The sequence below is a fragment of the Cynocephalus volans genome, chromosome 4 (assembly GCF_027409185.1).
Source record: "Cynocephalus volans isolate mCynVol1 chromosome 4, mCynVol1.pri, whole genome shotgun sequence".
In the NCBI taxonomy this organism is placed as follows: domain Eukaryota; kingdom Metazoa; phylum Chordata; class Mammalia; order Dermoptera; family Cynocephalidae; genus Cynocephalus; species Cynocephalus volans.
This window is the reverse complement of record NC_084463.1, coordinates 99,523,911-99,594,908: the sequence shown is the minus strand read 5'-3', so window position 1 is coordinate 99,594,908 and position 70,998 is coordinate 99,523,911. Positions and strand designations below refer to the sequence as shown.

General features: G+C 50.9%; 1 protein-coding gene across 1 annotated transcript; it reads left to right on the top strand.

Moving 5' to 3' along the window:
* Positions 1–13,712: 13,712 nt before the first annotated feature.
* On the top strand, positions 13,713–67,416 carry SLCO2B1 (solute carrier organic anion transporter family member 2B1). The gene is made up of 14 exons (XM_063095324.1): positions 13,713–13,792; positions 26,485–26,615; positions 27,670–27,807; positions 29,201–29,363; positions 32,381–32,617; positions 32,854–32,952; positions 35,274–35,464; positions 48,481–48,583; positions 56,271–56,628; positions 60,415–60,580; positions 64,015–64,178; positions 65,590–65,654; positions 66,011–66,131; positions 67,092–67,416. Exons 1-14 carry the CDS (start codon positions 13,777–13,779, stop codon positions 67,270–67,272), a joined length of 2,133 nt encoding a protein of 710 aa, XP_062951394.1. The 5' UTR covers positions 13,713–13,776; the 3' UTR covers positions 67,273–67,416.
* The last annotated feature ends 3,582 nt before the right edge of the window (positions 67,417–70,998 follow it).

Sequence of the window (70,998 nt, the reverse complement as noted above, 5' to 3'; positions counted from 1 at the left end):
AGCTCAGTAGGTGTGACTGTTGGCTACTTCATGCCCACTACCCTGGAGCCTTCTTTCCTTGACCTCAGTTCAGAGGGCACCACAGAGAACCAAAACGTTTTAGAATCAGCGTCAGGAAAGAAGACCAAGTGCTGCACAGAGTAACACCCTCCCTGGAGGCTGTTAGAGAAGGTCATTGGGTGTTCATGGAGGCCCAAGACCGCTGAAGTGAGACTTTTGAACCCACAGAACCGAGCTGAGAGAAGATATGGATTCGCCTCTCACCTTGGGCTTGTCCCTCAAACTGAGCTACCCAGGCCCCAGTTATGTTGACATTGGGATCACTGTCTCTTCTATCCCAATGATGTCTTGAGCAACTCCACTTGGTTTCCTCAAACCACCTCCAGCTTCTCCCTCTACTAACAAAACCTTTCTCATGTCACAGAATATGTAAGAGTGAAAACAACCCTGCAGATAGTTGCGTCCCTGTTCTCTCCTTACAAGTAAAGAAATCAGGCGGGGGTGGGTTGCGGGTGGAGGGATCGGCCCCAGGCCAACAGCAGGTCAGCATCAGAGGTAGTCCTGGAAACCAGGCCTCCTGGCTGTGGCCTTGGCTCTTTCCACCAGGCCAGGCTGCCTGGAGAACTTGGAAGCCCTGGTTTTCACCTGGGGAAAAATTAGGCCGAAGGTGGTTCTCTCTCTGTTTTTTAGGCAAATGTCAGAGACAAATATCATTTTCTGTTTTGTCCTGAGGGCATTTCAAAACAGTTTCAGATGAGCTGGTTACTAAACAGAGGCTCTAAATGGTAGGAAAATGCTGTTTTCAAGAAATGTCTTAACAGAAGAGATGGACCGGGCACATCTGCATGAGAAAAGTCCTGGCAGCCAGGCCCTGCGTGCTGAGCATAAGTGTTGTGTAACTGGCAACACCTGGCTCCTAATCAACCCTCGATAAATATTTTTGAATAAATGAATTAATGAATAAACAGGTTAACGTGAGTTAGGTTGAACTTTTTCCCATAATGGACCAGTCGGCAGGGGTTTTATTTTCCTCAAATTGGTACAAACCGCATTTCCCTTAAAGTTGCTGCAATTCTGAGAGGCTGTTCCCACCGCTGACCAGGACCCTGTAAGGCTGGAGGTGTCAGGCCACTGGGCAATCACAGCACATCAGAGACAGAAGGTGCCTTAAAGCAAGCAATGTAGTCCTCCTCAATCCCATTTTTCACTTTAAAAAAGCTCAGAGAGGTGAGCGACTTGGTTAAGGTTAGAGAGTTGGTGGCAGAGCTACACCAGAGCCCGACACCTGCTCACTGCCCGAGCTCCTGCACACTGCCCGAGCTCCTGCTCACTGCCCGAGCTCCTGCACAGGTCCACTGCGGGAGAGGCACTGACGCCTGCCTGTCCGGCAGCCCAGATCGTTCCGGAGTTGTTATTCATGTATACATCTGTTTCCCTCACTGGCCTAGGGGTTCCTTGGGGTCAGGGATTGGGTCTGACTCCTTTCCTATAACCAACAAGTCAGTGGGACCCAGGCACCTTGCTTCCCAGTTTTCTACAGGCAGAGACTGGATCAATACTGTCCTCACAACCTCAGGGCTTTCTCTCCAGTGCTGCTGCAGGATCAAACAATATTTGGGACTATAGAGAGTTTCTGGTCCAGCTCCCTTATTGTTGCTGACAGGGCGCAGGAAGCCCAGACGGGGCTATGACCTGGCCAAAATCACTCAGATGGCAAAGCAGCAGCAGAGCTAGCCAGCCCGGAATGCTATGCAGTAGAGTAGAAAGAAGTTAGCTCTACCCCCTTCTCTTAGTGCCCCTCTCATAGAGGGGGGAGGGTCCCTAAATGCCCGCCTCCCAAAACTCTGTCCTCCCAGGGCCTAGCCCCTCATTAGACTATGACTGGCCCTGGGCACTTCGCTTTTGGCCTTTATGCCCAAGACCTTTGCTGGTTGGCCCAGTTCACCTGCCCAACCCAGGCCACTCTAGCTTCTCCTCCTTCTCCCCAAGCCAGCGCTGCCTCAGTGGGAAGGACCAGGTTGGAGCTGAGCCTGGTCCATTAAACTCCCAAGCTCTACCCCTCCTTAGCCTGCTGGGGCCTTGACCCCCAGAGGTCTCCTTCTACTGGGGCTCTGAGTAGTGTTTGTTTGATGACTCCCAGGTGGCTGGTTAGCAGCTACCACTGAGCTTTGTTGATAATTAGAATAGCAAACTTAATAGACCTCACTGAGACCCAGAACTTCATGGTCTATTGGGGCTTTCCCATTTATTGAGTGACAACTGGTTTCCTCATGAGACAGATGAGGAAACTGAGGATCAGAGGCAAAAGGGATTGCCCAAAGACACACAGCAATCCAAGGACAAGACAGGATCTGAAGTCTCAGGTTGGCTAATTCTCACTCCAGCCTCTGTAGCAGTCAGTGAGAGAAATGAGAAAAAGGTTTTGAAGCTTCTCTGTGTAAACATAAAGTGCTTGTGCTGTTGGCCTTTGGGGACCTTTCAAATGTTTTGAAGCTAGAGGAGCAAGTATGACAGAGCAGAGAGCCACTCGGCTTCCCCAGTCTTTACTCTTTTACTCCCTCGCTTGCTCTCTTTTGCTCATGCTCACTCTTTCTTAGATGTCTTATAATTCTAGGTCCAACCTCGTCCACGGAGACTTTGGGGACTTCGTCTTTCTCCAGCCCCCAGTGCTCTTTCTCTCCACTGGATTAACCAGGCCTGGCTGCCAGTGCTACCATTTTAAATATTAGGATAACTAAGGCTCATCATTCCTTCCACATCGAATGAACCTGGCTTTGTGCTGGGTGCCTAATCACCGTGAATCAACCTAATCTAGTAGGGTAGCCAACCAAAAAATTGGCCATCATATCCACTGTGGCCTGTGCTACTGTAGAGTTGAAGGGCCCAGAGGAGGGAACAAAACAGCTTGCAGAATGGAAGGCATCTTCCAAGTAGGCCATAAATCATAAGCAGATGAGGAGACCTCTCCTGGACAATAAGGAAGGGGTAAACAAAGTCACAAAGGGGTGAAGAAGCAGGAGGTGTGTCAGATAGAAGTTTGTTTGAGATGCAGTATAGAAAGAGAGACCAGGAGTCTCAAAAGATGAGGCTAAAGAGATCAGCAGGGGCCAGAGGGAAAAGGGTCTTGAATTCCAAGCCAAGGAATAAGAACTTAGTATGAAGATATTGGAGAGCCAGAACCAGACTTTAAACAGGGGACTAGTATAGTCAGCTACATGTTGTAGAAAGATCGCACCCACTGTGGTGAGGAGAATGGATTAGAGTGGAAAGGCTAGAGGCAGGGAGACCAGCCAGGGAGCTTGGTGGCAAGGAGAGGAACTGGGAGGAGTAATAATGACAATGACAACAGAAGACAGCTGCCCTTTGTATGTGCTTACTTGTGCTGATGACTGTGCCGCAGTGATCACATACTTCACTTCATGTAATCTGAGCAGTAATTTTTACTACCCTTGTTTTTATAGATGAAGCTCAGAGAGGTTAAGTAACCAGGCCTGCTTTGGTCCCTCCTCTGGGTGAGTAGTAATTCATTGTTAGAGTTCGATCCATCCCTAAAGACTATGCCTCTTAACTATCAGGGATCAGAGAAATCTTTAAGAGGTACAATAGTCAGAATCTGATAACTGATTATGGAAGAGTCTAAGATGATGCCAGTATCCCGGCTTGGGTGACAAGGCAGATGGTGGTGACATTGACTGAGATGGAGAACACAGTGGTGGGTGGCAGGCAGTGTAGGTGGGAAGGAGGATTTAGAGGAAGACAGTGAGTTCAGATCTGGACATGTTGCATTTGAGGAACCTGTGGGACATCCACATGGCGATGTCCTGCAGATAGTTGAGGGTCTAAGTCTGGAGCTTGGGAGAGAGAGCTGAGGTGCAGACAAAGATTTGGGAGATATATGCTCATGGTGGTGAATAAGATCACCTAGAGGGAGAGTACAGAGTGAGAAGGACAGAAATTTAGGGGAAAACAACATGAGATTGAAGCGTAACAAGAGGTGTCTGCAGAAGATACTGAGAAACGATGGCCAGAGAGTGTGAAGCAAAACCAGGACAGAATGAGATCACAGCAGCGCTCCAAAGGGCAGATGAGGTCAGCAGCATCAAGTGCTCCTGATAGGCCCAGAGGGACGAGACCCGAATGAAGAGTGTCCGCGGGGCCACTGGTGCCCTCGCTGTGAACAGGCCCAGTGGGCCAGTGGGTCTGGAAGGTTGGGGATGAGTGCAGAGAGAGCAGACAACATCTTCAAGATGTTTGGCTGGGAGGAGAAGTGGATGGTTGGAGGCTGGTGAGAGGTATCTTGGTCCATTCGGGCTGCTCAAACAAAATACCTTAAGCTGGTAATTTACAAACAGCAGAAGGCTCGTGGTCAGCTTCGTAGATCGCATCTTCTCTCTGTGTCCTCACGTGATGGAAAGGATTGAACAAGCTCCCTCGGGCCTCTTTTGCAAGGGCACTAATCCCATTCATGAGGGCTCTGCCCATCACCTTGGGGTTAGGATTCAACATAGGAATTTGGGGGGAAGACAAACATTCACACCATAGCAAGGGGTCAGGGAGAATTTTGTTGTACTTGTAAAACTGGAGATATTTGAGCACATTTCCCACCATTTGTTGGTGGAAAGAAGCCAGTAGAGAGCAAGGAAACGAAGGAAGGGAAGAGGAAGAGGATGGTTAACAGAGGAGGAAAAGGAGAGCTTCTGAACCCGGGGTCTAGGCTCCAAGGGCGTCAGGTGGGGGGGGGGGTAAAAACAAAAAAGAGTGGGATAAAGGTAAGTTCTCAGATTTGGTGTTGCGGGTTGGGGGACAAGTCTCATTTAAGACCACCGTGTGAGAGAATTTTGTAGAGATGCTGCGACTGTAGGAGCTTTTGCCTACTGTTGAGTGCGGCTGGGAGGCAGTGTGGTGGATGGATGCTCAGATGTTGGAGTCAGACCCATTTGGATTCAAGCCAGGTGTTTAGCTGTCTGAGAATCTCTTTCCTCCTCTGTAAAATGGGGGTTTCTTGAGTGCAGGCTCTGTGCTAGTGCATTGCAGGTTGAAAAGAGGCAAAGGTGTCATACACATTTTCCACCCAAATGATTTGCAAGTCACCGTCCTTTTCTCCTGGGACTGTGGGGATATCCATACATGCACGGTCCCCTGTCTCTCCCTCCTCAGAAAGTGGGGAGGTCCAGAAATATCCCCATGAGGAGCCCAGGTATTGCAGGAACGTTTTAAAGCTCAGAACTGAAAATAGCCCAGCCTTCCACCCAAGCACAGGCCAGCTGCCTGCACCTTGCCTGGCACCAACCTGCCCTGGAAACGCTGGAGACAGTGACGCTCTGTCTCTCTCTGTCTCACCCCCATTACTCCTCACCCTCACCAGGGCATGAGACTCTGACAGACGCCAGAGGCTGGGAAAGAAAAGTGCCAAGGAAGAAAGGGAAGCTATAAATACGTTTGGGGAGAGCCTGGACTGCCGGAATCAGCACCCAGTGTTGGGGCCTCCAGCATTCTCATCGCTGTCACCATTCTCACTGCCACCAGGAGGCAGTGTGGGTTCAAATCCCAGTCCCACCACTTACTAGCTGTGCGTCCTTGGGCAAGTGACTTCACGTCTCTGCCTCTGTTTCCCCCTTTGTGAAGGGGGTAACAGTACTAGCAATATTGGCTGAAGTGAAGGTGGTGAGATGCTGTATGGGAGAGTATTTTGAAAACTGTGAAGTGCTGTGGTGTTGTCACCACCACAGCCACAGAAAGGCCACCCATGGATGTCTTCACCTCTGAGGTTGTTCACCCTGCAAAGGCCAAGTTACTTCCACTCTTTCTCTGGGATTGTGCCATACCTGTGACAGGTTACCCTGGGTTGCCCCCATTCTTGGTCCAATGTCTCAAAAGAGGAAGAAAAATTAGGGATCCAGGTGAAAGAAGAGAAGGCTGGAGGCAGAGGGACAGGCTTCTGGCAATCTCCCTGAGGGTATGGCCAGCCTGTCTGAGGCTCACTGAACAAGGACATGAGGAGAACTAGGAGGTGATCCTGGCCGTGTCCATATTCTTCCTGGAGGAGTCCTGGAGGAGCCCAGAAACACTTGGGGATGGGGGTCAGGGGAGGTCCTTGAAAAATGAGTGCTGATCAGGTGAACACGACATGCGTGTGCATGGCATCCTCTGGGTGGGGGCCCAGGTAGGTGGGCGAGGCTGGTAAGGTAGGTTATAGTATGTGCTCTGATGAGAAGGGCTGGGCGTGGTAAGATCAGGGTTTGGAAAGATGACTCCAGTAGAACATGGAGGATGGATTTGAACAGGGAAAACTGAGTTACAGAAGAATAAGGAGACTGTGCAAGGAGAAATGAGGAGTGGGATCTGAGTTAACGGGTGGGGAGAAGATGTTAAGGATGAAGTTGCCATCAGGCTGTGGAGAGGGACAGTGGTCAGGGATGGACCTGACCCCGAGGAGACTGGGGGCTCAGAGCAAGGACCTGGAAGGGGCAGGTTTCCAGGTGAATGATGAGGTCTTTGCTTAGCTTGAGGTGCCTGGGGGACCCCCAGGAACAGGTGGACATGGGATCAGGAGGGGGTCTGGGCTGAAGCAGAGATCCAGGAATCAGAGCTGGGATTCAAGCTCTTCCTGTTGCAGGAGAGAAAGCTGAGATTTGACAAAAAGAGTGACATTCCAAGGTCACCCCGATGGTCATCAGTAGAACAGGACTAGAACCCAGTCAAAGGCACTGGCTCAGTACTCAATTCAGTATTCAGCTCCATGGCTTATGGACTAGCAAATGGTGACCGAATCTTCAGACTAGCCCTTTGAGACAGTGCCATAGTTAAGGACGTGGACTCTGGGGACAGATGTCTAGGTTCAGATACGGGTCTGCCTCTAACCAGCTGTGGGACCCTGGGCAAGTGTCTTAACCGCTCTGTGCCTCAGCTTCCTCATCTGTAAATTGGGGATAATAGGTCAGTGGAAACATTAACTGAGTTAGCGCAAGTGAAGTATGTAGAACAGTGCTTGGCACGTCGTGAGTGTTAGTCATAATTATCACATCCATTTTACAGCCAAGGAAACAGCAGCTTGGAAAAATGAAGTAACCGCCCAATGCCAGGCAGCTAGCTGTTGGCAGAGCTCAGACCTAAGCCACTCCAAAAACTGAGTTGGTTTACTTAAGCCTCCCATTGCTGGCTATTTCTGGAAGATGGTTGATGTCTTTCACTCAAGAGACTGCAATCCCCAACCAAAGGACCCTTAGGGGGAGATTCTGCAGCTCTCTCAGCTCCCTGTTTGGGTCCAGCTCTGATTCTGATACCACCACTAAGCTTGCTTGCTGAAGAGATCCGCCCTCTCCCCTTGCCAGAGACCAGGCCTGCTCCACACGAGAGACCAGAGGCCTGGTCTCCCCTCTCCCCCAGTGAGACACAACTTTGTTCCACCTAGAGGACAAAAAAAGGACAGTCATTTAAATGAGGACAGCACCACTTAGACAGTAAGAGAATTTTAGACATGAAGCCAGGAACAGGTGGAGTGAGCAAATCCAGGAAAAGTGCACGCAGTGGAGGGGGTGTGTGTTTGGGGTGTAAGGTGAGGAGGAGAAAATCAAGCAAAATGCAAAGTGATGATGCTCTGAATACACAGCACTGATAAAAACAGGTTAGCCTGGTCCAGCCCCTCCAACAGTGAGAACAGAGGCAAGTCAGGGTGTCCTACCCTGGCCCAGGCTCGGCCCTGATGCCAGATGGAATCCTCCTGGCCGCATGGTGTTCTCCCCGAGCTTCCTCTGTGGAGGGCCAGCCTGGCCCAGAAGCAGCTGCTGTGCTCGCTCTGCTTCCTGCCTTCCCCATCCCCAGGCTACAGGCTCATAACCCCATCGGGAGGAAGTGACTCATCTTCCTAGATGAAGCGGGCGGCGTACTTCCCAGCAGCCATCATAAACGCTGCAGGCGCCACACAGACAAATCCCAGGCAGCAGCAGGCCGTGAGTTTCTAGAGATCACCTCCATGCGGTGCTGTGGCACTAACTTTCCAGAGCAATGTCCTCAGAGAAGAAAATCATAGCAATATTAGGTGAGCACCTATCACCCACCTACCAGGCACATTGCAAAGCCTGTCATTTATTAGCCTCATTCTACAGATAAGAAAACAGAGACATACAGAATTAAGTAACACACAGGCACAGAGTCTCATTTGGGAAGATGGAAATGTTCTGGAGATGGGGCTGGCCGGTGAGTCAGCTAGTTAGAGCGCGGTGTTATAACACCGAGGTCAAGGGTTTGGTCCCTGTACTAGCCAGCCGCCAGGAAAGAAAAGTTCTGGAGATAGATGGTGGTGATGGATCGTGGTGATGATTGCGTTAACAGTGTGAATGTACTTAACTGAACCGTACACTTAAAAATGGTTAAAATGGCAAATTTTGTTACGTATACTTTACCACAATAAAAAAAAATACTATACACTAAGAACGAAGTAACACAGCTACCAGCGGAAAGCCAAGAGCCACACCCGAGCAGTCCTGCCCTCTGCCTTGCTCTTAACCATCCCCTGTACTGTCTCACTTGCAATTGGGGATAGTGACCTCACAGAAGACACAGCTGGACAGAGGGATGGGGACACTCAGTGTTGGGCTGAGAAAGGTGGTTTATTCTGGGGGAACTGGGAGGCTGGGGCACAGTTTTAAGCAGAGAGGGGCATGGTCAGATTTAAGGATTAGAAAGTTCCCTCTGGTTTGTAGGAAGACGAACTGGAGGGGGAGGCTGGAGGTAGGGAGGGGTCTGGGACACTGCCCAGGCAAGAGATGGCTGGCAGCCTAGACCAGGGCAGCGGCAGCCAGATGGACAGAGGGGCAGGCTCGAGAGACTAGTGCAGTGAGGTGGGCAGGTGTGTGTGTTGGGAGTGGGGGAGGCAGTGGCTGCTCTCGCTGAGCTCCTCTGGTCTGCTCATTCACCTCAGCTCCTGTGGACAGGGATCTTTCCCAGCCCCCTTCTCCCTGACTAGAGTCGAAGAGGAAAAGCCAGGGCACGGATCTCCTCTCTGGCCCCCGGGGGGCAGTGTTGCAAAGCCTTCAGGGAGCTGGGGCCCTTGCTCCAAACTATCCACAACCCAGGGCAGATGCTTGCTCCCACCCCCCAATCCCCGTCCCACTCCCACCCCCCACCTCTATTTCCCCTCCCAGCCTGTGCTGCACACCGCACCGCTCCCCCAGCCATGCCCTCTCTCCATGGAGACGAATTATTAATGACTGTGATCCCACACTTGGTACTTACAAAAGCAGTGGTACATCCGTCAGCTCATGTGGGCCTTCTAGAAGACAAGAGCAGAGCAGAATAAGACCCTTCCCTCAATCCTCCCACCACCACCCAGGCAGGGAGCAGGACTTGACCAATGCCAGCATTTTGGTGGCAGAGCCAGGATTGGGGGCCACAGGCCAGTCAGTGCTCAGTCTGGAACCCTGTGAGAGGGCACAGACTGCAGCACCTGCAGAACAACAGCTGTTAACAACAGTCACCCAGCCTGCCTGCTGAGCCCCCATTTCACCTTTGAGCCCCCTCCCACTTTGGGGGGCTTACCCAGTGATTTATTCCCATGGGGTTGTCAGCAAGGTCAGACTGACTTGGCACACCCCTGCCGTGATTTACTTCCTCCTTATCCTCTGCTTCCAGAATTACAAGTCATCGCCATCACCATCATTGCCATATTAATAATGGCTTGTGTCTGCTCAGCTCTCAGAATTTAGCAAGCCCTAATCCATCCATCAGTTCATCCAAGCCTTATGACAGCTCTGGGAAGGCATTTCACAGACAAGGGCACTGAGCATCAGAGCGAGCAAGTGACCAGCCCCAGGTCACCCAGCTAGGACCTGGAAGAGTTTGCAGCCTCCAGGAAGAGAGAAGCTGTGCATATACCAAGGAGAAGACAGGGCAAGGTGATGGCATTTAGTGCGATCCTGCCAGGAAGTGTCTTGTCATTCTTATTTTACAGATGAGGAAACTGAGCCTCCGAGAACTGCTTACTGGGTCAGGATTGAACTGTCTGACACCCAGTGCTCTTTCTGGGTCACAGGCTGCCACTTTCAGAGAGGAACACAGAGTTTCCAGCACAGTACGTATTTTCTCCAGGCTGCAGGGACAGGCTGGGGGGAGGTGGAGGCACCCGGCCACTGTTGGGGCAAAAGAGCCTGGGCGAGGGAGAGGGGGTTGCTGGAGGTGGCGAGGATCCTCCAGGTGGGGTTTAAGCTGCTACTGAGAGTGTGGCATGGGCTGTGCAAGGCTGGGGGCTGGGGGAGCCAGTGGCTGGTTTGAGCCAAGGCGGGTGGGGCTGCTCAGCCTGGGCACCCCCACCCCCACACACCTGCACTTCTCCCACGCTTTTCCCACGGTTTGGAGATGAGCTGTGTCCTGATGGAGGAGCTGTGCCCTGAGTGCTTGGCAGGATGGGGCCTGTGTGCCACCAACCACCTGGGAAGCTGGAGACCAGGGACAGAAAGACAATGACTCCTCCATGGTCACTGTACTCCCAGGGCTTCAGACTCCCCATGTGAAAGAGAGAAATGGTGAATGAAATGAGCTCCCCATGCCTCCCACTCTGACATTGTGAGTGCCCTGCATTCATCCTTGCTGTCCTTGACTCAGACCCCTGCCCCTGCTATATGCTCGACGTGTAGCTCTGGGCAAGTCTCATCACCTCTCTGAGTGGCAGTGTTCTCATAGTGAAATAAGCATGACGTTGCATTCATTGGATAGAGTGAGTGAGCCACGCATGGAAGCATGTCTGCACAGAGGGGGTCTGGCCCCAAGATAGCACTGTGGGGAGTGGGGAAGCCAAGGTTCTGATTGAGGCCCTCACTGGTCTGCCTGGCCAAGACTCACTTATAGATATCCGCTCCTTGGCTGCCAGGCCAGAGGGAAGTGGGAGCAAAGGTGCTGAGGTGGCAGTTTGGAGCCTCTTTCAGGAAGGAGCCTGTGGCCACTCTTCCCCTTCTCAGATCTGCCCCTCCCACCCCCACCCCCCCATCTTCTATGGAATCTCACAGTGATCCTCAAGACAGTCCTGAAGGTGGGTGTTTTGATGTCATGATCTGAATTTAACAGATGAGAAGATCAAGACCCAGAGAGGACAAAGGATTTGCCCAAAATCTCACAGTAGGGTTGTGACAGAGCTGGAACCAAAATTGAGTTCTATAATCTAGAGCTCAGCACTCTTCCCTTGTACCAAAAAGCAGAGTCCTATAAAATGAAGCTTCCTATTTTGCCTGGTTTACAAAGACATTTCCCAAAGTGGGTTGACTTAAAGAGGAGAAGAGCTTGGGTTCTGCAAACAGCCCAGGGTTTTATGAGCAGCATCAGGCTTAGCATGAGATGCAGGGCTGTGCAAACATCATGGGGCCCTGAAAGCTGTAGTTTTGCAAACGATGCCAGGCTTTGCCAGCAACATGGGACTCTAAAAAAAAAACATCAAGTTTTGCAAACTCTGGGAATCCACAAATGGTGTGTTGGGATCCACACACATCATGGGGCTCTGTAAAATGCATAGAGTGCAATAAACACCACATGGTGGCAAGTGGCAAAGCTGGAGTGCAAACCAGTATGGTCAAACCTCAAAATTGGCCCAGGAGCCAATCTGAAGGCCTGTTAGCCTAAGTCCCACAGGCTGCTGGGTACCTGACCCTTGCTACACTTCAACAGCTCTGAGTTCAGGAACATTCCTGGACCAGGTGTGTCAGCCAGAGGAGGCTGAAATAACAAAACTGCTCATGCCTGAGGATACTATGTGTACTGTTCCCTGGTAGTATTGTGCATGTTTGACTTAGTTAAACTTAGCTAGCCAAGCTGGTCCCACCCCATACCCAGACCTTTCCATGTATAGAACTTCTTTAGCCTCTAGGGTCAAGATGGGGCTACTGCATTTCTAGAAAGTCTAACGGGACCGTCCCTCTCTCAACCATGTACCTGCCATTTGGAGTCTGGAAGTTTGCATCTCTGCCAAACTCTGTGAGGACTCACAGTGCTGACTTTGGTCTGAAGGATTTGGATAGACCCAATTTGGTTTTCTCAAGCAGGATCAGGGTCTGGTCTTTCTATCAATCCAACCCAACTACTGACCTTTCCCAGTGCAGTAGTCACACTTTCACATTTCTGGTTTCTCAAAGATTCATTCATTCATGCAACAATTATCTGCTGAGTGCCTACTAAGTTCCAGATAGATTCGCAATTATTTCAGACATTCCCTACTTCCTACTAGCACCTCACACAGCAACTAGGAGCCAGGTGGGCTGATGAATGTTTCTCTGTCATTGCACCCCGAAAGTTAGACTCCAAACCCACATCCCCGGTCAATGCAAAGATCCTATTCCTGTGATGGGGTCAGGTTCACTTCTGTATTTTGGTTTGGGGGAAACCCAGAGATCTTCCTCGGAGCCTGAATAGAGAAAAATGCTTTGTTCTAGCCACAGAGGTTCAAGGCATGGCCCGGCACATGCTTGGTGATTTCCAGCAAGTAACTGAAACTCGGTGCATCATCTGTAAAATAGGCGAGTAAATACTTGGCCTCCAGAGTCAATGGGCAGGCCCAATGGGAGCTCATGCGTTGAAAGTGCTGGACTAGCTGGGAGAGGTGGGTGGATTTGTTTTCTCTGCTTCTCTGTTCTGAGCCTGCCTCTGCCGCTCCCTTCTCTGAACTCCAGGCCTCAGGCGTGGCTTCTTTCTCACTCACTGAACTTTCACAGCGGTCCTGCAAGGGAGGATTATTGCTCCTTCTTATAGATGAGGGAAGTGATGCTCAGGGAGGAGCAGGGACTTGCTGAAGGTCACTCGGCCAGCGAACAAAGCCAGGCCTGTCTGACTGCAAGTCCTCCAACCACAGTCCTCATCCAGAAAGTTCTGGGAGTTTCATATTCCCCGTCCCTCCCTCACCAAGATGCTGTAACTGGTGGAGCTTCTACCATGAGTTCCCCTGAGGGCTGGCCACTGGGATTCCCAGTGGATAGAGCCCATCTTTGCTCTGGGTCCTTGGAGCTCAGAGAGAAGATGGGAGGGGTCTGTGGGAAGGGAGGGGTCTTGAGGGGCCAGGGGTTCAGTGAAGGAGGACCACGAATCAGTGGGGAAACAAGGGCTCTCTGTGGGACTCATCGAGGGTGACAAAAGTTCTGTGAGGGGCAGGGGCTTGGGGGGTGAGGGACTCAGATGGACAGTGGGAAAGCAGTGAGGAGATTGGGCAATCAGGGCCAATGGCCCCAGGGTGTGGGGAGGCTGTCAATGTCCCCTTTGTCCCCCACCTCTTCACTGCTAACGGAGCAGGAGAAAAATATCCAAGGGAAACTCCGAGGCCAGAGGCCGGGAAGGGACAGGCTGAGTTGCTACAGGGACTCCTCCCAGCAGTGGGGCTGGGCCCAAACAAACCCAGCCTCCTACACAACTCTGGCCCTGGCCTGCCCCAGCCAGATACCGGAGGAATTCAGGATACCGGAGGAATTCAGAGAGAGAGACACAGAGAGAGAGAGAGATCCCAGAGCAGAGACAGGGAAGCCAGGGCAGAGGGAGACAGGAGGAGCAAGGGACCCAGGGAGCCAGGCACTTGGAGAGTGGGGTTGAGTTTGAGCAGGACTCCCTAACCCGTGTTTGGAGGAGGCTGCTGTTCTGTGTGGCTTGAGAAGCGACAATCTGGTGCCTGGAGTTCCTGTTAGTACATCCTGCCGTGGCTTGCCTGCTGCTGTCCCCAGGAGCCCCTGACCAGGCCCACTCCCTCTTCCTTGCTGAGCTCCAGGTCCTGAGATTGAATTAGGGGCTGGAACTCACTGCACCCCAGCAGTCATGGGATCTAGGATGGGTAAGTGCGGATGAAGTAAGGAACGGGCATTGGGAGGGAGCCTGGGGCCTCATTCCCTGAGAGAAGGATGCGGCTGCAGAGCCAAAACGGATGTGCGAGGGTGGGGTGGGGGCTCCCTGCTCTCTGCACAGAGCTGGACATGTGGCCGGAGCCCAGTGAAGGTGTGTTGGATGAATGAGTGAATGACCAGCAGAGCGGGAAGGGATGCTGTTTATTCAGCTGGAGGCTGGTAACCCAGCCAAATCTCCCCAGTGAGACAGAGACTGAGAAGACAACAAAACAGAGTCAGCCCTGCTCCTCCCCTCTGAAGGAGGCAAAGGGAGACAGACAAAGCAGAGAAAACAGAGACAGAAGTGTAGTTGGAGAGACAGAACAAGTGCAGAGAGAGGCAGACCCAGACCAAGGCAGAGACGGAATCAACAGGTGTCTGCAAAGGAGTGTAGGGAAAGGGAAGGAGATCAGCCCTGGAAAGATGGGGCGAGGGGAGGAGGCTGGAGGGAAAATGTCTTGAAGCCTCAGAGAAGCCAAGCTTGGAGCTTGACAAGGAAGCACCATGTGATGAAGGCAGGAGGTGTTTCTGGAAAGGGAGTGCCAGGCTGAGCATTCCTGGGCAGACGAGGGCCAGAAGGCCATGGAGGAAACAAAAAGTCTTTATACAGGGAGGCGTGTCTGGATGCCCGGCGGCCATCACCTCTGGCCTTCCTGCCAGCTGTCTGTCCTCCCCTGGCTGTGTTAGCCTCACACCTACTCAGGCAAGGCTGGACTTGTTCACAGGAGCCTGGCAGTGAGGGCTTCATTGGCTGAGGAGGCAGACCTGGCTTAGGTGCAGCTGGAGGGACCCCAGGAGGATGCAGCCACAGCTTGGGGACCGTGGCATGGCAGGAAGTGTGGCAGGGTGGATGCTTCCTCTCAGGGGACCTCATGGGAGAGATGAGAATGAGGTCAGATTTGGGTGGATGGGTGGTCGGTGGGGACAGGGAGAGTCATTGACAAACCAAATTCCCAATCAGCCTTGGCTCCATATGGGTGGGAGAGCTGCAGATCCTGTGGATGTGGGAAGAAACGAGAGTTTGGCTGTACTGCACTTGCCCCTGCCAACCCTCCCACCGGCTCTTACCACCATCCCCATGACTATTTTTCTGGAACCTGCAGGGCTCAGCTCTGGGATATTCTCTAGCTGCCCCCCGACCTTCCACACATACAGCAGGAAACTGATCCCAGCATCTGCCCCCTGTGTCACCAGAAGCCACCTCTAACCTTACTTCCTGAGCCCCACCCTGGGCTGTGACCAGGCTCACCACAGCACTCTGAGAGATGTGGGAAGGCAGGTGGGGGAGGATACAGATTCTGGAGCTTAGGAAGAGTCCTGGGCCCAGCTTACCTGAGGGGGAGGGGCCAGCTGTCCCAGACACAAGCAGGCACCAGAGAAGAGTGAGGGTCAGATCTGCTCCTGCAGAGCCCCATCACCAACTTGTCATATGCCCTTAAACAACAGGCAGAGCTTCCCTGTCTGTGCAAGGACAGGCTGTTCCCACAGTGGATCAGAGAACCTGCTTTCCCACCTCCACACCTTTGCTCAGGAAGGCCCTTGCCCATGTCCCATTCTGGTGGAATTTGCCCTGTTTTCCAAATCCTCCAAATGCCATCTCCTCCAGGAAGCCTTCCTGGATTCTCCCAGCTGGAGTTAGCCTCTCCCTGTCAGCACCTGTATGCTGTTTGACACTCTCTTAGAGGTTCATCCTTCCTTATTCCTGGTGTTGCTGCTGTTGTTCTTTCCAGTTCTTCTGTGTTCAAATGTTAGCCATTCCAGGGCAGATAGGTGGGGCAAAGGAAGAACCAGCAGCCCTGGGTTCAAATCCCAGTTCTGCATCACTGGCTTTATTAAGACTCAGTGAAAGCTTCTCACTCTTTTTAATAGGTGAGGAAACAGATGCTCAGAGAGGGCAAGTGATGGAGGGGTTTATCCAAGGTGGTCACTTGGTCCCTTTTTGTGCTAATAAACTCAGTCTCTGGAGGGAACAGTGGAACAGAGCCCTCTCCATAGGAGCAGGGCTGGGTCTTCCCATCAGTGTTTAGCTTGGCTATCTCCAGGGTGCCAGCATGGGCCTCAGCTGCACCCTGGGGTGGAGCTGTCACCCTTCACTGGCTGCAGCCCAGAGCCCTAAGTGCTAATGCTTGAAATGATGCAGAACAACGCCCACTCAGCAGACTGGGCGCTCTCTGTGGGTAGGGCCTGATTTGATCCATTCCTGAGGCCCCAGATCCTAGCACAGGCTGGGAAGGGATGGGTATTAGGAAAGGTTCAGTAAATAAACTGTCCTGCTTCTTCTCCACAACCTCCCACTGCCACAACGTTCCTTCCCTCCCTCCTGAGCTGATACAGGAGACTCAGGATGAAATTAGGCAGGGGTCTTTCCCTCCGGGAGCTCCCAGTGGACCAGAATGTCACTAACACAAATCACATGGATAAAAAACACAAAGCTTGAAACAGGCAGCAACAGTTGGCTAACACAAAGGAAAGGGTGATCCACCCCAGCTGGGATAGTGTTATGATTCCAGGAGAGGGGACATCAACAGGGCTTTGACAGGATGAACATTCCAGGAAACAGAATTGCAAATGCTTGGAGGGGTGATGGGACCTGGCATGTTTGTGGGGACAGTGAGTTGCCCAGTGCAGTTGGAATAGTGGAGGTCACTGGGCAGTGTCTTAGGAAATTAAGCCAAAGAAGATGTGGGGCCCAATCACAAGGAGCTTGTATGCCAGGTTATACATATGGACTTTGTCTTGGAGGTAATTGGGAGCTATAGAAGGTATCTGAGGAACACAGTGGTCATGCTTCAGTGGCCCAGGAAATCTGTGTCCTAGGAACATTTATAATAACCTCTCTCATGTGTGCAGCACTTATATGAGTACGAAGAACTCGTATGTCCACTTTACAAACAAAGAAACTAAGGCTAGGAGGCAAGGCCACGTAGCTAGTCAGTGGCAGAGCCAGCGATCAAACTCAAGCCTCCCTCTGGAGTCAGGACACTTACTGGCCTTCTCTTTCCCTTCTTTCTTGACAAGACTGTGCTTTAGGCTCTGATGTGCCCAGCCTGTGCCTGGTGAACATGGGCCTGAGGGGATGGGACTGCAGGGAGCCTTCCTTGAGCCCCTCTCCACACTCCACAGTCTCTGATGCCAAAAAGGTTTGAAGATGATATTTAGATTACCTTGTATTTGGAAGCTGAACCTTGTCAAGGACTGGAAACTCGTGCCATGGACTGCAGTTAGGTAATATGGGCCCTTTAAGGAGTTGATTTAAGCACAGAGAAAGATGAGCTGGGAGCATATGGAGGGGAAGGCAGCATGGCCTTGGACCAAGAGCTGCCTATCTCTGAGCATTGGGCTCCTGACTTTAGGCCTAAGGAGACTGGCCTGGGTCCCCTGTGGGCTCAGGACTCATCCTCCCCCTAGTCGCTATTTTTAAGGTCATCATGAGTCTAGCTGGTGTAGCTAGGATCAGAACCTGGAACAGAAAGTCCTAGCACAGGGTCCCTGGCCAAACTCGGAAACCACCTAAGAGTTCCTGGCGCCCTCCCTGACCCTGCCGGATCTCCCTCAAGAAGCAACAGCTGGGAAGCCTGCAACAGCTGGACCTCAAACATGCCATTGTCCTCCCAACAGACCACCCAAATGTCCTGCTAAGAGGAATTTCCCCAAAGTGACAGCCAAGCCTCATGCCCAGAGACCTCCCTTCCTGCCTTTGATTCTTTCCCCTCCGGAATGCTGGGCCAGGTCAAACTGGGAACTGGTGCACTCAGGGCCCCCACACTGCCCCCCCCCCCAGGCACACCACTGCAGCCCTCACCTATAGCCGCATGCTCCAGCCCTCTCATCTCCTGCATTCAGGTTAGCTCAATTTACATCCTTAAGCTGGGCCAGGCTTGAAAGATGAGAAGGACGCTCTGGGCTGAGAGTACAGCATGTGCAAAGGCTTAGAGGTGGAAAAGAACATGACAAATCCGGGAAATGGCAAGAATATATTAGGGCTAGAGAATAGTGTTCACTGGAGGGGGGAGTGGCTCCCAGAAGCCTTGACCTCCTTGAGGCTGAGGAGCCCATACTCCACCTTGCAGATGGGGCCAGGAGGCAAGCAGGGGCTAACCATTGTTGAGGACTAGGCGTAAGGATTTTCCTTTAATTCTACCAAAAACACTGTGAGATAGGCACTACTCTCTCACTTACAGAGAAAGAAACTGAGGCTTTGAGCGGCTAAACAAGCTGCCCCAAGACACGCTGCTACAATGTGGCAAAACAAATGTTTGAATCCAAAGTCTCCTGACCCAGAGGGTTTCAGCAGGGACCTAACATGATCCATCAGGACAGGAGGACAGGACAGCCTCTGCTCAGGGGGAGTTTAATGCCTCATTAGGCAGATGAGAGGGGGACACAAATAATGCAAGAGAGTGACCAGTGCTGCAGCCCAGAGAAAGGGCTCAGGGACTTGGCCTGGGGCAGGGGGGTGGGTTGTGGAGGGAGAGACGGCTGACCTGACTGCAGGAGCTAGGCAGGGGACCAGCAGGCTGAGGGAATCCAGGGCAATCTCAGAGGTAGGAAGGGCTCCAGGCAGGGTTTACCCACAATGAGGCTGGTCTCTCTCACCCCAACACCTCTGGAGAGAGGTGTCTGCCTCTGTTATCAGGGACAGATTGCCCAACATCTACTGCTGGGAGTATTTCTCTTTACAGGCTCAGGCAGTGGGTGTGTTAGTGCCAGAGGCTAGTGGCTTTTCTACTAATACCACGTACACACACGCACGCACACGCGCGCACACGCGCATACGCATGCACACACGCACTCCCACATGCACACCTTGCTTGGCACCTGGAACATAGTTCCAGGGTGGGCTCCTCTTTTTGTTTGGTTCTCCTCAGTTCAGGCACATGGTGGGGACTTCTCTCTCTGGTTGGGCAAGTTTGGTCACTTGTGGCTTCTGGTACCTCTATCAACACATGCCTCCCAGACTCCCAGAGGCCTGTCTCCAGCCCATATCCTTTCTCCTCTCTCCTGGATCCCACGCCTCCCAGGCATCTCCCCTGGGTGCCTCCCTGCCACTCCAAACCCACCACCCTTTGACCCTGGCCCTTGGGAGTGGTACGCCAGAAAGCTGTGCCTCTCCCCACCCCCAACCCCATAGAGTCCTTGCCTCCTGCACTCCCCACAGCTGACTTTCCACCAAGCCCTGTCGATCCACCTCCCCACAGTAGTACCACCTGCTCCATACTCTGTTCCCACAGCCACTACCTGGCCCAGGCCCCATTATCACTTGTTCCTGCCTCTCCCTGGCCCCTACTTCCAGCCTGGCTTCTCCACTCTCCCTCACGGTCATGGTGGTCTTCCCAGAAGGCCAAATCTAACCTTATCACTGGCTTCACCACAAATCCCAGCCCTTCAGGCTGGCATTCAAGGATGATTGTAGCCTGGTTCCTCTAGCATCACTAGCCTCCCCTCACCGCCCCCACCTTAGTTCTCCAGCCTTGCCAGACTATTTTATCCTGAGCAACCTTTGCACTTTCATACTTCTGCCCTTTTCTTATGTTTCTTCCTCCAGGAAGCCTTCCAGATCCTTCCAGTCTAGGCTAGGGCCTCTCAGCTGTTTCCATACACTTGTCAGCCCTGAGCCCCCATCACTGATTTGGCATTCAAGGTCTGCATGTCCCCCACCCCCAACACACACACACACACACACACACACACACACACACACACACACCTCTCCCAGGGCAGAGACTGGGGTTGCTTGCCTATGGGTCCTTAGTGGACTGGCTCTGGGATCTGTCAGTGTGCGTGGAATGAATCTTCATTCTCACTCTTAGAACCAGCCAAGCATTAGCTCTGTCCCCACTGGTGACCCATGAAAGTCATGGCCATCTCTGGCCCCGTTTCCTCACCCTTCAAAGTGTTAACCCAGCCCTTGTCCTGTGGACTTCCAAGACCAGTGTCACTGGGAGGTCACAGATGGGGAAGCCCATAGGCAGCTGAAGAGGGCTTATGAAGCAGGTTGGCAGTCAATCCCAACGAGGTCCCAACAGGGTGAACTGCCACATACAGGCTTAGCACTCTGACCAGCTGAGTGTTGCCATATGGTAATGTGGGCTCAGTGCTGCCAGATCTGATGACTGTTCAAGAAAAAAGCAAAAATCTGGAATTTTATGTGAAATTTCCTGATTTCTGAATGCTGGCAACTGACTTAAAAACACTCAACGAGCCAGAATTATGCAAGCCCAAAGCACAAATCTAAGGCCAGATGTGCTCACAGGCAGGACAACTGTTGAGAGCACCACTCACCCCATGGTGCACAGGGGCCTTGGGCCAGGGTCTCCCAGTTGTAACCTCTGCTTTATATTCTATCTCCACGGGGTCCTTCTATAGCCCTGGCGAAGCATGGGGGTGGGTGGGGGTGGCGGGCAAGACTTTCCTTCTCTTGCACAGGAAAGTTATTAGGAAAAAACAAAGACGACTTGGAATGCAGCTGATGGGGCTGGGATGGGTCAGAAACAGAGCAGGGTGGGAGGTGAGAGAGATGCTGGGGCTGAGTCTCCTGCAGGAAGGAAAATCAGTTATTTTGAGGCCTGGTGGCCAGACACGGAAATAGACTCCCTGTGAGTTGGGGCAAAAGCTGACAAAGCTGGCACTTGTGAGGCACCTTGGAGATGACAAAGGACATTATCCCATGTGACCTCATGCAGGCTGAGAGGTAATCTCATTATTCATATTTTACAGAGGCTCAGAGGGGTCCCATTGCTGGCCCAAGGCCATGCCAGGTCTAAGTGGTCCCAGGTCTTGCTCTCTGCTGAGGGACAGTCTGGAATATTCTGGAGAGACAGTGTTGTGCCTTGTCCTTCCTTGGCCCAAGCCCTCCTCCTCGGTCCAAGCCCTCCTCCTCTAGACGGCTGACCTGGAGTAGTTCTCGGGATGTGAGACCTCTGCCTAGCTCTGTCTCAGCATTTCTCAGCACCTGTTGCAGTGTCTCTCCAGAAGGTTCAAATATGGGCCTCGGCTGTGAGTCCTGAACTCCCACCATACTCAGGTCTCCTGGACTGGGGTCCAAATGTTCTTCTTGTCACTTTCTCTTTCCCACTCCTTGCCTGACTGCTCCCTCAGGCCACTGGAAGAGAGTATTGACTGACCAGTGGACCGACTGACTAGCTAAATTGTGGACTGATAGAATGACAGACTGTCCCCACCTTTGACACAAAGGTAGCCAACTTTGACAATTCACAGGAGGGAGGCCAGCCCAGGATAAGAAATGGCCACACAGGGAGAATATCATCATTTTTTCTGAGGTCATCATTGCAGCCACCATTTGTGGTTGCTGTTGGGACATGGAGTCAGACAGGCCTGGATTCTGGTCCAGGCTTTGCCATTTACCGGCCCTAGGACCCTGGATAAGTGGCTTCCTCTTTCTGCTTGTTTGCTCCTGCATCATGGAGTCACAGCGGCACCCTCAAAGGGTTGCTGGGAGGCCGGGTGGGTGTGCCATGCCTAGCCTTGCACACAGGGTGCTTCGTCTATGGCAGCTCCTGCTTCACCTTAGATCAGATGCCCAAGACAGACTCTTCCACCAGGGCCTGCTGTTCAGGGCTGGCCACTTCTGCAGGGGATAAAGATGAGCAGGGTGCTCTGTTCCCAGCCAGGGCCTTTGTGACTTTCCCTCCTGCCCCCAGGAATTTTTCTCTGCTGTAGAACTTTTCTCTGGTTCTAGATGTGGCAATGCTTGTTGTGGCCATGGTGCGAGTATGGTAGCAGGCAGGGGTGTGTGGCAGGAGGACAGACAGCTGACAGAGGACTGGCTGCCTGGCAGGGAGGATACCACCCTCACTGAGCACTTCCTGTGCATTGTGTCAATGCTGGCTCCCCTGATGTGACCTACATGAGCTGTCGGGAGGACAGAGTTTATTGCTTCTGTGATAGGGGACAACGCCCCTGCTCAAAGCTTTGGCAGTGTCTCAGAGCAGGGAGCTAAGGTCAGTGTTTATGAAGAACTGGAAGTTTGTTTTAAAGCCTTTCAGTTCAGGGCAGGAGGTGGATGGGGGCACTCAATTAGGACTGGGTAAGAATCTCAATACTACAGTTCAGGATTTGTGGAAACTGTAAGGTCAGGATTTGCAGGGAGGGAGTCGAAGAATCTGAGGGCCTACACTCTATGGTTTCCCTTGAAGAGACTGATTGGTCTTTCAGGAAGCTCCTGTAATGAACAGTCAAACCATTTGCTTTGTTTGGTGAAGAGTAAAAAATGCTAATGAAGGCAGTGGAATAATAAAGTCACGAGAATGTAGACTGTAAGGTGTGGTTGGCGGGCGGGGTGGTGAGTGCCCAGCCTGAATGTAAGAGTAGGTGATTTGGGTTCTCAGCAGCTGCTTTCTGCACAGGGAAGGAGGGATTAAAGTCCCTGCATTGCAGTTGAGGAGCCACAGGGGCCACTGATCTAAGGCCACACACAGCGGGTTGCAGAGGGGGCTTCACACCTGGGCCATTACCTCCGATGCTAGTAAGTGCACATACAGGGAAGGGGTCCATGCCTCAGGTCTTGTGTTGACTGGGGCTTGCATGTGAGGGAGAGAGAGAAGCCAGAGATTGATGATGGTGATGTCAGAACAGAGGATTTAACCTGGAGGAGGACCGGGTATGCACGGAAGGTGCATGATGGCTTATCAGGAAAGGGGAGGCAAATGGCCCTTAGTGGGGGCCTACTGTGCACCAGGTGCTGGGCCAGCTGTCCTAGATGCCTCGCCTCCCTGAGGTAGTGAAGGGGAGAAGATTTCTTCTACTCAACTGCTAGGTTCGTGGCTGAGGCACCCATAACAAAAGACAGGTTGACAAGAGGAATGCGTACACATTTATTTAATATAAGTTTTGTCCTCAGAAATGAAGAACCAAAGAAACAGGGACAACTGTGTATTTTTATGCTGTTTGACGAAGAAGAATGTAGATGTGGAGAAGTATAACTGGACAAAGTGGTTATGAACTAAACTGGGGGGACTTAGCAAGGTGTTCATTCAGATTCTTCTCTGTGTTCCCGTGTCTCCAGAGATAAGGGTGTTCCTTTTCTCCAGCTATAGAGCGGTCCCCTCTTGAATGAGGCTTTACCACCTGCTTCAGGAGAAAAGGGCAGGAGAAGGTCAGAGAGCTACCTTCCTAAGTTTTATGACCCGTTTCTGCTGTTTCTCAAATGCCAAGGTGTCATATTTTGGGGTAGTGTGTCCTGAACCCCATCAGTAGATAGTGTTACCCTCACCTTACAGATGTGGAAACTGAGGCTCATAAAGATCAAGGGATGTGTCCAGGCTTATACAGTGGGCAGGGGCAGCTCTGGGATCCCAACCCAGGTCCGAGGACTTAAAGCCTGTACTCAGCCCAACATTTTCCTGGGATTTGTCCTTTGCAGATGGGAGGTGGCTGAAGGAGGTGGGATTCTGAGCCTTTCCAGCAAAGAACAGGCAGAGAAAGGTGGTCCTCCCCGTCAGGCTGGTCTCTGAAACTTTGCCCTTCATTACCTAGACTCAGTTGGTGCGAAGAATGCTAACTCCTGCCCATGAGTGTGTAGTCTTGCAGATGGAGTCTGACTGACCAGCTACCTAGTAGACAAGGTTTCTAGCAGGCAGACTTTCAGGGTGACTGTCTGACTGGCTTAATGAGCAGCTGTAGAGCAGGTGGCGAGCTGGAAGTTGGAACAGACAAGTGTCCTGAAGACAGCCCCTTGGTAGAGGCCTCAGCCCACAGGAAGGGCTCAAAGGAGACTGACAGCCTGCCACACCAGCCCCATGCAGTGACAAACAGACCACCCAACATGCTGACCCATGCTGTTCTGAGAGCCCTGACAGACATGGCCAGTGCTTTCCTCCCCACCCAGAGGCTCAAGCTGTGGACTTTGTCCTCCAGAAACAGCCATATCTCTAAAGGATAAAGTAGTCCCAGCGAGACCTTGAGCCTTGGCAGAGGAGGCTGAGGCTGAAGCTTCAGGGAGGGCCAGAGGTGAGGCTGGAGCAGGAGCTCACCTGAGGCAGTTGAGCAGGCTCTGGGAATGAGCAGGTCAGAGGGTGAGGGGCTAGGACTGAGACAGACAGTTGGGGTACGGGGTGGATGCCTCTAGTGTGCCCAGGAGGCGAAGCCACACATCGAGGATCTGGCCTGGCACTGGGGCCACATGTTCTGAGCTGGCCCACTGACCTGTCCCTCTCCCCCATCCATTCCCTGGGTTTCCTTCAGAACTGGAGCTCCAGGAGAGGGACTTTTGCCCTCCCAGCCTCCGCTCAACCTATCATCTGGTCAGCCTTGGTGGGCTGGCACTGCTGCCTATGAAGTGACCTGGCTAGGTTCGGGGGGACCAGGACAGAGGAGAGCATGTGCCTCTTCCCCTCATCAAAGCTGTGTGAGAAGCCTTGAGTGATGTTGAGTTCAACGCCTGGGCTTGAGTCCCTGGACCCCTATTAACCAGCAGAGCAAGTTCTTCTGGGCCCAGGAGCACAGAGATAAGAAAGCTTCTGCGGAGTTGTGGAAAGGGTTTGGGAGCCGATGCACATACAGCATGTAGCTCAGAACCAAGACTGTCGTAGGTGACCAGTCCCTGCTCGTGAGACGGACTGGTCAGAAATGTCCTCTCGGTCTTCTGGGAGCATTTGCTTCAAACTCCCTTAACTTCTCTTCTCCTTCAGAGTAACCTTCACAGGGTTCCCTCCATGGTCCCCTTTCCTGGGCCAACCCAGAACATTTTCATCTCCTCCCTGTCAGCTGTCAATTTTGCTTCAATATCTTCTTGTTTCCTCTGAGTGTTTATGCCCCAAAAGGGACTCTTCCCCAGCTGTACACACTTCCATTTCCTAGTCATATTCCTCAAGCTATTTGTATAGACATTACTCCAAAGATACACAAATGGCCAATATGCACATGAAAAGATGCTCGACATCATTAGTCAAATCAAAACCACACTGAGATGCCACTTCATACCTGCTAGGATGGCTATAATTGAAAAGTCAGACAATAATAAGTATTAGCAAAGATGTAGAGAAAATGAAGCCATCATACATGCTGGTGGGACCGTAAAGTGGTGCAGCTGCAGTGGAAGACAGTTTGACAGCTCCTCAAATACGTAAACATAGAGTTACCATATGACCCAGCAATTCCACTCCTACATGTATAACCAAGAGAGCTGGAAACATACATCTACATAAAGATTTGTACATAAATGTTCATAATACCTGAAACAACCCAAAAGTCCATTAGCTGATGAATGGATAAACTAGCTGTGGTATATCCATTCAACGGAGTAGTATTCAGTCATACAAATGAATGAAGTACTGACACATGCTACAACATAAATGAACCTTGAAAACATTATGCTAATCAAAAGAAGCCAGCCACAAAAGACCACATATTGTATAATTTCACTTTCATGAAATGTTAAGAATAGGAAAATCCAGAGCCAGAAAGCAGATGAGTTGCCAGGGGCTGTGGAGAGGAGGAGTGGAGTGGTTGCTAATGGGTATGGGACTTATAGTGGTGATGAAAATGTTCTGGAATTAGATAGTGGTGATGGTTGTACAACCTTGTGAATATAGTAAAAACCACTGGATTGTGCACTTTAAAAGTGTGGATTTTATGGTATGTGAATTATATATCTCAATTTTAAAGATTCCTTAGCATCCAGGTACTGTGTGTGTGAGGAACACAAAACCTTCACTTGTGGTTCAGGGCCTCTGTAACCCCCTCCCCGAGTTTGCCTTCCAGGTCTGGAGATGGAGTGAGGGAGAGCCCATCAGAGGGGTGCTCGGGTCAGTGTTCAGGCTCCGGAAGGAGCATGTTGAATGAGGGGGCTCCTGCCTGCAGTGAGAGGGATATGAGAGAAGGGAGGAGGCTTCCGGCAGGAAGTGGGGCCTCAGGAGGAGAGGAAAGCCCAGATGTTCTCCTGAGCTGCTAGGAGGCACAGGAGGTTTCTGTCTAAATGGAGGGTGGAGTCTTCCAAGGCTGGACTTCCAGGCTCCCCACGGAGAGTAAGCCCCAGCAGACCTTGGGAGATGCCTCTGGAGGGGCTCAGCTTTCCTCTCACTGTGGTGAGTCGGATATTGACATGGTTACCATAGTTACCATGGGAGAAAACCAACATGTGTAAGAGGGTCCAAGGGTCCAAGTCAGTTCTGCCTCCTGAGTCATCAGTTCAGTTGGGCTTCAGTCTAGGAGCAGGTTAAATGGGTGAGCTCTGAGGGCCCTTTCGGCACTACCAGCATCATGGTTTGACGGTATGATTTGGGCATTGGACTGGTTAGCTCCGTGATCACATTGAGGTGGTGCCTGTGGGGGTGTTGGCGACTGTTTCAAGATGCACTCAGGAAAAGCCTTTATTCCCTGACTACCAACCCGGCCTTGTCCCTGCACATGGCCCCAGTCCCCTGATCCTGGACTGAGCAAGACAGACCCAGGCTGAGTCTCCAAGAACACCAACTGTGTCACAACTCTAGGCCCACGGGGGCTGAAAGACTGCACAGCTCACCCCTGCTGCTGAGGCCATTGCTTGCAGACTTTCAGACTCTCGCCAACCACTAAGGTCCCTTCCCCTTGAAACACCTTGGTTCTGAGGTCTAGGGCTACCTCGGTCAGGAACATTCTCTGGGGTTCCATCTCCACTCTCACCCCCTGGCTGTCTGTCCCTCAGGGCCAGCAGGTGAGGGGTCCCAGATGCTGGACAAGGACACCAAGACCATGATGGGCACAGAAGACACACCCAGAGGCAAAGCCAGCCCAGACCCTCAGGACTTGCGGCCAAGTGTGATGCACAGTATCAAGGTACCTCTTGGGCCTGGCAGGGGCAGGGGCCTCCAAGCCCAGCAGAGCAGGCTCTGCCACCCAGTGGCTGTGTAATGCCAAGCAAGTCGCTGTCTTTCTCTGAGCCTCACTTTCCTCATTTGCAGAATGGGTGGTTGTGAGTATCCAAGGGATGATCCACGAAAGCACTTAGCTTGGTTTCGGGCACATGGAAGGTACCCGGTACATGTTTTCTCCTTCCAATGCTCTCTGGGCAGTGGGGGACAAGGTCACTTGCCTCTAGTTTTCCTAGAGAAATAGAGATGTGGCCCTGGGATTCTGAACCTGTATGAATGCCAAAGTTCTGGCTCCACCAAGGGCAGCTGAAACATCCAGCATCCACTGGCACCTACTGGGTGCCAGGCCCTGGGCCGGGTGCCCCATTCACATGGGATCTTATTCAGTCCTCGCATAGCCCTGGGAGGCAGGATCGTTGTCCTCATTGTATAGATGAGGAAACTGAGACACAGAAGAACAAAATGAACGTAGTAAGTGCTGGCATTAATACTCTGTTTTTAATTCTTTGAGGCAAGTTTTTCTTCTCTTAGAAACTCTGCCCGTGTTTTAAGAGAAAGACTACAGGCAGGCTGGGATGTTTGAGGTGGGGTGGGGCTGGGCAGCTTAGGGATTTGTGTGTGCAGGTGGTCTCAGAGCAGCTCTAGCACAGGTGGGGTGGGCTGGAGAAGGAGCTGGGTGAATCTGGGATAGTTTCCTGGAGGAAGAGGCAGGATGGTAGAACAGGGACCCAGTCCAGCTCAGGGGGAACTCTGTGGGTCGGAGGGGGCCCATGCAGACCCTACTCTCATTCACGTGGGTCTTTGGTAGCCTCCAGGCTTCCAGATTGTACAGTTTTTCTAGTGTTAGGTCGGTGTGAAAAAGCCATTGGCTACTCCAATAATTCTCTCTCTCTCTCTCTCTCTCTCTCTCACTCTCTCTCTCTCTCCCTCTCCCTCCCTCCCTTTCCCCAACTTCTCTGTCCCCATTGCCTCCCTGTCCATTCGCCTGCTGCCTCTCATTGCTGCGGCTGTTCTGACAGCTCTTCGTCCTGTGCCACAGCCTGCTGCAGCTGGCACAGCTCATGATCTCCGGCTATCTCAAGAGCTCCATCTCCACAGTGGAGAAGCGCTTTGGCCTCTCCAGCCAGACCTCAGGGCTGCTGGCTGCCTTCAACGAGGTATTGGCCCTGGCCCAGCCCTGGGGGTGGAGGTGGAGGGAGACTTGTGCCCTACCTTCCACCACTCTCCTGCCTCACTACCCCATCACAGGGACTTCCCCTCGCAGTGCCCTCAGCAGCCCCCATCATAGCCCCCTTCCTAAAACCTCCTTGGCTTGCTTCTCCCCAAGCATCCTGGCCCAGAAACTGACCAGCCCCAAGCTGAGATGGAGGCCACCTCCTGCCTGTAGGCAGGGCATTTGAAGCTGTCTGGGGACATGGGATGATTTAGAGCTAGCCGGGATCCCCATATCCACTCGCTCTCCCTTTGGTTCCTTCACCTTTTCAGGCACCTAGCCTTTGCCTGTCCCAGGAAGGAATCAACAGTAGCAAGAGAGGCTTAAATTCCATCCAGGGAAGAACTTTCGGACCTAGGCTTGGGGGAGGGAGTGATACTGTGGCACAGAGAGTCGGTCCTCAGAATTGCCCAGGGATCCATGGGCCTCTGGGGCCCACAGCCAAGCAGGGAGGAGTGTGGATGAGCCTCTTTGGGTGGATCTGAGTCCAGCTGTGTCCCCACCCCTCCCTCACCAGATGGTTTCACCCTCAGAGAAGGAGCTCTTCCCACCCCTGGCCTATTTCTGTGGAATTCTCTGCCCTTGGGTAATGCATCGCGACCCAAGGCCTGCCCGCTGCACAGCGTCCCGGATGCTCCCCAGCACCCTATCCCCAGATCTCAGAGGTGGGTAGGGAAAGTCTCTACCTTGCCCTGGACCTTGGGCAAGTCACTGCCTGTCTCTGGGCCTCAGTGTCCCAGCCATGAAATGGAGAGTGGCTGTCCCTCCCGGAGTCAGTCCCCCCACCAGTCGTCTGCTGATATTGCCCACTCCCCCGCGAGGAGCCTGGGGCTCACCCGCAGTCACAGCTGGTAAGCAGTGGAGCAGATGCATCCCACAACTGGGGTGCAGAGACGGCCCCTACCAGCAAGCTCTCCAGTCCCCTCCAGCAACCCCATCCCAGGATTGTGATTCTAAAGCTCCAAATTCCAAGCCTTAATCCTTTGGCTTTAGACTTTGTTTCTATCATTCATGATGTCCCTGAAACTCAAAATCTCTTTCCATGACTGCCTTCCTCCTCCATGTTCTAACAAGGGATTTAACCCATGTTCCAAAATGAAACTGAACTCTTCGCTTTGCGCATTCTGCCCTCATTTCTCTCCCCTAATGGGAGAGTGGGGTCCTTCTTGGGAGGACCCAGAATCTGTATTTATAAGAAGAACTCAGATGACTCTTATTCAGCCGGCCAGTCCATTATTCAGATGGGAACACTGAGGTTGCCAATAGAGACAGGGAAGATGCAGGCCCCCAGCCTTGGGCTCTGCTCCACTTTAATGGGTCACCTTGTTTCTTCACAGGTGGGGAACACAGCCTTGATTGTGTTTGTGAGCTATTTTGGCAGCCGGGTACACCGGCCCCGACTGATCGGTTATGGGGCTGTCCTTGTGGCTCTGGCAGGCCTGCTCATGACCCTCCCACACTTCATCTCGGAGCCATACCGCTATGACCACACCCGCTCTGGTAAGAGCAGGAGGGGCTGGGCAGGAGATGGACAGGAGGAGCTGTATTACTGTGCACTGAGGCCCACCCACAGGCCTTTATCAGGCAGGATGGGTCTCAGGACACCTGCTAGTCATTCCCACCCCAACCCCCACCTCCCACTGTCTCCTCCATCCCAAGCCCAGGTGGGTCTGTTTGGCAGTCTGGGGGAATGAGGTAGGGTGTAGTCCCAAGGCAGAGGGGTAAGGCCCTCTGGGCCTCTCTTGGTAAGGGCCTGCTTGTATGTCATTGTAGTTTTTTAAGATGGCTGTGAATTTACAACACAGCCTACTTTAGAGCCTGGCATGTAGTAGATCCTCAGGAAATGCTTGTGGAATAATAACAGTATCATACACTATTTACTATGCACCTGACACTGTTCTAAGCACTTTATGTGTAGTCATGCATTTAATCCTCACAAGAAGCCAAGATATTGATGAAAGCAAGAAAGAATGAGTGGGGCTGGCTGGTTAGCTTAGTTAGAGTGCAGTGTTAGTAACACCAAGGTCAAGTGTTTGGATCCCTGTACTGGCCAGCGGCCAAAAGAAACAAAAACAAAAAACCAAGCAAACAAAAGAATGAATGAGTGAATGAACAAATAAAGAAATGAAAGAATTTTAGACAGAAAAATGAAACCCTGCTCAGCCCAGTGGGATTTTGTTGAGGTCCTACTCTGTAGATGGATGCCTGTCCCTTAGAGAATGATCCAAGCAGTGTGAGCTCTCACTTCGTTTCCTTTCCTCTCCTACTCACCCATCCTCCCGCTCATCCACCCATCCACCCATCTATCCATCCATCCATCCATCTATCTATTCATCTACCCACCCATCCATTCATTCATTTATCCACCCATCCATCTACCTTCCATCCAGTGATTCACCCAACAAACCCTTAATGCTGCCTACTTTGTGCCTGATGCTCTTAGGAGATTCAGTCCTTGCCTCTAGGGAGATCCCAGTCTAGGAGAGTAGACAGAGATGAACAAAAGACCCTCAGAGTATCAGCTGCATGGGAAAGGAAGCACAGGGGCAAAAGGAGCCCAGGAGAGGAGCCCACTCCCCAGACCAGCATGAGAAAGGCTTCCCAGGGGAGGAGGGCTGAAAACTCAGCATCCTCCCTTGCTCTCCCGTCTGCTCACACCTCTGGAGTGCCACTCTGTACCAAGACCAGGGTGTGGGAAGATGAAGTAGATGTGACCCAATGGAGTGCGGGGTAGGAGTGAGTGTGGGCACCTCTGCTACAAGGTATAGAGCCTGGCGCCTATATGGAAGATGGCTAGAAGGAGCCGTGAGAGGCCTGCACAGAGGAAAGACACCGACCTCTGGAGGCAGCTAGAGAAGGTGGCACTTGAGCTGCAGCTTAGAGAGAAGGTGGGCATGGCATGTGGGGCGGGGTGCGGGCAGGGCAGAGAAGTGAGGAAGTGCAGGGCGGTCATCTAGGCTTGAGTAGAAAGGCCTCAAGGGGACTGCTTGCAATGCCGAAAATAACACTTCCTCACATTTTTCTTTGTCCAGAGTTTTCGCCTTAACAGAGAGAGCTTTTTTTGCACAGGGTCACATACATTCTTCCTCATCACTGCCATAGGACACCCCTCTGCCACGGGTCCCCCATGAAGCCCTAACAAAGCCCTTCTCGTAAGCCTCAGTCTTCACAGCAGCCAAAAGAGTAGGCAAGACTCCGTGGTCTCCAGCCCCAGCCTGCTCTGGCTCTCCAGGCTACTTCATTCATTCACTCCTCGTCTGATAATCATGAAGTGCTATTACATGCCAGGCACTCCACGAGGCACTGGGGACACAGGGATGGAAAAGGCAGACTCAAACTCTACAACAGTCACTGTACCTAATGTCCAGTAGGCGCTGTGACAGCCCCACAAAGCAGGTGCTATTATTATTTCCTCCTAAGTAAGGAAACTGAGGCTCAGAGAAGGGAGGAGCTTCGCTGAGGCCTGCAGCCAACAGAACTGACACAGCCAGACAGCCTGTCCCTAGGGTCCCTGCTCTCAGCTACTGAATTGTTCTGCTTCTGAATCCCTTTTCTCTGGAGAACTTCCACTCTAGGAGATTTGTTTAAGAGGTGAGGAAACCGAGGTCCAGAGGGGGTAAGGGCCTCTGTCAAAGCAGCCTGGGTCAAAGACCTAAGTCTGGGTTCTTGACCTTGGTTCACATGGCTCTTTCCAGTTTAAGGGAGTGGCTCTCTGGGCTGGTGGACACAGCTCACAGTCCTAGCTCCCATAAAGGGATGGCCACAGACAGAAGACCACCTCTACACCCACACCTGGGACAATAATAGTGTGAGGGTTTCCTCAAGTTTGCTCACCAAATATTGGTGAGCTACAGGGAGCAAACATCTGGTATTAAATTCAGACATTCTTTCTGCACTCTGCACCTGTGTCCCGAGCTGACACTGAACCCTCCCCAAGTGAATGCCAACGGTGCCAGAGCTCTCCACTCTCCAGCCCAAGCTCCCTCCCCTGCCTGTCCCACCTCCAGCCCTGGCCTTGCCCTCACAGTTTGTGATCCAGCCATTCTGAACTTCTCATTCTACCAACACGGTGCCCTTTCAAGGCCTGGGGTTTTGCCAGTACTGTGACCTCTCCCTGGAACCCCTCTTCCCTCCCTCTCTTTCTGCAAAATCTTTTTTGTTCTTCTGGACCTTGTTCAAACTCTACCTCTTTTGATTGTCCCAACCCACTCAAAAACCACTGTTGCCATGGCACTTTCAAATGCCTCTGCTCAGAAAGGTGGCACAAGCAGTTTAAGAGCATGGACTCTGAAGCCAGACTGCTTGGGTTCCAGCCCTGGCTCTGTCCCCTTGCTAGTTACTGTCTGAGCATCAGTTTTCTCATCTGTGAAGTGGGAGTAATGAGAGCACCCAGCCCCTAGGCTTGTTGTGGGGATCAAATGATTTATCTACACAGCCCTTAGAACAGTACCTTGCATCCGGTAAGTGCTATGGAAGTCTTAGCTATTGTCATAATATTTTTTATTATCACCTCTCAGAGGATATGCCACAGGACTTCGAGGCTACCACCCTGTGCTTGCCCATGACCTCGGCCCCAGCCCTAGCCCCCTCCAACGGCAGCTGCTCGAGCTACACAGAGGCCCAGCATCTGACTGTGGTGGGGATAATGTTCCTGGCACAGACCCTGCTCGGCGTGGGCAGTGTGCCCATTCAGCCCTTCGGCATCTCCTATATCGATGACTTTGCTCACAACAGCAACTCGCCCCTCTATCTTGGTGAGGACCGGGCCCACCCCTCAGGTTCTGACGGTTAGACCAGGCTCAGGTAGGAGGAAGAGAAGCCCAGGGTGGGGGCTGGACACTGAGTCCCCGATCTCTGCCCCCTCTGGCCAGTAAAGGTCTGGAGAAGCCCTGGGGAGATGAGTTGCTCTTGCCCATCAGAGACTGGGAGGGCACTGACCTGCCCAGGGAAGCCAGGGCCAGAGGATCCTCACCGAGGCTTTGTGTTGCAGGGATCCTGTTTGCAGTGACCACAGTGGGGCCAGGCATGGCCTATGGGCTGGGTGGTCTCATGCTGCGCCTTTATGTGGACATAGACCGGATGCCAGAAGGTAAGCCTCAGGAGCACACATTTGTCCCCAGGGTTATGCAGGCACTAGCTAATTGACCACTGGTCTCATAAAAGACACTAAGTCCGGGGACCTAGGTTCAAATCTCAGCAGCACCACTGACTGTGGACAAGCCACTAAAGCTCTCTGAGCCTCAGCTCTCTCCCAATGCTGCAGTCAGAATCCAGTGAGATGATGGAGATAAACTGTAAAGTGCCATCAGATGAGGAGTTGTGGCTGCTGTGACTAACACCATATGACTGCAAGTCTTCACCTTGCTCGGTGCCTCACCTTCCACAGGCCCTCAGGCTGGTGCTCATATATGCTGTGGGGCGGACAGAAGAACATACTCTCTCAGCCTGCAGGGAGCCCCCATCCTTAGGGGGAAACAAGACCTGGGTAAAACAGAGAGGATGATGGCACACTGGAGAGAACTTTTGGAGCAGGACTCAGTGACTTGATGTGTTACCCTGGGCCTCTCTCAGATGGGACATTTATTGGGTGACCTCTAAGGACCCTCCTAGCTCTGGCCACCCCAGAGTCTGGGAAACTGCGTGGGCACCACTTGGGAAACAGTGATCTCTGATCCAGCCAGTGGTCAGAGTGGGCCAAGGAGCAGGGCCGAAGCTCAGTCTGAAGGTGGCCAGCAGGGAAGAGCGTTGGGGTTCCAGAATTCTGAGGGTGGGAAGGGATTCCTGTTAGAATACATCACTTTGTCATCTCAAGCTGCCTGCCTGTCACGCCAGGCAGCTCTGAACTCCCGGGTGTGCCTTCTGCCTCTCGCTACTCAGAAGTCCTGTCTGTCATGGAGAGATTTTCCAGCAGGTCCTGGAAGCCTCAGATGACACATATGTGGCTGGATGGCCATGCAGATGCTGCTTCTTGTTTTCCAGCTTTTGTTCCCGGGTGCCTCTAGCCAGGACAGATCTGGGCAGCTCTGCACAACTGTCACTGGGACAGCCCTGCCCCACCTCCCTTCTCTCTAGATTACTGGGCTCAAGAGCCAAGCCTGGGCTCTGGATGCATCTCCTTGCTCCCCTAAAGGAAAGGTCCCGGGAGTCAGAGGCTCCCTAGGTTTCCCAGACACGTCTCAGCTCAGGGAAAAGAGATGCATTTTCTGACCATGGATGTCATCCTGGCAGACTGGACATGCAGTCCAGAGGCAGGCAGAAGTGGCATTTCTACAGGCAGATGCACCCCCTCCCAGGTCCCTCTTTCTTTATGGGGGATTCTGTAGGGTGGGCGGATCATGCCTGCTGTGGAGAAGCTGGAGAGGTGCACATGTGTGCTCTCACTGTCTGGCACGGAGGCAGGGGGACGATAAGTGAGGGGAATCAGCCCGGTCAGTGCAAAAGCCAAACCCACCCCCGGCTGGCTTTACAGATACATCTGCTGAGTGCCTACTGTGTACTCTGGCCCTGCCCAAGAGGAGCTCAGGATGGAGCATGTGGGGAACCAGCCCCACACGTGGTGTTGGTGTCATCACGCCTTTGTATTTGTATGAAGTATTTGCGGGTGCTGTGGAGATTAGAGGAGGATGTACCCAACTCAGCCTTGGGGTTAAGAAGTGTGATGGGAGATTCATACACTCTAACCAGGGGGACATCTGGGATGATCTCGTCCTAATTAAACCTGGTGGGGGATCAAAATCACTGGGGGAACTTGTTAAAGGTATAGATTCCTTAGTCCTTCCCACCCCACCCTGTGGTCATCCTAACTAGTATGGCCAGGTATTTTTGACAAGCACCCCTGGTGATATTAATCCTCGTACAGGTCTGTGAACCACAGCAGTATCGTTAACCATTAATTTAATAATAATAATTACAATAATAATAGTGAGAAGAAGACGAAGGAGAATGAGAAGAAAAGGAGGAGGAGGAGGAGGAGGAAGGGTAAACACCTGCACAGCACATACCCTCCTAAGTGCTTCACGTGTGTCAGTTTCTATATTCTCACAAAAACCCTGCAATACACGAACTATTAATATCCATATTTCACACAGGAAGAAACTGAGGCACAAAGAGATTAAGTAGCTTGCCCCAGGTTATAAATTAGTAATGGAATCCAGACCTAGCAGTCCATTTCCAAAGTCCATGACCTTGACCACTGCACTACATTGTGTCAGTAGTTGAAGAAGCCAAGACCCAGAAAGGGCAAGGGACTTGCCTAAGGTCACACAGGGCAAAACTGGCAGAGCCAAGACCAGACACAGATCTCCTGACTCCCACCCGGGCTGCCTCATGTCTCAGGGGCCAATCCCAGGGTGGTGGCCTACAAGTGACAGCCCACCCTGACCCTAACATCATCACGGTCTTCTCTTCCAGGTGGTATCAGTCTGACCTCTAAGGACCCCCGATGGGTGGGTGCCTGGTGGCTGGGCTTCCTTATCTCTGCTGGCGCGGTGGCTGTGGCTGCCACCCCCTACTTCTTCTTCCCCAGGGAGATGCCCAAGGAGAAGCATGAGCTCCACTTCCGGCGAAAGGTCTTGGCCGCTGCAGCCACACCTATCGTCGAGGTAAGCCCCTGCACGTGCTCTGCCCCAGTGCAGGCTCCAGCCCCCGCCTACTTGTCCCCCTTTGTGACATTAAAATTTCATTCCTCATGGGCACTACACTTTACAGTTCACCAGGCTCATCCCTGTCTGGGCCCCACTGCATCCTCCCGAGAGCCCTGCACAGTGAATATCACCTGCCCCTTCCACACTTGAGATCAAGGGCCAGAGGTGGATGGGACTTGCCCAAGATCACAGGGTCAGAAAGGGCAGTGCTGGGATGAGAACCCACGCCTGCCCGAGTCCTGCCCTTCACGGTGACCCCTACACTCCCACCTCTGTGCTTGTCACTTCAATTATAAATTCTGAATGTGCCACAGGAATATTAAGAACTGGGACAGTGCAAAGGGCGGGTGGGAGAGTCTGGGAAGACTTCCCCAAAGAGGAGGGATTTGAGCTGGACTTGGGAGGATGTGTGGAAGCACAAGGGAGAGGGATGGGCATTCTAGGCATGGGCAAATAGCCTGGGCAACGTGTTTGGCTGTAGAAATGATGCTGGCCCTTTAAGAGACAGTGAAGGGGACAACAGGCCCCAGACTGGACACTAGAGATCAGTACACGGTCTGACCCTAAAAGCAGGAACCGCCAACTGAGGACAAAGACTCATGGACAAGTAACAGCTGTTATGACGCTCAAGGGATGACTAGTGAATCCCTCTGATCTGCCCTCGGGTGGGTGTGCCTCCCCTCAGAAGAGGATACAAGGCCCAGTTGGCAGAGGGATCTGTCCAAGGTCACCACACTGGTAAGAGAGGGCAGGACCGTGTGAGCCACTGGGCAGGACAGATGATTCTGGGCCAGGGGCTTCCACGTTTTCCAGGGACCCACAAAAACACGAGGCCTGAAAACCAGTAAATTGGCTCCAAATTAAAAAGAAAATGACAAAATAGAACTTTTAAAGTTTAATCATATATCATGAATGTCGACTGCATTAATTTTTCTTTAACACTCATACATATTTCATTACATTCTGAAATCTCTGTGTTAGATTTCCTTTTTTCCCAAGTATGGGAGGTGCCTGTTGAGAAATCACAATGATGAATTAAGTTACTTGTTGCTAAATAATTCTAATTTCAAAGGGACAATTTATAAAAATCCTATCAAATGTTTTGCAGCAAAAATTCTATTTACTGTGGCAAGTTGGTGCATTCGAATTATTTGCTGTAATATGGGATAGTGCCTCCTTCTTAGAGCAAGAGATTCTGGGCCTAGGAGAAAGGACTGAAAATGTCCCTGCCTAGAAAAGCTGGGATTTGAGCCCAAGTCTGTCTGACTCACAGACCCGGCTGCCCTACCAAACCTCACCACCCCACTCCCACCCCAGCCCCTACCCCTGGCTGGAGCAGAGGGCATGTACATGTGGGGACCAAAGCAAAATGACTGTTGGAGCAGTCAAGACCAGTGGGTAGCCCTGCATGGAGGGTAAGCAGGGGGGTCCATGGCTCCATCACCAGGTGCTGGGCAGATCAAGGATTGTGAAGGACAAGGACAGTGTGCAGAGAGAGGCTGAGGGCTGAGAGAACAACAAGGCAGCTCTGGCAATGGTCCAGGCAGGAAGTAGTGCATTGACAGCAAGGGGATGGGGTGAAAGCAGGAGCTGCTCAGGAGGGGACTGCACAGACTTGGATACTGCTCTGCTACGGAACGTCCCAGAGACAGTGAAGGGTTGGGTGGATGCTGGGATTGGGTGCAGCTGGCTCAGAGGCAGGGGGAAGCAGGTGCTGGGGAGAAACCAGTTTCAGGGGAAGAAGACAGCTTGGAACCACAGATGGTCCTGCCCAGTTCTGCCTAACCCAGGCCAAAATTTGGATGAGGTGGAATTCCTGGAACTTGAGGAAGAGTTCTTGGAAATGGGGGTGATCATAGAGGAGGGAAAGAGCCTGCATTGCTGGCTACAAAAAAATCTCCGAGCGGGGTCCTAAATTTGAACAGAGAAGGCCGATTGGGCCATGGGGTGGAATTAGGTAGAAGCAGCAAGGGTTGGGGGTGGGGGACTGTCTGTGCTGTGCTCGCTCACATGTCAGCCGTGTGACCTTGAGCAGCAAGTCACTTCCCCATTCTGTGCTGCTGTGTAAGATGCTGAGGTTGGATTCCTGGAGTAATATTCTGTGCGCCTCAAATTCTGAGAATGCACGATCCCTTGAGTCGAAGCTGCTGTGATTCAGAGATTCAGATTTTAAGGGCTGTGTCTCTGTGATGCCTGGAAACCCTGGCTCCCCGGCTGTGAACCTGTCTGGCTGTCTGGATTCATTCTGTCAGCACATTAGGGATGGGAAATGGAAAGGGAAAGGGGAGAGAGGTTCTTAAAAAAGAACCGAAGACTGAGAACATGATGATCTTCTTCCAGCAGCTCTCAGGCAATAAATATTGATGCGGGAGGAGCTGCTCCTCTGCCTCCTGAGGCTGCCCTAGCTGGGTCTGCTTGCAGTAATGCGGGCTGTTCTGGCCCACTAGGGCCACTGATGGGTAGGTCGATGGACCGGGAGGAAAGTCCCAACTGGGCAGAATTGGCTGCCAGCGAGTCCAGGTCCCCAGACACAGGATGTGTATCTTCTACAGGGAGAGGAAATGGGCAAGGGGAAAGAGTGAAAGGAGAGCTATTTCTGAAACCCTGCCAAGCACTATGTCCCCAGGCTCAGGGCTCGGAGGTGCTCTAAATACCTTCCTCCCAGTAAATGCAGTTTTGAAAGGTAGCCGGGAGACAGTGGTCCATAATCTAAAGATTATGTGACCCAGAGAAGGTCTCCAGCCTCAATCTCCCTATCTGTATAATGGGCAACAGAGTGAACAAGTCTGCCAGCTCTGACAGGTCCAGTGCTGTCTCCTCTAAACGGCTACTGCCCCAAGGAGCTCTGGGGTAGTGAAGGAAGGCCAGGTGCACAGAGATAGGGGATGACAGGCCAAGTTTCTCCCCTGGCCATGACTATAGGGTTCTCTACCTGGGGGGTGGGGGTTTTCACAGTCCCCACAGAGAGGAGTATGAGATGGGGGTGGTGGAGGCCACTCAAAGAATGAGAGGATCGGGAGCCCTGCTTCCCTGCTTTGGGCTCTGTCTCTGTATCAGTGACCTCAGAGCTCAGATGGCCACCCAGATACCCACCTAGGAGTGATTCAGGACAAGCCTCACCTCTCCAGGCCTCTGTGTCCCCATCTACAATCAGCCAGTTCCTGAGGTCCTGTCAGGCCCTAGAACTGCTGGCAGATGGCTCTGCAGGGTCTCTGGAATAAAGATGGGGTCTTAGGGGTTCCCTGGAAGACTCTCTGTCCTCATCTGTCCCTGTGGTGGTGGTGTCCCCACTTGGCCAGCAACCCTCCTGTGCCCTCCATGCCCCCTGGTCCTCTGAGAACCTGCCGTTGGGGCTGAGTCAGGGGCTAAGAGGGGCCTGGCCAGCTGCTTCCTGGCAGACAGGCCCTTCCATCAAAGGCCCCTGACCCTGCCCAGCCTCTAAGCACCACTGGGCTCTGTGACCTTCCATTGGTTCATATTTACCAGGTATCTACGTGTTTGTTATTTCTGGGATATCTCTGAGAGTCTGGGATTCTAAAATTATATGGTTTTAAAGTTCTGTGTTTCTAATAGTCAAAGATTCTCAGGTTCTGTGTTCTATTATTCTAAGATTCTATTCCTCAAATGGTCTGTGACTCCCAAAATCCACATTTTTAAATGGCTTTAAGTCTATGAAATCCGCTGTCTCCCAGTCATTAACTTCATTGAATTTCTTTGGAAGAATGGTCAGGGAACAGGGGACAGGAGTGGGAGGTGGCAGTGGTCCATAAAAGTTAGGACTTAGGGCGATTGGGATCTGCCCAGCCAAGAGGCCCCTGCTCCCCAGGAACTTTGTGTTCCCATGGCAGCCTCTGCAAGTTCTGGGGTGGCGCAGGTCTTTCTTGTCCCCAGTGCCTCTCCTTTGAAGGCATTGCCTCTAGACCCCTCCCAGCTAACTTGGGAGCCCTCTTGTGTCCTTCCCCACTCTGGCAGTCCAGGGCTTGTGACTCTGCCCTCACCCCAACTTAACTTCCTAAGGTCAAAGGTCTGGAGTGATCATCCAGGCCAACCCCTATTCCACCTCACAGATGGAGGGACTGAGGCCCACAGAGGGTCAAGGACAGGCCCAGAACTTGGCCAACACCACCGGCCCCTGCACCTGCTGTACAAGGCCAGGTCTGGTCCCAAACGATGGAGGAGAGGGTCCCTCAGCTTGGTGCACATGCAGCTTCCTCAGTCATCAGAGCCGGAGATCCCCGCGGGGTGATCTGCTTGAATCGTTTTCAAACTGCACCCCACAGAACCCCAAGGGTACAACCATAAGGAGAATGAAAAGGAGTGTCCCCAAGCAGGGCTAAGGGTCTTTCACCCCTCTACACATGCACACACACTTCAATCAGAGCAGTTCTACTTTTACGTGTTTTTATACCAGTCTTTAGAATGGGATTTCAATTGGGAAAAGGATTCTGCCGCTAAAAAACCCCAGCTGATCTAGTCGATACCCCCAGTTGACAGAGGAGGAGACTGAGGCAAAAGAAGAGAGATGAGAGGTAGCTGCTCTGGCCCAAGAGGCATCCCGGAGTGGCAAGGGGGTGGGGAGCAGCCCTGGCAGGGGTTGGACGCTTGCTGTCTGTACCATACTGGCTCTGTACTTACTCATTCTGAAATCTGTAAAATGGGTATAAACATAACATCTGCGTCTTGGGAGTTTTGTAAGAATGAAATGAGGCAAAGCAGTGAGGTGACTGGTTCAATGATCGACATGCGGTCTCAGTAAACAGGAGAGGTTGTCCTCTGAGCATCTTTCTCTGATCACGCCAGCTCTTAAGGGGAAAAAATAATAAGCTGCCCTTTTTTCTAATATTCTTCTTATATGATTTTCTTTCTTTTAAAGATGTTTGACATTTTTAAATTTTTTCAATTTTTTTTTCTTTCAATTTTTTTTTTTTTTTTTTTCGCGGCTGGCCAGTATAGGGATCCAAACCCATGTCCTTGGTGCTATAAGGCTGTGTGCTCTAACCAACTCAAATTTATTTTTTTAAGTGACAAGTAAAAATTGTATATACTTACAGTGTGCAATATGATCTTTTGACATATGTAAACACTAGAGCTAAATCAAGCTATTTAACATACACATTACCTCACATCTAATCATTTTTGTGTGCCTGTGTGGCGAGAACATTTAAAATCTACTTTTAGAAATTTTCAAGAATACAATGTGTTGTTAGTAACTGTAGTCACCATGTTGTAAATAGATCTCTTGAATTTACTCCTCCTGCCTGAATGAAATTTTGTGTCCTTTAGCAACATCACCCCAGTCCTCTTCCCACTCAACCTCTGGTAACCAGAGCTACTGGTAACCACTCCAGTCTCTGCTTCTGAGTTTGCCTCTTAGATTCCAGGTGTGAGTGGGATCATGCAGTATTTGTCTTTCTGTGCCTGGCTTATTTCACTTATAATGTCCTCCAGGCACATCCATGTTTTTGTAAATGACAGGATTTCCTTCTTATTTAAGGCTGACTAGTATTCCATTACATATTACACCACATTTTCTTTATCCAGTCACCCAATGATGGACACTTACGTAGATTCCATGTCTTGGCTATTGTGAATAGAGTTGCAATGAACAAGGGAGTGCAGATGTCCCTTCAACATACTGATTTCATATCCTTTAGATATAAACCCAGTAGTGGGATTGCTGGATCATATGGTAGTCCTATTTTTACATTTTTGAGGAAACCGCATACTGTTTTACATAATGGCTGTAACAGGATGCCAGGGTTCCCTTTTCTCCATATCCTCACCAGCACTGATCTTTCATCTTTTTGATAATAGCCATTCTAACAGATGTGAGGTGATATGTGATTGTGGTTCTTATATGTTTTTCTATGTCCTACTTCTACTACATTCCATAAAAGGCTTAAGGCAGCTCGCACCAAACACAGGTACAGTACTAGTAAAATAGCAGGAATTAGGATAACATTTATTACTTACTCTGTATCATGCACTGTTCTAAGAACTTTGTGTGGATTATCTCATTTCATCCTCATTACCCATCTATGAAGTAGGCATAGTTATCACCCCCGTCTTACACCTAATGGACTTGAGTTACAAAGCGATTAAATAACTTGGTCACATGGCTAGTAAATGGTGGAGCTGGGATTCAAACCCAGGAAAACCCATTCCAGGTCCTGTGCTAAATCAATCAATCCATAAAGACTAAGAAGCAGGAAAAACATAAGAGCAAAAGGTTAACAGAATGAGAGGAAAACATAGACACATGGATTATAAAGATTAATTCAGTTCATGAAGTTGAGCCACTTATTGGTTCTCAGCTTTCTGGAAGCCAGAGGGAAAAGAGGCATGGCCACTTGCATGAATCTCATTACAAAAAAGCCAGAAGTGTGTTTTGCTCCCACAGAAGCTCAGATCTCCAGGCACTCAGCAAAAACGCTATCTCCCACAAGGGAATAGGAAGCTTAGCAGATAACCCCGTCCCTGAGGCTGCTTCCCGTGGCAATGCGTGATGAAGCTGAGGCCTGGCAGACAGTTCCATATCACCTGCCACACCAGTACCGGCTCCATGGGACTGGGGACCCTGCCCCAGGACAGAGCCTTCTAAGAACTCAGTTCCCTCCAAGGACAGCCCCTGGATCCCTGGAGGTGCAGCAGACAGGAGGGCCTTCTGGGGCTGAACTATACACAGCGTGTCCTGCAGGCTTGCAGCAGTCAGCACAGCACTTTCCCAAGAGGGGAAGTCCTAACAGCTCCCTCAACCCAAGGCTGCTGACCTGGGCAAACCATAGCCCACATGGGTCAAACTCCAAGCCTTGCTGTGAGCACAGGCACAGTGTTTCCTATTTCTGGAGACTGCTATTAGTCAGCAGTCCTCAACACAGAATAGGGGCGAGAGGTGGAAACCTGTGGAGGACACAGGAGACAGGAGCTAGGGACAGTTAGGGCTCCCAATACCCACAGAATACAGCCCAAATCCCTTAGCCTGGCCCTCAAAACCACCCAGTCCTGATGCCAGCCCATCTCTGGTCCCTAGCTCCTGCCCCGGCGAGGCACTTGCCATAGTCAGGTTGGTGTCACCACTGCATCTGCACACGATGGGCTCCTTCCCACCACCATGCTTCTGCTCGTGCTGTGCCCCTGCTTCAAATCGCACCTCCCTTTCTGTCTATCCATACCCCAAGCCTCACTTTCTCTGGATGCCTTCCTAACCCCCAGCCCTTGAAGGTCTGTCCCTCCTCTCCTGTCTCCAAACCCCGTCCTCTTTTTCACAGCATGAGACAGGGTGAGCCAGGGATACGAGAGGACCTGGTTTGAGAGCCTGCTCTGCCACGAACTCCCTGGGTTCCAATTCCCCTTTGGGGGCCTCAGTTTTTCCTTCTGTAAAATAGGAGCAGTAATAATCCTTGCACCAGACAGACTGTTGTGGGAATTCAATGACAAGGTGGATGAAGGTGCAATGTAGACCATAGGGTATGTACATATGGGAACAGATGATGTTGTGGTTGTACTCACTGTTTACCTATGGACGAGGAACCCTGGACAAGCAACTCACAAGATTCTGCTTGTCTCTGAAGGGTGAGCCTGCCCCTCCCTGATAAGAAACAATGGGATGTTATCAGTCTATCCTCAGCCCTCCTACTTCCTTCCTGGGGCAGCACCCCACTCCCAGCACCCTCTCCCTCAGCTATCCAGGACCCTGCCCCCACTGTGCCGTTCCTTCCAAACCACTCTCCCATAGCCTGGCTGGACCGAGAAAGGAGCAAGGAGAAATCACTAATACTCTTTAAGGCAGCATGTCCAAAGGAAATACTGTGTGAGCCACATATAGTATGTAATTCTAAATGCTCTACAGCCACATTCAAAAGAAAAGTAAATTAATTTGAATAATATATTTTATTTAACCCACTATATCTAAAACACTCATTTTAGCATATAATAAATATTTTAAAAAATGAAATATTTTTTCCATTCTTTTATTTTCACACTAAATCTTCAAAATGCAGTGAGTATTTTACACTTACAGCATATCTCAATTTGGACTAGCCATATTTCAACTGCTCAGGAGCCACATATGGCTGGTGGCTGCTGCCTTAGTGTGGCTTTAAGGTGTAAATGAGGCTCTACGGTATCAATGAATAGTAGACCCAGGGAGTGCCACCCAAAGAAATGACTTAAATGGTGAGATTTCAGGTACCCTCAAATCACATCACAAAGATGCCTCCTAATTCTGTCAATCCTGCACCAGGGCTGCTGGCGAACAGGGCTTAGTGGGTAAAGCATGAATTTTCTACTCTGGCAAGCTGGAGCTCAGATCTTAGTTCTGCCACTTTCCCGCGTGATATCTGAATGAGTTGCCTAATCTCAGAGCTTGTTTGCTCATGTGTGAAAGAGCCTACGACTCCTTCCTATGCAGATGGAGCAGACTCATGCATATGTAGCCACCAACCCATATACTAGCAGATCCTGGAGTCTCAGTTCTGCTAGCCCCTGGGGAGCTCTGTATGGGTCCTTTGCCTGTCTTAGAACCATGAGCAGTCCAAGAGCTCCCTCACAGCATGAGCACACTTCCTGATATTCTCATTTTTCCTGCAAGAGCCTGTCATTAGCTGCACCCACCACCAATTACAGCCATCTCTTTCTCTCCTTTTAATAGAGAATTTATCAGATACCTACTATTTTGCTCCAGGCCCTGTGTTAGGCACCAGGGTTTCAACAGAGAACAAGATAAACATGATTCCTGCTCTTGCAGAGCTCAGAGTTCAACAGATGAGATAAACACTGAACGAGGTTGGACTCAGACCTAGGTGTGTATAAAATAGATATTTCTTTATTTTCTCTAAAAAATCATCTTAATTTCTACTCTGAGTTCCCATCCTGCCAGATCATTAAGAAATGCAACCTCAGCCTTTCCCAGGGATCTCCCACCAAGGTGCAGTAAAGGACCTGAGGTCTTGCACTGTGCCCAGACACCAGGGAGGCCCCATCCCCACCCAGGAGGCACCAGCAACAGCCCATTCTGGACACTACGGCGATGCTCTCCCACCATCCTGGCCTATGTGGTTTCCCTTAGTGTGGTTGGAGCAGAGGAGTCTTGGTGGCCAGGAACATGGGAGCCCTGCATCCCTAGGTCAGCCTGTAGTGTGCCCCTCAGAGGTGAACTACTTCCTGGAGCTCTATCTCAGAGGGTACGTGACTCCCCACTGCTTGTAGAACCCACAGACTGCTCAGTCCGAGCCCCCTTAGTTTGTAGGGAGGATGGCATTCTCATCCCCTCATCCTCAGAGGCCTCCCTCTTTCCTCACACCCCCCACAACACCAGCAAAATCCTCTCAATGGACTCAAGCTTTGGAAACAGAAGCCAGGAAGGAAAATCTTGCAAGCAATTACTGCTTTCTGCCCTGCCATGAACCTCCCAAGGCCAGGAAACCCACAGCCTGCTCCCTGCTGGAATGAAAGAAGAGAGAAGAAAGGGGAGAGCCCGAAGGGGACAAACACACATGAATTAATATTTTAATGAATTGTCCTGCTGGGAGAGGCCAGCCTTGAGCCAGCCAGCACCAGGGAGCCAAGTGGAAGAAGCTTGGAACAGGGCACCCCTGGGGTGGAGGCATGGAGTTTCTGAAATGTGGGAAAATCCAGTATTTGCCTCCTAAGTCTCCCTAAAAAAAAGAGATGATAGAAGAAAGGGAAGGTATCAGACTCCAACCAGAGGACAAGGCCTGTAGGGACCTCACAGAGGCAACACGGGGAGAGAGATGCAGAACCAGAGATGCCCAGGTGAGCTCTCCAGCCCAATCCACCCTCCCCCATGGCATGTGGCATCCTGGTCCAGGGGAAGCCAGCCACTCCTGGTTATAGGGAACTCACTTCTCTCAGGGCGGCCTCTTCCAAATAACTCTTTACACTGGGCTTGACTCTTCTTCCATGGAATTTGTTGCTTCTAATTTTTTTTTTTTTTTCAGCTGGCCAGTAAGGGGGTCCAAACCTTTGATTTTGGTGTTATCACCACCACACTCTAACGAAGAGTTAACCAGCCAGCCTTGTTGCTTCTAATTCTGACCTCAGGCTGCATAGAAAAGTGTAGTTAAATCAGATCCTAGTTGTCACTTATACTGAAATGGTGCTGTGCCAGTAGCAACTTCTCCAAGACTTAGTTTCCTCATCTAAAAATGTGTACAATAATGGTACCCACTGTGCAGTGTTCTTGTATTAGAGGAATGCCGTATCATGGGATCCCCAAATCTGAGAGGGCACTCACGTAGTGTTTGCCTATTCCAAAGAGCTCACCCAGGCCAATAGGTAGAGATATTGGTTTATTAGACTCATGAGAGGTGCTCACAGCGGCCGGTCAGCTGGAAATCTGAGCAGCCACAAGGTACATACAACAGTTATGTAGTGAAGAGATCAAAGTAGAGGTGGTAGAGGTGTAAAGCATTTGCATGCTTAGAGTAGACCCTCACCCAGCTCACATAACTCGGAGCAGGGAAGATCCGGCTGAGTAGATAAGTTAATCCACTGCTTTCCTGGTTCCAGAGCACTTTCTCACCTTACACCAGAGTAGTTTCACACCAGTGTGCTAACTTACTTAGGGTCCCTGCTTCCTCCAGTCTCCTGTTTGCCTTTCCTTGGGTAATTGCCTTGGCCAGGGGTCGTTTCCCAGGGGAGAGGAGGAACTCTGGTATGCTCAGGGAAGGAGAATAGGTCCATGTCCAGCACTTACCCTACAGATGCAAATAGAATACACTGGGCACTTGGTGGCCTGAGTTGCCTCCTTCCCATAGGGTGTACCAGCTAAATGTTCAGGCTCTGGAGTCAAGCTGTCTGGGTTCAAATCCTAGATGGACCACTTACTAGTTGTGTGACTTGAGGCAAGTATTGGGGCCCAGAAAACAATACCCCAAAGTGAAAGCCTCAGAAGCAGGCTCAAAAACATTTTCCTCTGAACTTCTCCTGCTCTCCTGTTTCTCAGCCTTATTCTCCTCTGAGACAAGTCATAGAAACTACAATCCCTCTTCCTCAAGGTGGATCAAAGATATACTCTAATCTTCCCCTCCTACCTTTCTGTCTTGGAGCTGGCTATAAAGAAATTCTCTGACCTACGTTGTCTGATTGTAGGTCTTAACACAACCATTTCAGAATGGGTCCTGCCCCATACCCTGGAGGGATTAATGATACACGGACAGGCCTTGCTGGGTTTCCCCACTCAGTCTGTTAGCATTAGGCCATACTTTTCTAGGGCTTACTGGTTTGTTCAGTTGGCTAGAGTGCAGTCTTATAACACCAAGGTCAAGGGTTTGGATTTCTGGCCAGCCACCAAAAAAACAAAACGAAACACAAAATCACACTGTTCTTGTCCAATCACATTTCTGCATAGCTGTGCCTGTTTCATAGAACCTAAGCATAAGTATGGACAATTTCCCCTATGTCTTTGGGTCTTCATTCTGAAGGCTCTGGTGTCATGTAAAACTATGACGTAATAAAATTATTTATGCCTTTTCTTCATATTAATCTGTGTTTTTCTCAGGTGATTTTTCAGAGACTTTTCAGAGGGTTTAAGGGGATGTCTTCCCTTGGCCTCTGTACAAGTTACTTCATCTCTCTGTGTCTCAGTTTTACCACCTGAAATAGGGATTATAATGGTACCTACTTCAGAAGGCTGTTGTGAGGTTTCCGTGGGGTATGTATTAGTCATTAGAACAGTGTCTGGCATGTAGTAAGTGCTGAGTAGGCATTAACCATTATTTATCACTATTTCCTTCTTTCTGACAATCAACAGATGGGGATTACATCCACCCTCACCCCCACGCCAAGTCTTCTCTCCCCCAGGATAAAAGACCTCTCCTTCAAGAGGTGCACATAGGCCATCCTCACCCAGCTGGAAGGACACACTCAAGGGTGTCCGTGGGTGTCCTCACAGTGAGGGCTCAGAGCTGAGTACATCCTCTGGGTGTGGCCTGACTCATCCAAGAGGAGGAGGGGGTGTTGTCTCTTGCCATCCCCCCCCACCCCAGTTCCCTTCCTGTCCCAGCAGACAGTATAGAACAGAATGGGCCTGGAGGCCAAAACCACCCCAACCTTTTGGTAGGCACAGCTCACTGGAGGCTCCTGCTCCCTGTGGCTCTCCAGGTGATGACAGTCATGAGGACATGATAACTGAGTAGAGAGGAGTGGTAGTCACTGTGTTGGTGATGTTGATGCTAGGTGGTGATGGAAACAGTTGAGAGTGGTAAAGATGTTAATGATGGTGACAATGACACTGATGATGATGGTGGTGATGGGATAGGTGACATTGACAGTAACAGTGACATTGATAATGATGTGGATAATGGAGATATTATTGGTGACAGCAGTGGTAAAGGTGATGGTGGTGGTGGAGATGAGGTTGGTGACACTAATAATAGTGAAGACAGTGGTAGAGACGATGATGTTAGCAGCCGCGATAATCATATTGATGATTCAGATAATCATGATGTCGGTGGTGATTCTGAAGGTTCAGGTGACAATGATATGATAATGATTGTGCTGGTGGTAGTGACCATGACAGACAGAGACAGTGATAATGATCATCATATCAACATCATGAATAAGCTGGTCATTTATTCATGATAATATTGGTGATGTGAATGGGGGTGATATTTAAGGTGACAGGAAAAATAATGACGATGGTGGTTACAGGGGTAATTTTCATGGTAATGTTGGTGATTATTATGATGTTGATAATAATGATGACAACTGGCCATGTGGAAGCTGGTGGGATGATGGCAAAGTTTAACCACAGGAATTTGATTCATTCTTTCAAAACCACTTGTGAGTACCTGTAGGGCCAAGAACAAATGGAACACCGTTGGCCCCCTTGCTGCTGCTGTGGTGACAGAGCTCCCCGCTCCACTCCCAGAGCTCCCTTCCCCAACCCCCAGATGTCTGTGAGCATTATCTCTGGCACCCAGCTGACTGCCTTTGGTTGTGTGTCTCCCCAGGGTGAGGACTCCCCCTCTGAGCAGAGCCCTGGAGACTCCCCAAACAAGCAGGATGGCCTAGCCCAGATTGAACCAGACCTGACAGTGATCCAGTTCATCAAAGGTAAGTGAGCTCAACCCGGTTGGGGGAGTGGGGCCAAAGGGGCCCTTGAGGCTGTACAGGATCCAGCCCCTTTCTGCCTGTTTTGATTCATCTTCTACCCCTACCAGCCCCTCGTGAGCACCACACACTCCTCTCTGCCAGGAGCGTCCTTTTTATTGCTGTCCCTCAAAATCTTCTCTGCCCCTCTAGGTCAAGTGCAAGAGCCACTCCTTCATCCTGGCTCTCCCAGCTGGCAAGGCTGCTTCCCTCCCTCCTCAGGCTCTCAGAACCCTCAGGGCCTCTATATCAGCTCAGATCTGTGCCCTGTACTTGTCCAGCCCTTCCCCCAAGTGGTGAACTCCTGAAGGTCAAGGCCTGTACTGGCTCATCCCTGACTCTTCTTCTCCAACCTGCCACTGAGCCTATAAAGAGGAGGTCCTAAGTAAATATTTGTTAAATTCTAAGGCTGTGATAGGAGTGGAGGGAGCTCTGGGCTAAAATCCAGAGGCCTTAGCTTTTGTCCTGGGTTCTTTCTCCTCTCTGTGCCCCCGTTTCCCCATCTGTACAGTGAGGGGTACACTCAATGATCTAAGGTCCATGCAGCTCTGATCCTGAGACTGTGAACTCAATAGATCTGTAACCAGGGTCCATATTGTGACCAAGTCATGCTTTCTAAAGATTCCAATCCCCTAAACATTGACTGAGTGCATGCTGTGTTCCAAGCCCCTGCAGAGCACTGGATGGCAAGTCAAAGACCTAACCATAACACTGACCAGTGTACAATCTTAACTAAGTTACTTTCCTTCTCCAACCTGAGTTTCCTCGTCTGAAAGATTGGATCAATAATCCTTGCTCTGCCTTTCTCAAGCACTATTATGAGAATCAAATGGAATGATTAATGAAAATCCTCTGTACATGATTAATCAAACAGTATTACGTAAAGTATAATCATTTCAATTATTACTCTTCCCCTATTGTTATTTATTTGTTTGTTTGTTTGTTTGTTTGATGGCTGGCCGGTATGGGGATCTGAACCCATGATCCCCTACTTTTATTCTTCCGATCATGTGCTATGGTAGGAAATCGAGCTGCCTGTGGTTTATGAGGGTGATATGCACAGGGGTTGTTTAATCCCTCACCGAGGACTTTTGCAACTGAAAGGAGTTAGGCTCAATTCTTGGGAAGTGCTTCCTAAGACTTGATGTTGGGATTCCAATAATCTATCCCCTGGTCCTCCAGCATTTCCAGGGAAAGGGAGGGCCTGGATTCCCTAACCTTGGGTCACCCCCAGCTGCTAGAAGGCCCCAGCACACTATACCATGGAAGAGCTTATTAATCACTGCTTTGGCTCCCGCCCAGAGAGAAGCTGGGGCCAGTTACTGAAACTGGATCCTAGATCAAGTGTTCTAGGCTAGATTGTTTCTGGTGGCTTCAGCTTCTACATGAGTCTGAAGGAGACTGAGGCAGGGCTGGCCATAAGCTCTGCGGCCAGCTAACCAACCTGGCTTCTGGGCTTTTGCTAAGCTCCACAGGGGCTGGTCTGACTCTAGGGCCTGGCCTGACTCTAGGGCCTGGCCTTGACCACCTGGACCGTGAGGGAAGCATAGAGAGGAGGAACCATGGTTTTTCCATTGGAGAAGCCCTGACCTCTTGGGAGAAGATAGTCCCTGAGTTAGGGAAAGCTTAGATGGGGTAGACATAGTCCCTGAGTTGGGGGAGGCTCCTGTCTAATGGTGGATATACAATCTCTCTGATGGAGGGTATATATCCCTAAACGGAGGGACAGCTTGCCTTGTCTGATGAAAGAGACCTGACCTCTAGGCTGGAGAGAGCCCCTGTCTGAGGGAACATAGTTCCTGAACTGGAGGAGGTTCCTGTCTAGTGGAGGAGACACTATCCTTCAGTTAAGGGAGACCCCTGACTAATGAGAGGAATCATAGTCTCTAAACTGAGGGAGGACCTATCTGTCCTATTTGAGGAAGGATACCTGGCGTCTGTGCCAGGTGAGTCCCCTGGCTGTTGGGGAAGACATGGTCGCTGAGGTGAGGGAGGTCCTGGCTTGTCTGATGGGGGAGACGTTGTGCTGAGCTAATGGAAGCCTGGTCTAACAGGGAAGATCCACCTCTAAGACGGAGATAGGCCCTGGAATTTCCCTTCAGGCAGCCTATTTAACTGAAAGGTGTAGCCCCTGCCCTTCAGGAATTTTCCACGTGTTCTGAACACAGGCTGTGGATGCTGAGGAGAGGTGAAGGATGGGCACAAAGTACACTGCAGTGATCTGTGCAGGAGAAAGGGACAGAAGCAATGATCAGGACGGGGCCCTCTGGAGTCAGGCAGCCTGAGAGCACAGGGATGGGGGAGGTGGGAGACAGAAGGCGGAATGGCTCTTGTACCAGGAGTCAGGAGACCCTGCACAACTCCTGGCTTCTCTGGATGAACTTGGGAGAGTCTCTGCCCCTCTCTGGGTCTCACCATGTGGTGAGAGCACTTGTACAACTTGGGCTGATTAAAATTGCATAGCTCATAGAGAGCGTCAGATGCCCTGGCCAGTGCAGATCATGGAGGGAGGGAGGCTGGAGCAGCTCTCTAGGGTGAGGGCTAGTGACACACCTCCCCACTCCAAATGCTGGCTGAATGCACTGTATGTGTGGCAAGGGACTAGGAACAGGAAGCAGGCCTGGGACATGAAGGATGGGGAATTCCACAGCCCCAGCCCCCGCCCACCCCTCCTGAACTGTTTGTCTTTATTTTTCGGCTCCCAAGAAAACAGGTCCTGGCCCAGGCCAGGGGGCTAGGGAACCAGCTGGCTTGGCCATGCTCTGAGGACAGACAGAAATCTCCTATGACAGAGTCCCTGGTCCTGCTCCTGCAGGAACAGAAGGTACCCCCCTCCCCAGTTGGCCCAGAGGGCTCCCATGCCGTCTCTCCTGCCAGCCCTGCCTGGCAAGTGGGTTGCTCCTCTTCCTAGAAAAGCCTTTCCTCCTCCCCCAACACCTTATATCTCACTTCAGTCTTGCCTGCTTCAGGCAAAAGCACACCTCTCCATCGTTTGCTATCAGTGGAGACAGTGTTGCACATGTCAGAATGGAAAGTGCTCTTGGACATCACCTGGGCTTCCCCCACCAATGAGGGTACTGAAGCCCAGAGGCAAAGGGACTTACCAATCCTCCTGTACCCTTTAATTTAGTAGATTTGCAATGAGGGCAACCTGTGGATGAGGCATCATTGTAGGAGCTAGCAGGAGATTGGGGAGGTCATCAGTGCCAGCACAGTCACTTCTTTATTTATTTATTTTTTTATTTGACCAATACAGTTTATTTATTTTTATTTATTTTTTTTTTAACTTTTATTTTGTCTATATACATTGTGGTTCATTATTGTTGCCCCTTACCAAAACACCTCCCTCCTCCCTCTCCTCCCTCCCCCCCAACAATGTCCTTTCTGTTTGCTTGTCGTATCAACTTTAAGTAATTGTGGTTGTTATATCTTCTCCCCCCTCCCCGGTTTTTTTTTTTTGTGTGTGTGCGTGTGTGTGAATTTATATATTAATTTTTAGCTCCCACCAATAAGTGAGAACATCTGGTATTTCTCTTTCTGTGCCTGACTTGTTTCACTTAATATAATTCTCTCAAGGTCCATCCATGTTGTTGCAAATGGCAGTATTTCATTCGTTTTTATAGCTGAGTAGTATTCCATTGTGTAGATGTACCACATTTTCCGTATCCACTCATCTGATGATGGGCATTTGGGCTGGTTCCAACTCTTGGCTATTGTAAAGAGTGCTGCGATGAACATTGGAGAACAGGTATACCTTCGACTTGATGATTTCCATTCCTCTGGGTATATTCCCAGCAGTGGGAGAGCTGGGTCATATGGTAGATCTATCTGCAATTGTTTGAGGAACCTCCATACCATTTTTCATAGAGGCTGCACCATTTTGCAGTCCCACCAACAATGTATGAGAGTTCCTTTTTCTCCGCAACCTCGCCGGCATTTATCATTCAGAGTCTTTTGGATTTTAGCCATCCTAACTGGGGTGAGATGGTATCTCAGTGTGGTTTTGATTTGCATTTCCCGGATGCTGAGTGATGTTGAGCATTTTTTCATATGTCTGTTGGCCATTTGGATATCTTCCTTAGAGAAATGCCTACTTAGCTCTTTTGCCCATTTTTTAATTGGGTTGCTTGTTTATTTCTTGTAAAGTTGTTCCTTATATATTCTGGATATTAATCCTTTGTCAGATGTATATTTTGGAAATATTTTCTCCCACTCTGCTGGTTCTCTTTTAACTCTGTTAATTGTTTCTTTTGCTGTGCAGAAGCTTTTTAGTTTGATATAATCCCATTTGTTTATTTTTCCTTTGGTTGCCCGTGCTTTTGGGGTCGTATTCATGAAGTCTGTGTCCAGTCCTATTTCCTGAAGTGTTTCTCCTATGTTTGCTTTAAGAAGTTTTATTGTTTCAGGGTGTATATTTAAATCCTTAATCCATTTTGAGTTGATTGTAGTATACAGTGAGAGGTATGGATCTAGTTTCATTCTCCTGCATATGGATATCCAGTTATCCCAGCACCATTTGCTGAAGAGGCAGTCCCTTCCCCAGTGAATAGGCTTCCTGCCTTTGTCAAAGATCAGATGGCAGTAAGTGTGTGGGTTGATTTCTGGATTCTCTATTCTATTCCATTGGTCAGTGTGTCTGTTTTTATGCCAGTACCATACTGTTTTGGTTATTATAGCTTTGTAGTATAGCTTAAAGTCAGGTAGTGTTATGCCTCCAGCTTTATTTATTTTGCTCAGCATTGCTTTGGCTACACGTGGTCTTTTGTTATTTCATATAAATGTCTGGATAGTTCTTTCCATTTCTGAGAAAAATGTCTTTGGAATTTTGATGGGGATTGCATTGAATTTGTAGATCACTTTGGGTAGTATGGACATTTTCACTATGTTGATTCTTCCAATCCAAGAGCATGGGATATCTTTCCATCTTCTTGTATCCTCTCTAATTTCTCTCAGCAGTGGTTTGTAGTTCTCATTATAGAGATTTTTGACATCCTTGGTTAACTCAATTCCTAAGTATTTTACTTTTTTGGTGGCTATTGTAAATGGGCAGGCTTTCTTGATTTCTCGTTCTGCATGTTCACTATTGGAGAAAAGAAATGCTACTGATTTTTGTGTGTTGATTTTGTATCCTGCTACTGTGCTGAAATCATTTATCAATTCCAAGAGTTTTTTTGTAGAGGTTTTAGGCTGTTCAATATATAGGATCATGTCATCTGCAAACAGGGACAGTTTGACTTCATCTTTTCCAATCTGGATGCCCTTTATTTCCTTCTCTTCTCTGATTGCTCTGGCTAGTACTTCCAACACTATGTTGAATAGGAGTGGTGAGAGTGGGCATCCTTTTCTAGTTCCTGTTCTTAAAGGAAAAGCTTTCAGCTTTTCCCCATTCAGGATGATATTGGCAGTGGGTTTGTCATATATGGCTTTGATTATGTTGAGATACTTTCCCTCTATACCTAACTTATAGAGGGTCTTTGTCATGAATGAGTGCTGAACTTTATCAAATGCTTTTTCAGCATCTATAGAGATGATCATATGGTCCTTGTGTTTGAGTTTATTAATATGGTGTATCACATTTATTGATTTGTGTATGTTGAACCAACCTTGCATCCCTGGGATGAATCCCACTTGATCATGGCGAATAATTTTACGTATGTGTTGCTGTATTCTGTTTGCTAGTATTTTAGTGAGGATTTTTGCATCTATATTCATCAAGGATATCGGCCTGTAGTTTTCTTTTTTGGTTATATCTTTACCTGGTTTTGGTATCAGGATGATGTTTGCTTCATAGAATGAGTTTGGGAGATTTGTGTCTGTTTCAATCTTTTGGAATAGTTTGTAAAGAATCGGTGTCTATTCCTCTTTGAATGTTTGGTAAAATTCTGCTGTGAATCCATCTGGTCCTGGGCTTTTCTTTGTTGGGAGCCTTCTGATAACAGCTTCAATCTCCTTCATTGTTATTGGTCTGTTCAAATTTTCTACGTCTTCATGGTTCAGTTTTGGGAACTTGTGTGTGTCCAGAAATTTATCCATTTCCTCCAGATTTTCAAATTTGTTGGCATATAGTTGTTTATGGTAGTCTCGAATGATTCCTTGTATTTCAGATGAATCAGTTGTAATATCGCCTTTTTCATTTCTAATTTTTGTTATTTGAATCTTCTCTCTTCTTTTTTTTTTGTTAGCCATGCTAATGGTTTGTCAATTTTATTTATCTTTTCAAAAAACCAACTTTTTGATTCATTGATCTTTTGTATTGTTTTTTGGGTTTCAATTTCATTAAGTTCTGCTCTGATCTTAATGTTTTCTTTCCGTCTGCTTACTTTAGGTTTGGATTGTTCTTGTTTTTCTAATTCTTTAAGGTGAAGTGTTAGGTTGTTCACTTGCCATCTTTCCATTCTTCTGAGGTGAGCATTTAATGCAATAAATTTCCCCCTTAATACTGCTTTTGCAGTATCCGACAGGTTTTGGTATGATGTATCATTATTTTCATTAGTTTCAATAAATTTTTTGATTTCCTGCTTGATCTCTTCTTGGACCCATATGTCATTAAGTAGAATGCTGTTTAATTTCCATGTGTTTGTTTAGTTTCCAGAGTTTCGTTTGTTATTAATTTCTAGTTTTAATCCATTGTGGTCTGAGAAAATACATGGGATAATTCCAATTTTTTGAATTTATTGAGACTTGATTTGTGACCTAATATGTGATCTATCCTGGAGAATGATCCATGCCAGCACAGTCACTTCTATTCCTGTCTCCAAGCCTTGGCCCCAGCTGTGTCCCTTGTCCTCCCCACTCCACCTCTCCAGATCCCCCCCATTCCTGGGGCCCTGGCTCTGTCCTTCCTCTAGGAAGTCTCCCAGCACTAAGCCTGCCCAGAAGCCTCCCAGCACCAAACCTTCTCTGGAAGTCTTAGATTCTGCCCCAGATATTTTGACATTTGATTACTTATTAGTCTGGATGTCTATTCATTCCTTCCTTCCTTCATTCCACAAATATTTATTAAGTGCCTACTCTGCCCCAGGCTCAGGAGATTCATCAATTAATACAACAGACAAAAAAAAACCATCTTTAAAGGAAGCTGACATTCTGGTGGGGTGACAATAAAACAGCTAAATGAGTAAACTGTGTAGTATGTCAGGTTAAGTGCTGCGGGGAAACAGCAACAAGGGATGGGGAGATCTAAGCAGGGGATGTGGGCCTGTGTTGGGGACACAGAAGAGAGGACAAAGTCCTAGGTTGGCTTGGAATGAGCTACAGAAGGACAGGATGGAAAAGGCTAAATGGGGGGGGGGAGGATGAATAAGTAGAATTTTAAAAATGAAATGAGATAGGATGAATGAAGTAGAATCAAATAGTATGGCATGCAATAGAGCTATGTGGAATTGAATAGAGGTGAATGGAAAAAATGAATAAAATGCAGTCTAACTCAATGGAACAGGGTGAAGCAGAATTTCAATATGGAATAGAATTAAATGGAAAGGAGTCAGGTGTAATGGCATAGAACTGAATGCCACAGGGTTAGATGGAATGGGGCGGGATGGAAGGAGAGAAAAGGAGTGGAACAGCTTGAACTGAACAGGGTAGGATGGGACAGACATGGATGGCGTGGCTGGCCTGCCCACTCTGACCTCCTCCTCACTTGTCCCAACAGTCTTCCCTAGGGTGCTGCTGCAGACCCTGCGCCACCCCATCTTCCTGCTCGTGGTCCTGTCCCAGGTGTGCATGTCGTCCATGGTGGCGGGCATGGCCACCTTCCTGCCTAAGTTCCTGGAGCACCAGTTTTCCATCACAGCCTCCTTTGCCAACCTGCTGATTGGCTCCATCACCATCCCGTTGTCCATCGTGGGCATCGTGGCAGGGGGCATCCTGGTCAAGCGCCTCCACCTGGGCCCCATGCGCTGCGGTGTCCTTTGCCTGCTGGGGGCGTTGCTCTGCCTGCTTCTCGGCCTGCCACTCTTCTTCATCGGCTGCTCTTCCCACCAGATTGCAGGCATCCCCCGCCAGCCAGGGTGAGTATGTGTGCATGAGCCAGTGAGGGCAAGCATGGGGAGGCGGGAGCGGAGTGGCCCCAGACATAGCAGAGGCCAGGTCAGTGGTCACCACCTACCTCAAACTCACCTCCCCCATAGCGCCGTCGCTGTCCATGTCTCCCCACCTAAAAGCCTTCATTCAAGTCACACTTGGCTCATTCACAAGCAGTGGAAGTTCTCTCTGGGAAGGCTCCAGTGAAGGTGTCAGGGACCACTAGAATGGGTGTGAACTTTCAAGGCAGGGAAGCTCAGGCCTGGGAGGGGTGGAGGCTGCAAAGCCACCTAGGGGATGGTACCGCCAGAGTGGCCGAGCCCTGTGGGCCCAGCAGAGGTGGGGCAGAGAAAACATCACAGGATGTGGGGCCCTGCTCAGCCAGAGGAAGGTTTTGCTCCCAGACAGAGGAAAGGCCTGCCCAGGAGGGAGCAAGCTCTCCTCTCTGTGGGGCGAAGGTGGGAGATGGGGTGAGCAGGTGAGCAGGGGCTGGATGGCCCCTATCAGGGAGGCTACAGTGGGGACTTATGCACTGGGAAGGGGTTGGAATGGAGATTTCTGGATTCTTGGTTCTTAGAGCCTGGAAGATAAACTTCTGTTGTCCCATGACCCTAAAATTCCAGAATTCTTTTCCCATGTCTGTGAAGTATGGAAGCACCTGCTTCCACCCTTCAGGAAGAAGGACCCTGATGCCTATCTCCCTCCCACTTCCTCCCACTCCCACCCTCCCCACCCCCCATCACACACACACCACACACACGCACACACACACACCACACACACACACCACACACACACACACACACACAAACACACGTGCACACACACACACGCACACCACACACATACACACACACACACACCACACACACACACCACACACACACCATGCACACGCACACCATGCACACGCACACCACGCACACCACACACACACACGCACACACACACCACACACACACACCTCACACACACCACACACACACCACACACACACACCTCACACACACACCACACACACACCACACACACACACCGCACACACACACACCGCACACACACACACACACACCACACACACACAAATACATGCACACACACACCACACACACAAACACGCACACACACACAAATACATGCACACGCACACACACACAAACACACACACACACCGCACATACACACCACACACACGCACACACACATACACACACACACGCACACCACACACACACCACACACACACACGCACACACACACCACACACACAAACACGCACACACACACAAATACATGCACACGCACACAAACACACACGCACGCACACACACACCGCACACACACCGCACACACACCACACACGCACACACACACACCGCACACACGCACGCACACACGCACGCCCTTTCCCCTTGGGAGCCTTCTTCAAGAGGATGTGGAAGTTACTTTTCTGACTCTTCTGCAGAATGATTTCATTTTTCCTGGAAACTGCTCCAGGCTTAGGTTGGCCCAACAAGCAGCTAGAATTTCCCAACTTTCTCTGTCCCTGCCTCTTCCTTGGCATCTCGTCCCTCCACCCAGGTGCCAACTTTCGTCATCTGGGGCTCCTTCTGCATGGTCGTGTGGGCCTCAGCGCAGGGCCAAGGATCGCCCAGCCCTTCCCCTGTCTGATCCAGGTCCACACTCACCAGCCTCCCCCATCTCCCTTCCCTCCTCCTCCCCCTTTCCTCGAAGCAGGCAGCTCCGCTTTCTGAAGCAGGATCTTCCGCCTTCCGCGTGTGTGCGCAGAGCCTGTTCTGGGCACTGCAGGCAGGGCTTTAGCCATGCCCTCGAGAAGCCCCTGCTCTGAGGAGCGAGCCAGGTCCTTCAAATGATTTTTGGGGTAAAAAAGTGAATGGACAGTTTACCACAATTTTTTTTAAGTAAATGGGGAGAAAACCCCTCCCATGTGCCCCTTTCTCTCTTCCCCCTCTCATCCTTGGCTGTGACATCTCACCTCACCCGTATTCTCATCTCTATTCTTGCAATTTATTCACTGAGCTCTGGGTTCTAATTAACTGAAGAAGCCTTTTGGGACCAATTGAGCAAGTTGAGAACTTCTCATATTCCCACGCAAATAATGATACTGACAGCTGCCAAAAGCCAAGGGGCTCCCAAACGCCCCACACTGCACCCAGCAGCTCATATGGTGCATCTCACTGAACCTCCGGGATCTCTGCAATGGTTCCTATCATGATCCCCATTTCACAGATGAGTACAGCAAGGCTCAGAGAGGTGAAGTCACTCACCCAGATGGGATGGGGCAGGGCCTGGAAATGGGACTCTCCCCACAGAAGCAACCAGCTCCAGGTGATGAACAAGACAGGAGGAGCCGAGGAAGACCCCCACACACACCCACTCAGCCCTCCAGCTGCTGGCAGAGGGCTCTGGGAAGCACCTCCCCCTGGGCAGAGTCCCCTGGCACAGCCTCCTGATGGACCCTCAGCTCAGACAGTGCCAGCCTGTTCCCCCACCCACAGGAGACGTGCTGAGACAGCGGCAGACACACACAGGCACTGTCTGGCAGGGGAGGAGGAGGAGAGGACTGTGCTGGCTGATGATCTTCCTCCCCACTCAGATGCAGACCCCCCACCTTAGGGAGGGAGAGACGCTCACCTTTGCCCCGTGCTCCACCTGTGCACCCCTACCCCTGGCTACAGACTATCTCAACAATTGTCCTGCTTTCAGCCTCCTCAGCCCCTGCTAACCTAGTTCTCCATGGAACTGAGATTTCACTAAGCTTGCCAGGCCCACCAATCAGCCTGGGCCTCTGACATACACCCAGCCCAAGCCCAAGAGAGGGACCTCCAGCTTCCCCCTTCAGTCTCACACACTGGCCCGCTGTGTGACCCTGGGCAAGGTGCCAGCCTCTCTGGGCCTCTGTCTCCCTGGCAGGTTTGCTATGCTCACTCCTAGTGTAAAGCCATATCATACTCTGAGTCCCAGAGGCTACCTCCCTTCCCCCCTTCCAGGGTGACCTACCCCCTCGGACTCAGCCTCTCTGACCTCCTGCCCCTGTCCACTCCCACCTTGCCCAGGCCAGCTGGAGCAGGGGCACTCCTGGGGTTTGGAAGCAGGCCTCAGGAAGGAGGCAAGTGGGACTAAACACATCCTGGACATGGTGAACAGGGTAGTGGGAGTGAGTAGAGAGGTCATGAGACTGAAGGATGGTGATGGGGAGGGGCGCCCCAGCCCAGCTGATAGGCAGGGAAACTGAGACTCAGAGAGGCAGGAACAGGTCGGGGATCCCACAGGTGGCCAGGTAACCTGAATGGGTCCCATACTCATAGCTCTAATTTTCTGAAAAGGAAGCAATCCAGCTCATGGAGAAAGGTACTCTTCATCTGACACTAAATTCTGGGAAGAATTTATCTTGTGTTTTCTGTAGAAGGGTCTCTGAGGAGCAAAGATGTTTGCAGAAGAAGCTCAAAGACTCATGGGATCTAGGGGCTGGAAGAGGGCTCAGAGCCTCTGATCCAGACCTTACTCCCCACTTCTCCCATTAGGAGTCCTCCTGAGCTCCCAGCCTGTCTCCCTGCCTGCATTCCTCCATGGCAAGGAGCTCACCCCGGCACCATAACGGGGCAGCCCTGGCAGTGAAGAGCCTGTGTTGAGCTGAAGTCTCTGGCCATTGCTCTCAGGGGTGGGGAGCAGGCTGCAGGGCTGAGGTAGCCCCAGCCGGTGGCCTGAGGGAGAAGAGCTGGCCCAACCCTGTTGATCTTCTCTCCCACTAGTGCCCAGCCGGAGCCAGGACTATTTCCAGGCTGCATGAAGCTCTGCTCCTGCCCATCAGACCACTTTAACCCTGTCTGCAACCCCAGTGCTCGTGTGGAATACATCACACCCTGCCATGCGGGCTGCACTAGCCGGGTCGTCCAGGAGGCTCTGGACAAAAGCCAGGTGGGTCAGGCCTCTGGTAGCTGCCTCTGCCTCTCAGGGACTCTGTCATTTCCTGTCTCTGTGGGCCTGTCATACTCCCCATCTCTGAATGCTCTCACTCTCTGGTCCTCTTCTTCTGCCTCTGCTTCTTGTCTTCTGTTGCAGGTGTAGGACATTATTCTCTCAATAAACTTTCCTTGCCAGCCTAGGCCCAGGGCACACAGGTGAACCAGATCTGGTCCCCAGCTGTCCATGCAGGGGAGACACAAATGGAAATGACAGGAATCCCAGGGGTGCTGATAGACAGAAGTGGTCTCTGTAAATACATAAGGATGGGAGGGGGCACATCCCACCTGGGAGGGTCCCAGAAGGCTTCACAGGAGGTGGCGTTTATGCCAGGTCCTCAAGGGTAAGTAGATAAACTAGAACTTGAGAGGGAAGGGCTTTCCAAGCAGAGAGAACAGCATAAGGCGAGGTTTGGACGAACACACAGGTGTGCATGGACACACATACATACACACACACACACAGTGTTTCAAGAAACTGCAAAGGCAGGACTGGCTGGTTAGCTCAGGTGGTTAGTGTGGTTCTGATAATACCAAGATGCAGGGTTCAATTCCTGTACCAGCTGGTCACAAAAAAAAAAAAAAGAAAGAAAGAAAAGAAAAGAAAAAACTGCAAAGAACTTGTTGGAGCAGAAGCATAAGGGCTCATGGGGGGAAAGGAAGGGCCTTGAATGCCAGGTCAAGAGTGGGGACTTTATCTGCAGAGCAATGGGGAGCTATGGATGGGTCACAGGGGAGTGACAGGGTCAGATGTGTGTTCCATCATCCTTGAGGCCATAATGTGGAGGAACATGCGCAGAGTACAGAACAGGACACAAGGGAAACCGGTGAGGAGGCTGGTGCAGCGAGCCCATTCAGTCAGTCAGTCAGTGTCAGTCAACAAACCTTCACTGAGCCGCTCCTCTGTGCCAGGCCCTGTGCTGGGAGCTGAGGACTCAGAGCCAAGGGGACCCCCCCAGGGAGCTCCCTGTGGGAAATGAGGGCGATGTCATCAGCAGAGTATATTCTGTGTTGACCTTAGAAAGACCACCAAGACCAGATGGCTCTCCCTCCCCTTTCTCCTTGGTCCCCCAAAATGACAAATGGGGACAACGCTCACCTTTCTCAGACCCCCAGGCTATAGTCAAGCATGTGGGGTGGGGGAGCAGTGTTAGGTGGGTTGTTATGACAACATTCCCCTCTCCAGAGTCCCCCCACCTCTGTCATGTGGGATCCCTGCAGAGGAAAGCACCTGGTTGATGGTTGATGGTCCTTCCAGCCAGCCAGGGCTGTGCAAACTGTTTGCATTTGGAATAATCCCAGTCCCAGCCTTTCAGGCCTCCTAGCATTCATGATCCTGACCTAGTTTGATCTCCCTGAGAACCCTTCCAGAGGTCCCCAAACCCTGGCGGGTGGGGCAGGATCCCCAAGTAGGCAGTGAACTCCTGTTGATATGGGCCCCCGAACACTGAAGCCAGGCCACCTGCTTCAAATCCCTGTTCTGCCACTGACTGGTTCTGTAACCTTAGGCGAATTATTTAACCCAGCCTCAATTTCCAGGTTTGTAAACCAGGGGTGATATTATTGAGTGCCTACTATATAGCAGGCACTGTGCTAAATAAGTGCTTTATTCAGATGAATTCATTAAATAGGAAGTGAAGAGCCTCATGATATAATCCATAAAAAGCTCTTAGCACAGTGCCTAGGAAATTTTAAGCACTTAGTAATACATGCTCCTATTATGCCCATTGTGCAGATGGGAAATGGAGGCCCAGAAAATGCCCAGTATCTCAATACCGGAGCTGGGACCAGAACCCAAAGCTCTGGCCTCCCGGCCCAGCCCTCTCTTGGATCATCTGCAGAGGATTGGGTTTGGGTACAGTATTTGCAGGAGGTTGCAGCTGAGGCAAGGTCAGTATGTGGGGACTGTCACACTGGCCTGGAATTGTCTCTTGATATGTCTGCCTCCTCAGGCCAACTGAGCAACTTGGCTCAGAGATGGCTCATCCGTGCCCAGCACAGCCGATCTCAGTAACAGTTTGTAAATGGGCAGGGTAAGATAGGGAAAGGTAGGCGGCTGCCGAGATCAGGAGCGCAGCGGGTGGGGCTGAGTACCCCTGGGGAGTGAGACTCAGAGGCAGCTGGAGAGATGGAAGTCACTCACAAGAACTTCCTGCCGTGGAATTAGATGACTGTGAATGAGGGTCAGGAGAAACCCCAAGAGGAAGGTTTCCAGGCTTTGTGTCCATCCAGCAACCTCTGCCTCTGAGAAAAGGAACAGGGGCAGGCCATCCCTCTCCCAGGAAGCCTGCCTTAGCATATTTCTCCATTACCCATCCCTCCTACGTGTCTCCAGCCCAGTGGGTTGCTCAGCCTGTAGTTAAAGGTCCAAAGGCCACTTTCCTGCAGGGTAAAGTGGTGCATATTTAGAGGTCACACGCATGTGGCAGCCCAGCCTCCTCACGCACATCAGCTCTACCAGGCAGTGGGAAGAGCATCCAGTTACCCACACCTAAGGGCTCGCTCTCTCTTCCCCCCCACCCCCGCCGCCTTTATCTAATTCCTTTAATTCCACCTCCTCAATAATTTCAAGTCAAAGCCCTCTTATCCGTTCATGTTCCAGCCCCACTGTCCACACCTGGCTCCTTCGCCCGCCTCCCCCATCCGATACATTGTCCACGTAGCCACCAGCTTGGCGTGGGCTCGTTTTTCCCAGGCCTAAAATCCTCCCAAGGCTCCCAGCATCCACCTCAGGGCTTCCTAACCCTTTCCACTTTGGGAAGTGTCTGAGACTGCCAGGGCTGGAGGAGAGTGGCCCAGAGGACTCCAACTGCCCCGGGACACCTTGAATGCTGACAGGACTGACCCCTGCATACCTGTCTCCCATCTGAGGGCCCAGGTGGCTGGGGCACCCTGGTCAAGAACCTCTGACCTGCGGGGACGAAGAGAAGCCCAGGCTTCTTGGCTTGGCTTTGCTCCTTTCGGGTGCCTGAGGGCACTGGCAGCCCAGACCACTTAAAGAATCCTTGGCTAGAGGTTTTCCAGGTTATCTAGGGACTGTGACTAAGGCCAGATCGAATGCACGGGAGGGCCAGCCTGGGGATGTTTTCTTGCAGTTGGTGTGTAGTGTTTGGGGGTGATGCTCTTCTAGGTCCCTACCTCTTTGTCTACTTCCCTTTCCCTCATGGCCTCATCCAAGTTCCGCCCAATCTGAGCGCAGACAGCCTGTGTCCAGCCATCTGCCTGGCTCGAGGACTCAGCTAAGGGGTCAGAGTCCCAGACTCCAGAGGCTCTACCCCAGCCGGCCCAGGGCCCTAGGGCCTCTCACAAGCCTTCCCAGACCTCAGGCCTTGGCCAGCTTCCTGCCCTCGGAGGCTCCTGAAAGCTCTTCTCTTCCCCTTCCCACCCCAGGTTTTCTACGCCAACTGCAGCTGCGTGGTAGGGGGTGGCCCAGTGCCAGCGGGCTCCTGCGACTCGGCCTGTGGCCACCTGGTGCTGCCCTTCATGCTCCTGGTCAGCCTGGGGGCGGCCCTGGCTTGTGTCACCCACACACCCTCCTTCATGCTCATCCTAAGGTGAAAGCAGGGGTGGGGCAGGGAGGGTGGGTGCCAAGAGGTCCTGCCCTTAGGTGGGACAGGGAATTCTGATGGAGGAGTTCAAGGAGGGAGGCCACTCACTTGTCCTGTGCCCGCACGACAGATCAGGCCCTCCCTATCCTGTCTTCATCCCCATGGCAACCTATTCAGATGAGGTTTTCTCCCCATGTTGCAGATGAGAGAACTGAGGCTGAGAGAAGTTCAGGAGCTGGCCCCAGTCACGTGACAAGTGTTGGGTGGAATAGGACTGGTGCCTGACCCACAGCCTAGGCCCCTACGTGCCCAGGGGAGAGAGGCCACACCCTACAGCCCTGTCCTGGCCTCCCAAAATGAGGGCATCTTATGTTGAGGAGGAAGTGGACTCCCCACCCCCACCCTACCTACAATGGATGAGCCATAGGAGGTGCATCTAGGAAATCAAATCATATCAGTGTGGCCCGTGATTCTGAATGCCACTTCAAGCACTAACTCAGTGCCCACTGGAGACCCAGCCTGTACGGAGCACGGCTTCTCTGTACAAGATCTTTCTGGCTCTTGCCTTGAGAGTGCCTGCTGGGCTTGTCCAAACTGAGGGTCTTCTGGGGTGGGGACTGGGATATGGGACCTCAGAGCAAGATAATTCCAATTTTTTATTCTGCTGGGACTATTTTATTCACTGTCTACTTTCTGGAAAATTGGAAGGGGGATGGCTCCCCTGGTAAATATTACAAGACATGTAGATCTATAAAAAAAGGCTGGCCATAAGAAAGTAGAGGGATCAGGTGTCCCACAGGCAGCCTGATTAAGAGGAGTTGAGAACACACGCTCTGGGCTGCACAAAGCCCGGCCCTGACACCCGTCAGCGGTGGCATCTTGGCCAAGTCACTGATCCCTTCTAAGTGTCAGTCTCCATATCTGTAAAGTAGGGCTAATGGTATACCTAGCTCATAGGGGTGATGTGGAGGTTGCTGTAAAGAATTACCGAGCCCATAGTAAGCACTCCATAAATGCCAGCCACTATGTCATTTAGGAGGAGCCAGTGATTGCCAAGGGATCCCAGGCTGTGGCATTACAGTGGCTGGGGAAGCGGGAGGGAGTGTTTGACTGTCCAAGCTCTAGGTCTTGCCAAGTGTAGGAGGAAGGGGAGAACTTGGTGGGATCAGGAGCGTGGGGAGAGGGGCAGTGTCTGTGACCAGGAACATAGGAATTCAGCATAGGGCCCACACTCTGCGGGTTGAAGGGAGACAGGGTGCAAGGCCTGACCCCTCCAGGCTAGACCTTTAGACTGGGGGAGGCTGGTGCTGGGTGGTGGGGGAGAAGGGCATGCTGAGGGGTCCTGCATCCTGCTGCATGGCCCTTGGGGGCTGGAACCCTCTCCATTCTCATGTGGCCTCATCTCTGCTTGTGTTAGGGGAGTGAAGAAAGAAGACAAGACTCTGGCTGTGGGGATCCAGTTCATGATCACGAGAGTTCTGGGTAAAGATCCTGCTTGGGACCATTGGTGCTGTTGGGGGTGCGTGTCCAAATGCTCACTGCGTGCCTGGCCTGGGAGGCACAGGTATGAGCAGGCCCCAGTCTCTGGCCTTACAGCTCTCAGGCCCATGGGGCAACAGAGCCAATCAGATGTCCTGGAGGGGTGTGTGCAAGCAGAAGCTAGATGGCCAGCAGGAGGCTGCCTCTGATGCAAGGGTAAGGGGCAGGCTTTGAGGGTCAGAGACTCCTGAGGCAAGAAGCTCCCAGTAGCCCAGAGCCCCTTGGCGGCTGTGTGTGCTGGAGGTGAGGAGGGGCAGGAATGCTGGGCCTCAGTTGTACCTGAGCACCTCCTCCTTCAGCCTGGATGCCTAGCCCCGTGATCCATGGCAGCGCCATCGACACCACCTGTGTGCACTGGGCCCTGAGCTGTGGGCGTCGAGCTGTCTGCCGCTATTATGACCTCGACCTGCTCCGAAACAGGTGAGACCTGGGGCAGGGTTTGTGGAAGTGGTGCTGAAAATAGTGTCAGGATCCCAGACAGGACACCAACAGAAATGGGGAGGTCCCATTTAAGTCACCTGCTGGGTGACAGGTGCTATATCCAGTGCTGACTGACCAGTCCTGCGAGCTAGACTGTCTCCCTCTTTCATAGATTAGGAAAGTGAGAGTTAAAGTTAGGAGCCCGAGGTCACACAGCTAATAACTGACAAAGCTGAGCCCTAACCCCAGGCTGTCCAACTGCAGAGTCTATGCAGGAACCCAGAGAATCAGAAGAGCAGCCCAGCTGGGAGAGAGACTTGGGGCAGGGTTTGGGGAGGAAGCCCTGTCTAGGACAAAGGAGGCCTGGGTTCCGGGCCCAGCTCTGTCTCCCTCGTCATGGGAGTTACCTTCTCTGGGGCTCAGTCTTCCCATCTGTACAATGGGGAGCTCAAAGGAACCCAAATGCACAAAGGCTGTTGGTCTGGGGTAGATATAGGGAGGACTTGCTAGCAGGGCTGGGGGCAGAAAGCTGGTCACTTCTAGCTCTGTCACTTCCAGCCACAATTCCTGTAGGCTGGGACTGTCCAGGAGGAGAAAGGCAAACAAGGGCCTTGATGAATTAGACAAACAGGGAAGAGGGAATCCTTTTTTACTTGTGGTTAGTGGGGCAATCCACAGTTGTATTTATCAGGCCCCCTGAGCCCAAAGAGAGGCCCAGAGAGAGGCAGGACCAGCCCAGGTCACACGGCAGTCCAGGACAGGGCAAGGAAGACACCCAGGCTTCTGCAACTGCCCAGGCTCCTGCTGCAGAGCTCTCCCCCTCTTCCAGGGAAGGGCCCCAACAGGGGTCAGTGTCTCCCTAAGGCTTCAGTGCCTCTGATCACACAATGAGTGGTGACTGCTGACTCCACTCTTGGACTGGGAGCTCCTGAGTTCAACTGTCCCTTGTTCTTTCCCCAGGTTCATCGGCCTCCAGTTCTTCTTCAAAACAGGCTGCCTGGTCTGCCTCATCTTAGTTTTGGCCATCCTAAGGCAGCAGGACAAAGAGGCAGGGACCAAGGCAACTGTACCCAGCCCTGGCCTAGAGCAGCGATTGTTAGAGTCAGGGCCAGAGAAGGAGCCGAAGGATTCCAGAGTGTGAGCTGTCCCAGGGCTCCAACCTGGCCAAGAGTGGCAGCTATAGTGGTACCTGCTCTGGGCCCTTTGTCCAACATTGAGCATTAGGAGCCCTATGTTCCAATTCTGGCTCCTCCACTAAATTGCTGTGTGACTTTGGGCAAGCCACCGGCCCTCTCTGGGTCTTTGCTCATCCAAACCAGGGAGTTATTTGGAGGTTTGCTGTGTTGGTCACTTCTGAAGCAAGAGGGTCTTCTCCCTTCTTCCCCCAGCAAAACAGTTGACCTGGAGCCAGGCTTTCCTGGGTAGAAGGACTGCAGTCTTTCCCCCAGGGCCCCAGGGACAGGGAAGTGACTATGATAGGCCAGGCTGCCCTCCATGCCAAGCCCCAGCTCAGCTCTGCCACTCACCTGGGACACCCTCTCTGAGCCTCAGCTACCTCCTCTGTCAGGTGGGAACAGACTTTCTGGCTTTCAGGCTCATTCAGCTGTGACCATCTGTTTGGTCAGATAGACTCAGGTCTCCTTCCTAACCCTAGGCAGCCTACAAGAAGTGTCCATTTGGCGCCCCCTGGAGGTAGAGCTCTGACTGGACTCTAAGTGGAGACCCACAGGGAGAAGGGTGCTGGCCTCACACTCAGGATGTCCAAGCTTGGCAAGGCCTTCAAGAAGCCTGCGTGGGAACCTCAAAGAGCCTTAGCTGAGAGGGGAGATTCACTCTCCGACTCAGGAAATCCCAGCCCTTGCCCTCAGGAGCTACAGTTTGGGGATGAGGCCTATCTCCTGCCTTAGGGTCCCTGGGGGTGGGGAAGGACACCCAGCCCCACACTTGGGTATTTTCTAACTTCAGAGACCAAACATACTCTCAGCACACACTCACTGATACCTACACTTTGCCAAGATTTTACACATTTGACCAGGGGCAACCAAAGTCACTGAGACTTTTTGTGAATAGAATCTTAATTTCCCCATTTCCTCCTGGTTGTCTGATTCTGTGTCACCTGGGGCTCTGTAGATAATATCTGATTCTGTGACAACCAAGCTTTGGGAGTGATAGCTGGTTCTCTGTGATGCCTGGTCTGGTGTAATGCCTGAGCCTGTAACGCTGGGGGCAGTAATGCCCTGCTCTGTGTAATAAGCAATTCTGTGGCATGCTTGGGTCTGAATGATCTGATCCTTTTCTACATCGGGCCTTTTTTTTTTTTTTTATGGCCAATCTTATCAAGCCTGGTTTTTTCCCTGGGAGGAGGAGAGAGTTTCCCAATCAGCTCCCAGCCCAGTCTGTTGCCACCACATACCCCATCTGGCTGGGGCCTGCTGCTCAGGTGGCTGCAGACAGGGTCATCACAGCAGTTTCCCTGGCCCTATGTGCACAGGGGCTGGGGAGAAGCTGGGGTTGAGGGCACACTTGGCTCTTGCCCTCTGAGCAGCTCCCGGAGCCAGGGCTTTGAGGCTTCCCCACATGCAATAAGAGGGAGGTACAAAAGTTCTAATTCCCTTTTTATTCGACTGGTTGATACCTGTAAATATTTAACAAATATTTGAACCTGTATTCATCAACGCCAAGAATGTCAAGATGAGCTTTTAGTACGTTCATATTCCTTCTCCTTTCCTCCTGTTTCCCAGGTTTTGCAGAATTATAGATACAGCTTATTATTAAGTTTGTTCTTGCATAATGTCTCCTCTATTACAAAAATTCTTTCTTATAAACTGCATTAGAGGTTTGCAACAACCGCATTATTTCCAGTTATTTAGATTTAAGTTTTACTGGGTTCACTGCTCACCATTACTTCTTGTATATTACATCTTTCCCTATCTTTAGATTCTAGTCTAATTTTCATTTGACTGGGTTACTTCCTCTAGTAATGGTTTCAAAATGGAATAAGGTCATGAGGCTTTCTGAATCCTCACCTATCCAAATTGTCATTTGCATTTTACAGAAGAGGAAGCTGGCTCAGAAAGGATAAGGGACTTGTCCAAGATCACACAGAAAACAAGTGGTAGAGCCAGGGTCAGATCCAGATCTTGTGGGAAATGAAGCTTATACAGTTTGGGAGCCCGTTTTTAAGAAAAAGAATGCAAAATTATGAATACAAAATTAGGAAAGAAAGTGAATATTTGCCTAGAACAAGAAAAAAAAAAACAAAAACAAATACATCACACAATCCAGAAAAATAGCACAATATTTTTTATTAACTAACTGCCTTGCATACTTCTAAAATACATTTTTTCCGCTGATTGGACAAATTTTCCACAGGCTAGCTTCTGGCTCTGAACGTTTCAAACCTTGTTTGTCCTGTTTCTCCTCTACTGCCCATATCCTTCAACGGTCAGGTGGCATAAAACACATTTGTATTACGATATGACCTCTGCATATGAACCTTAATATTGCAATGCCAAGTGAGTCAGATAGTGGGTAGGAATACTCCTGGAAGACATTCTCTACACACAGAGATGGCTAGCAATGCTGTATTTATACACAGAGGTAACTGAGAACCACGTAAAATATATCCAAATGAACCCACATTGAATCTATCCCCAACTCGACTCCCTCTTGGCCAGATCCTAGAAATGCCCATGGTCACTGCAACCACCTCATATAAAGGAAACTTGGAACACAAGGGCAGTTAGTGGAAAGAAACAGCAATCTTGATTGTAGTTAAAGTGTCTTAGCTTTGCAAATTTCAGAAAACATGACAACAGGAACACTGTCTGAGGCCCCTCCCTGGACCATTCACATCACGGTGTTTCCACCTCTGGGTTGGAATAGATCTGAAAGAGAAGATGAGGGCCTTGTGCTGAAAGTCTTCTGGACTGTCAGGGTGAGGAGACTCAGGTGTCACCCACAAGAAAGACATGGGGCTGAGAGCCAAGGGGTGGAGCAGGTAAGGGCTGGAGGTCCCCAGGTACTGTGGAAGTCCAGGGGACAGCCTTGTTCCCTGGAATAGTTTCTGGCCAGTGAAAAGCCACGGCACTTGCATCTGTGAGTTCATGTTCTTCTCACCCTGTACTGGAGAGTTGGGAAGAGAATGCATAAGTCTCTCTGCTAGATTCTACTGGTGGTAAAGTCCATCAGAGGACAGGACTGGGATCAGAACTGACATCTTGATGCCTGTTCCTGAGTTCCTTTGCCTGTAGACCCATTCTGGGACATTTCAGGGCAGGTAGCTGCCCCTCAGGAGCTGGGAGTCTGGAACCACGACTGGCACACAGATAAACAAGGAGAACACATGGGCACCCTCTCCATTCCCTGCATGTGTTGAGTTCCTTCCCCCTAACATGACTTTGCTGGGCTGTTCCCTCCCCTAGATTGTCTTCTTCACTCCCATCCGACTGCTTGTCTCTCAATCCCCACTTCATGAATGCCTACCCTATCTTCCGGGCCCAACTCAAAGGCCACCACCTCCAGGGAGGCAGCATGGTATAGGCAATGGGGGCAGGTGCTAACCACCTTTGGGAATCTAATAAAAGACATAGACTCTCCATAAAAATACCCACATGCGATCATATACACAATTGTACGTATGATTTCAGGGGTTGAGGACCATCTATGGGGGTAGACCTCATGAGAGTCCAGGATCCAAATGGAAAACTCTTAATGGAGTGAAAAGATCAGAACTGCAGGGTCAGTCCGATTTGGGTTCTGCCTTGGGTTGAATGTCCCCCTCAAATTTAATTCCCACTGTAACTGCTGAGGGTGAGAAATTCTATTATGGTAATTCAAAGGTGGAGCCTTGGGGAGGTGGTTAGAT

Bases quoted from the DNA above. Each gene is read 5' to 3' on its own strand.
- SLCO2B1 (XM_063095324.1), top strand. The intron at 64,179-65,589 runs GTGAAAGCAGGG...TGCTTGTGTTAG, and splicing joins TCCTTCATGCTCATCCTAAG to GGGAGTGAAGAAAGAAGACA. The intron at 66,132-67,091 runs GTGAGACCTGGG...TTCTTTCCCCAG, and splicing joins CTCGACCTGCTCCGAAACAG to GTTCATCGGCCTCCAGTTCT.